Below are 72,089 nucleotides of genomic sequence, written 5' to 3' on the forward strand. Positions count from 1 at the left end.
TAGGCGGTGGTCGGAGGCCAACAACGGAAACCAGTAGTTTCGATCCGGTAAGGAACATCAAAATGGTCCCCAAATTCCATGAGAAGGAAGTGTCAAAGTTCTTTGCAGCCTTCGAGAAAGTCGCTGCCTCTTTGGAGTGGCCAAGGGAGAATTGGGCCATCATGATACAGTCAGTCTTGACTGGGAAGGCCCAAATCGCCTACTCCACGTTATCCCTTGACGACTCTGGCGATTATGACAAGGTGAAGAAGGTTGTGCTCATGGCGTACCAATTGGTACCTGAGGCGTACAGGCAGAAGTTTAGGAACCTGAAAAAGACCTCAGAGCACACTTTCACCGAATTCGCCACTATCAAGGAGCGACTTTTCCAGGAATGGTGTGCCTCTCGGAAGGTGGAGACCAAAGAAGACCTCGAGCAGCTCATACTGCTAGAGGACTTCAAAGATTGTTTGTCTGGAGACCTGAAGACGTACTTAGAGGAACAGCAGGTAGAGACCTTGAGTGCGGCAGCCACCATGGCTGAGGAATACATCCTGACTCATAGGCCGTCTGCTAAGTACGTCCCGAGGAATTATCAACGCCGGTTTGACAGACCTCATGACGAAGAGGAAAGACCCGTCCCACAAAGCGCTAAGAAGACGCCCCCAAGTAGCCCTCGAAGGACTAGTCCTAGCAGTCCGAAACACCGGAGTCCGAGGAGGAATGTGGTGTGCTGGACCTGTGGGCAGAAAGGGCATGTAGCTGCTATGTGCCGAGGCAGAAGAGGTGGCAGCGCACGTAGGGAGGTGATGATGATGATCTGTGTAATACCACCAGCAGGAAGCCAGTCGACGACGACGCAGGAAGGATCAAGTTTGTTCGCCCCTCACACTTCAAGCGGGTATGTAACGAGTGATCATACTGGTAGATCTGTAGTAGTGCTCAGAGATAGTGGAGCAGCCCAGTCCCTGATCGTGAGAAGCTCGTTACCCGAGCAAGTAAGTGTGGACGGGAGACAACAGGTTGTCCTGTTTGGGTTTCCTAGGACGCAGTACATCGCCCCATTAGTGCCAGTACATCTCGACTCGCCTTACTTCAGCGGCACATGTGCGTTGGCAGTAGTCGATACCCTCCCTATAGCAGGGATTGACGTGGTACTAGCCAGCGATTTGGTGACAGATTGGAGCATCAATCTTCCCAAGGTCGTGGACGAGTTGGCCGGAACAGCAAGGTCAGAGGTAACAACAGGCAATGGTAATGTCCAGGTAAAGACAGACCCGGATTTAGGTATGTTTAATCCTTCCTCTCGCCTACAGATTGACGACAGAGTCTACAATATTCTAGCAGTGTCTCCTAATTCTCTCGACAAGGAACATGAGGTTACGATGGCAGAAGTACCTAAGCAAGAAGAGAGGCCTTGTGTGCAAGCACCCACGGATACCAACGAGTCTGGAGCGAAGGCGGATGTGTACTTGCGGTATGGCAAGATACAGCGTTCATTGAACCGGCCAGAGATTCCCCAGACGTCAGAGGTATGTGAGGTGTGTTCGGAAGGTCTAGTGCCCTCTTTGGTCCAAACCAGGCTAGTGGATATTGCCGGCTATGGACGTGACAGGCTCAGGAAGCTTATCCCTAAGGTAACCAAATGTTTCCTAGCGGTATTTTGTTTGATTCTTGTGTGTGTTCTCAGTAAGGATCAGTGGACGACCCGAAGGATGATGGCTCCCTTGAACATCGTGAAGAGGTCCCAGGGATTGGAGACGTGCACAGTGAGTGCTGCAGTCGAAGAAGGGACCTGGAAGGTAATGGTAGATACAGGAGGTACGAGATATGATAATGTGAGTGACTGTTTCCGACAGGTTGACACCCCCCGCGTGATTGCTGAGCCTCAATGCAGCATTATACGGAACGTTGGTCGACCTGACGGTGGCAGAGCGAATGCCATCTTCAATGTACGAACAGCCCTGTTGGGACTAGGTGTGGACCTAGTAGAGGAATATGCTGTAAGTACTGTTTTACCTGCTGTCGCTGTCACTCTAAATTATCAGACCCCTGTATTCCAGGTGCCCGTCTCCCTGAAGGACTACCGGACCGGTACTAGAAATACCGTCTGGAACCAGCCATCATCGGTGCCCCGACACAGGGAAGTGTCGAGTCGCCCCACATCGTGTCAACACCGATCCTTACTCGAGGGGAGTGAGATGATGCCCCTGCTTGGCATCGCAGTGGAAGTGTGGAAGACTACTTCAGACAGCTCATCGTCCTCCACCTGCAAGTTTCCTTCATGCCAGAGTTGCCCAGTAAGACAGTTCTGTGGAAGAGACAGCCTCGCGGTGCCAGTTTACAGTATAAGTGAGTCCATTTGGAGTTGTGTCCCCGTAATAATTTGGTTTGTGTTTTTCTTTGTAGAAACCCAAACCAAATTCTTTTTGGTGGGGAGGTGTTACGAACCTGGATCCAGCGTCCGAGCACGGAGAAGCGACGACCGCGCCATCTGTGGGTCAGCTCCCGAAACCCCCACCAAATGGACGACGACACCTGGTGAGGACGACGTGTACTGGCCACAAGGGCCAATTTCCAGTCCTGTTCAGCACACAACACAGCCGCCGCTCACCTCTGGTGAGGTTGTGCTCAGACACCAACGCCATCTATGGAGTGGATAGGTGGGCGTTTGTGTCTGAGCCTGTAAGTGAGGTGCTTTAGTGTGTCCCTGTTATTGATGACGTGTCTGCTTACAGAGTCGACCTGGGACTGCTGTAAGGGAAGTTGCGTCAGTCTACCCAAGGCAGCCGTCCCCATACCTTGTGCTTTGCTGCAGCAGCTGTGAGTCGCCTCCCGGAGGAACACTGTGGTGTTACCCTGCCAGTCAAGTGGCAGTTGAAGGATTGTCGTACCCGGGACCGACTGCTGGAGACGATTGACCACTGGGGTATTGTGGACAGGAGAGTGATTTGTGGTATCACACGAGGCTCCTGACTAGGGCGCTACCCTAGTATCGCTCGTGGAGTGGCCTGAACAGCGTTGCTGATCCGGAACCTGCCAGCAGCTTGCTGGACTTGTGGTTGACGGCCTCCATGGCGGTGCCCCAGTGGAACTGTGTTTTGGCTGGCCTGTGTCAGGGGTAGACTCAGCTTGATCAAAGGATTCGTCAAGAGACCACGAGAGCACCGAGGACTTGGCACCGAGAGGATCCAGCGTCTTCAGGAGAAGACGACCGTGTATATACTTCCCCTGTGTAGTGTTAATACCCCTCCCCCTGTGTAACTTTTATATATTACTTATTGGTGAAGGTAATTATAATCTTAAGTTTTTGCCTTTCTTTCCCTTCCCCTTTTATTTTACTTGCGTCACGGATCTCATCCCTTGAAAGCCACTACTGGCTTAGGGCCGGATACCCTTCCTCTAATAACATCAGAGTACGAACCCAGTTGCGACCCGAGAGGGCTGTAACAACCAGCTTGCCTGCTCCTGATTGGTGACTCGCCGACTGCGCACCTGCACATCGCACCTCAGCGTCCTCTACCTGAGTCGACGTCTGAGCCTGACCAGCTATCAACTTCAGAATATTCTTTGTGCTCTTAGAGTTGACATCTCTCTCTGGCATACTAAGCTCACTGGCTTGTATACGAAGGGAGGTTTTAGCCATAGCCGATATTCTCAGCACCATTTTTACTATTTCACCTTTATACTATTGTGTCTCACATTGTCTTTGCATTTATCTTTGTTATTTAATTGTACTTTTAATTCCCCTGAGATTATGTCTTTATTTTCATTTATGTTTAAAGTAAATATATTAAAGTTTCATTGTTCATACTTTGTGTTTTACGTGCTCCTCCCTCTAACTTACCACAGACAACAGGCAAGCAGTCTATCTTTTTTTTGTAAGTGTGACCAGGCATTGACACCTGCCATTGGAGGACTGCCGAACATCTACATTCTAACACTTTCCCGTCACATTTAATAGGGGCCTGTCCACGGAGCTTCACTCAGGTACTAGTACCAGAACGTCAATTTGTGGTAAGCGTACTTCGCTTTGCTAAAGTAGCTTTTCAATATTATCATTAATTTTTATATTTATATGGTGCTGTGTGTATTGTGCATTCCGAGAGTAGCATATGGTGAGTGTGAGATAACTTTGGATTACGTGGTGACTGTAGGCCGCAGTCATTCTCTTAATTGGTCATCTCTCCCTCCGTGTTATTACTCGTGTTTACCACCTTTTGTCTCTAGGATATTTCTCACATTATCGGCAGATCATCATTTTGGTACCCTGGTACTTGGTTTGTCTTCGGGTCAAAGCACCCTATCTTCTGCAATCCGACCGAAGGACGATAAGAGGGCCATAGTTCCTCAAGCACGGACTTCGTTGCTGAGTTGGGACCTCAGCAGCAGTTCTCGTCACCAGTTGACACTCGCACCCCTACACGTTGGTCAGAGATGATGATATTTACTTAGGTCGGGAATTAGCTTTCTTTTTACAGAGCACAAAGTTCGCTAATTCTGTAAGTATCATATTCATTTAGTGGGAAACCCTTGCTTATGTCCTATAGAGACTCGGCAAGGTATGCCTACATTCTTGGACTACCTAATTCACTTTTGGAGCAATTAAATGTTTAATTTGTTTTAGAAACTCAGTTTCACTTATTTATTAGGATTTTCTTGCCCTTATTCTCTTACATTGAGTACCGGGTACAAGATTTCCTGCGATTTTGATTGACTAATCATTTACCATCTTAAAATTAACATTAATTGTTAAAGATTAAAATTCCACAGCATAGTTCCCAGTTGCCACGTTATCCTGTTTCTGACATTTACCATATCACAACTATATTCGTGTACATTTATTTGCTATCTTTCACCATGTTTCGTCGCCAAGCTTTCCGTAACGATCCAGCAGGTGAAATAGGAATCTTAAGTCGTGCCAAGAGGATCGAATTACAAACTCTTGCACACGAGTATCAACTAGATGTTCCCCATGGAGCCAACAAAAATGAAATACATAACCTAATCATGGATCACCTCTTAGATGAATGGACAATTGACTCTGAAACTCACGAAACTTATTCTATTGCAGATAAACAAGACTTGGCAACTATGAAACTCAAACTAGAACTCGCCAAACTTGAAAGGGAGCAGAGGAAAGAAGAAGCTGCAATAAGGAAAGAAGAGCAAGAAAGAGAGGCGGCCCTAAGGGAACGAGAAGCTGCAATCAGGAAAGAAGAGAAAGAACGAGAAGCTGCAATCAGGAAAAAAGAACAGGAACGTGAGACAGTACTGCTCAGGGAGCGTGAGCGAGTACAGCTGGAAGCAAAACATCGTCACCTGGAGATGCAACGTGAGCATGATAAAAAGCAAGCGGATATGGCTATCGAATGTCGTCAACGAGACCTCACGTTGGAGACTACACATCTCACTCAACACCAGCAAGCTACCGCCAGTCTTCCAGTAAGTTTCAATGTCTCCCATGCAAGTAAGTTAATGCCACCATTCGTTGAGACAGATATTGATGTCTTATTTACCACCTTTGAGACCCTAGCTAATAAACTTAGCTGGCCTGCTGATCAATGGTCTACCCTTCTCAGAATGCATCTCACAGGTAGAGCTGCAGTTACTCTCAGTACCTTAGCGTCTGAGAATGACTACCAGACCCTGAAGCAAGCAGTTTTGGACGCCTACCTTCTCTCCACCGAAAGCTACAGACGAAAATTATGTGACCATTTTAAGGCAAGTACCACCACCTTTCTAGAATTTGCCAATACCAAGAAAAGATACTTCATGAAATGGCTGGAAGCAGCACATGTCTCTACATTTGCAGAACTCATCAACCTCATGCTAGTTGAGGAATTTTTGAGACGAGTTCCCCTTTCCGTCCGTTTATATCTAGCAGATAAAGAGGAAACCGACTACATCAAATGTGCTAAGTCGGCTGACACCTACAGCCTCATCCACCGGCTTACACCATCACCACCTCCCAGTAAGAAGTCTTGGTACAGTTACGATAAAGTGAGTACAGAGGAAGCGAGCTCACAATTGTATTGTAAGTATTGCAAACTCTATGGACATACCATAGATAGATGTGTGAAGGCTCAATACAAGAGCACTGAATCTACTAAACCCAAACTGACTCCTAAGTCCGGTAAGCCTGTAATGAATGTTGGTGTTCAGGTTATTGATCTTTCTCTCTTCAGTAAACACCTGTATCCTGGAACTGTCTCTACCAACGGTACAGATTCGGAGGGACGTTTCAAATTGAAGATCTTGAGGGACACAACGGCTCTTCAGTCCATTATGTTGAAATCGGCTGTGTCTAACGTCACCTACACCGGGGAAACCGTCCATATCACTGACATCACTGCTACCACTCCATATCCACTCGCCAGAGTCCACCTGGATTGTCCCTTCGTGACCGGTGAAGTTCAAGTCGCTATCAGGAAAAAGCCTTTTCCCATGCCTGGAGTGCAACTTCTCCAGGGCAACGACTTGGCAGAAGATGTGCAACCGTCCAACCAGATCATCACGGACAAACCCCAGGTGTGTACCTCTATTATGGATAATCCCATCTTTGAATATGTTACAGCAGAGGTTCAAGAGAGTGATCAAGTTTCTCCTCCGGTTTTGGTGACCACCCGTGCACAAGCTGCACGACCGCAACCAGCTGACTCTACTACTACCGCTGTCCCTCAAGACCCTCAGAATCTACCCCCTAATCTTACCAGTTTGGAGTTCCATAAGTTACAGAGGGAAGATCAATCATTAACACCATTATTCTTGCAGGCTGAGACTCAACCTGACAGTATCCCTGGGTTCTTCCTAGAGAATGAGTTGCTCTACCGCAGATACAGACCCAGCAAGCTGAAGGAGGATGACGATTGGGCCAATGTCGAACAACTAGTGATTCCCACCAGCATACGGCCCGATATTCTACACCTGGCCCACGGAGCTCTTTCTCACTATGGTTTCAACAAAACCTACCACGGAATCAGACAAGACTACTACTGGCCAGGTATGGTAAAAGACGTAAAGAAATACGTACAACAGTGTCATATATGTCAGTTGGCAGGTAAACCTAACATTTCTATTCCTCAGGCTCCACTAAAACCCATCCAGGTGCCTGCGGAACCTTTCCACAGATTCATCATAGACTGTGTTGGTCCTTTACCCCGGACCAGTTCTGGCAACGCCTATATATTAACTATCATGTGTCCTACCACCAGATTCACCATAGCAGCTCCAGTAAAGAACATTACGGCTGCTACTGTGGTGAAACACCTATTGAAGATCTTCACCCAGTATGGATTTCCAAGAGAGGTTCAAAGCGACTGTGGCACCAACTTCACCAGTGATCTCTTCAAGAAGACACTGGAGGAGTTCAACATCACACAGGTACTGTCCAGCCCCTATCATCCTGCTTCACAGGGTTCTCTTGAACGTAGTCATCAGACTATTAAAGCACTCCTAAAGAAATTCTGCAATGACACCTTGAAGGACTGGGATAAACAACTTGATCTCATTATGTGCATTTTCAGAAGTCTCCCCAATGAGTCTCTAGGAGTATCTCCTTATGAGATGCTCTACGGACGTAAGTGCCGTACTCCTCTCAAAGCTTTCAAAGACTCTCTACGTAATGCCACCTTCAGTGACCCTCAGAATGTGCCTGAGTTTCTTCAAAACTTAAAACACATTCTAGAGAGAGTACGTAAATTTGCTAATGACAACCTATTGAAAGCCCAGGAGAGGATGAAGACTCATTTTGACCAAAGCAGCAAATTAAGGAAATTTAAACCAGGAGATTTCGCATTGGCATATTTTCCTATCCCAGGTTCTCCATTGCAAAACAATTTTTCAGGAACCTACCGCATCAAGGAGTGCAGAAACAACAACAACTACGTTCTTGAGACTCCAGATAGGTGGTGGAAGACCCAGCTGTGCCACGTCAACCTCCTGAAGCAGTATCAAGGTATTCCCCCTACTGTGCTGGTATCTGTCTCTACATCTAAAGGTCCATACCTCCACAGTGAAACCTTCCCTGCTTCTCCCGAAAGCATTAACACTGAATCGGTGCTTTCCAAATCGGAAATCCTATCTGATCTTCATCCCATTTTACAGGACTATAATGGTGCTCCTTTGCCATGTTCTAATCCTATTCTCGCCTCGCCAGATATCACGAAGCCTTTCATCCTCTATGTCGACGCCAGTGGTACCGGCATCGGGGGTGACCTGATGCAACAACGAGGCGAGGAGATTCGATCTGTTAGCTACTACAGCTACAAGGAACTACAGTACGATCGAAAGGGAGCCACACTCCATCGTCCTGAACTTGCAGCACTTCAAATCGTCCCTGCAAAGTGCTCGGTCTACCACCATATACTCGGACCACAATCCCCTACACTTCCTGCAGCAAACCCAATTCAACAATCGACGGCTTCTACGATGGGCTTGATATCTGCAGAATTTCAACCTGGAGATCTCTACATCAAGGGGTCTGACATCATCATAGCAGGCGCCCTCTCCAGAGTCTATGAGGTAGAGGCTGCTTTACCTACCACTCTACCTCCTGAAGACGTAACTTCAACGGAACCGCAGGCTTCGGGGGAGAGTTGTGACGATAATCTCTTTCTAGAGAGATTGAGCCTGCTCTTCCCTACCAAAAGTTACGTCAATTCTACAAGTATAAGATGCTACATTAAAGATACGTCACCGGTAGCACAAAACGTTTTGACCAGGAGGTAAAACGTACCCAAGATCCCCCTACTCCACACACCCTCCACATACCGGCTCGTCATCAAACCAGCTAACTACCCTTCACCAGCTTGCCTGCTCGTGATTGGTGACTTGCCGACCGCGCACCTGCACACCGCACCTCAGCGCCCTCTACCTGAGTCGACGTCTGAGCCTGACCAGCTATCAACTTCAGAATATTCTTTGTGCTCTTAGAGTTGACATCTCTCTCTGGCATACTAAGCTCACTGGCTTGTATACGAAGGGAGGTTTTAGCCATAGCCGATATTCTCAGCGCCATTTTTACTATTTCACCTTTATACTATTGTGTCTCACATTGTCTTTGCATTTATCTTTGTTATTTAATTGTACTTTTAATTCCCCTGAGATTTTGTCTATATTTTCATTTATGTTTAAAGTAAATATAGTTTCATTGTTTAAAGTTTCATTGTTCATACTTTGTGTTTTACGTGTTCCTCCCTCTAACTTACCTCAGACAACAGGCAAGCAGTCTATCTTTTTTTTGTAAGTGTGACTAGGCATTGACACCTGCCATTGGAGGACTGCCGAACATCTACACTCCAACACTTTCCCGCTACTATATATATATATATATATATATATATATATATATATATATATATATATATATATATATATATATATATATATGTCGTACCTAGTAGCCAGAACGCACTTCTCAGCCTACTATGCAAGGCCCGATTTGCCTAATAAGCCAAGTTTTCCTGAATTAATATATTTTCTCTAATTTTTTTCTTATGAAATGATAAAACTACCCATTTCATTATGTATAAGGTCAATTTTTATTTATTGGAGATAAAAATTAACGTAGAAATATGACCGAACCTAACCAACCCTACCTAACCTAACCTATCTTTATAGGTTAGGTTAGGTTAGGTAGCCGAAAACGTTAGGTCTAGGTAGTCGAAAAAACATTAATTCATGAAAACTTCGCTTATTAGGCAAATTGGGCCTTGCATAGTAAGTTGAGAAGTGCGTTCTGGCTACTAGGTACGACATTATATATATATATATATATATATATATATATATATATATATATATATATATATATATATATATATATATATCATATAATTCCTCTGTACTTATTGCTGTACAATACATTCCTCTCGTCTTTCATGATAAATCACTTGACTATTGCTAAACGACCGTCCAAGGCGGGCACTTAAGACTTATGCTTTCTCGCAGGAAGTTCAGACAGTATTTCACTGCTAATTATCAAAGGCAATGGCCAGGCTGTAACGTAAGTTTGATCAAGACAGAGACATTAATCAACGAATCATAATTTTTGTTTTTGTTTGCTATGCCTATTGTGAGAGCTGGCGCATGTGACCAGGTGTATATGTGACCAGGTGTATAAGTGACCAGGTGTGTATGTGACCAGGTGTATATGTGACCAGGTGTATATGTGACCAGGTGTATATGTGACCAGGTGTATAAGTGACCAGGTGTGTATGTGACCAGGTGTATATGTGACCAGGTGTATATGTGACCAGGTGTATATGTGACCAGGTGTATATGTGACCAGGTGCGTATGTGACCAGGTGTATATGTGACCAGGTGTATATGTGACCAGGTGTATATGTGACCAGGTGTATAAGTGACCAGGTGTATAAGTGACCAGGTGTGTATGTGACCAGGTGTATATGTGACCAGGTGTATATGTGACCAGGTGTATATGTGACCAGGTGTATATGTGACCAGGTGTGTATGTGACCAGGTATATATGTGACCAGGTGTATATGTGACCAGGTGTATATGTGACCAGGTGTGTATGTGACCAGGTGTATATGTGACCAGGTGTATATGTGACCAGGTGTATATGTGACCAGGTGTGTATGTGACCAGGTGTATATGTGACCAGGTGTGTATGTGACCAGGTGTATATGTGACCAGGTGTATGTGACCAGGTGTATATGTGACCAGGTGTGTATGTAACCAGGTGTATATGTGACCAGGTGTATATGTAACCAGGTGTATATGTGACCAGGTGTATATGTGACCAGGTGTATATATGACCAGGTGTATATGTGACCAGGTGTATATGTAACCAGGTGTGTATGTGACCAGGTGTATATGTAACCAGGTGTATATGTGACCAGGTGTATATGTAACCAGGTGTATATGTGACCAGGTGTATATGTGACCAGGTGTATATGTGACCAGGTGTATATGTGACCAGGTGTATATGTGACCAGGTGTATATGTGACCAGGTGTATATGTGACCAGGTGTGTATGTGACCAGGTGTGTATGTGACCAAGTGTATATGTAACCAGGTGTATATGTGACCAGGTGTATATGTGACCAGGTGTATATGTGACCAGGTGTATATGTGACCAGGTGTGTATGTGACCAGGTGTATATGTAACCAGGTGTATATGTGACCAGATGTATATGTGACCAGGTGTATATGTGACCAGGTGTATATGTAACCAGGTGTATATGTGACCAGGTGTATATGTAACCAGGTGTATATGTGACCAGGTGTATATGTAACCAGGTGTATATGTGACCAGGTGTATATGTGACCAGGTGTATATGTGACCAGGTGTATATGTGACCAGGTGTATATGTGACCAGGTGTATATGTGACCAGGTGTGTATGTGACCAGGTGTGTATGTGACCAGGTGTGTATGTGACCAGGTGTGTATGTAACCAGGTGTGTATGTAACCAGGTGTGTATGTGACCAGGTGTATATGTGACCAGGTGTATATGTGACCAGGTGTATGTGACCAGGTGTGTATGTGACCAGGTGTGTATGTAACCAGGTGTGTATGTGACCAGGTGTGTATGTGACCAGGTGTATATGTGACCAGGTGTATATGTGACCAGGTGTATATGTGACCAGGTGTGTATGTGACCAGGTGTGTATGTGACCAGGTGTGTATGTGACCAGGTGTGTATGTGACCAGGTGAGTATGTAACCAGGTGTGTATGTAACCAGGTGTGTATGTGACCAGGTGTATATGTGACCAGATGTATATGTAACCAGGTGTATGTGTTTTAACCAACTGAGGGAGACGGGAGAGTTAGGAGCTTCTGTGTGATGCTGGTCACAGGGCTCTGTGACCGTTCCATTTCTCGGGGCTCTAGGAGACTCGAATCGTGAACCTCACGCGTGTGAAGCCGAAACTCTATGACCGTTAGTTGGGGGAGAGAGCCTGGTGGTTTGGGGGATTATCAAAGTTTGTAGTGGAATTAAAACCGTTTGGTTTCTGAAGAGAATTATAAAAGTTTGTTGAGGAATTTAGTTCGTTTGTTGGGGAGATTAATGCTGCTGGTAGTTAATTTGTAACATTATGAAAATAACTAAAGTTACTACTTTCGTTATTTTCATGTTGATGTAATTTAAGCACACCATCCTCTTGAAATGACAATAATTAGCGTATTTGGTCGAATGTTTCAAAATGTAGTGATGAGCTCCAAATACAGCAGTTCTGTACTTTTAATTATACAGGATCTTGAGTAGTTATCTTGAGATGATTTCGGGGCTTAGCGTTCCCACGGCCCGGTTCTCGACCAGGCCTCCTTTTTGTTAGACACAATAGGGAAACAGCCCGTAGCCGCTGTCTAGCTTACAGGTACCTATTTACTGCTAGGTGAAGAAGAGTCAGGATAGAACAGAATCCGAATTAACATAAAACATAATAAAACATAAAACCAAACTTCAATATTGGCAGGCCTAGTATATTACATATATGTACTACATTAGGCTTAAGATAGGGTGTATTAGGCATGGGAGTCCTTGGAGAGATCAGATTAGGTTAGGCCTTATTAAATTTATTCTAAGGTTAAAAAATGTTTCTCATTCGGCCAAATTCTATAATACAAAACGTACACTTTTTGTGGTCCATTACATATTGATACTTTCGACCAAATAGTTACTATAAGCACAATCGTTTTAGGAGGATAGGCTGATTTTAAGTAATTCAAAACAAAAACAAAAACAAGAAGGTCTGCAATATATATATATATATATATATATATATATATATATATATATATATATATATATATATATATATATATATATATATTGGTGTATACTGGCAGCAGGTTTTCTTTCAAACATGTTTCATTGAATATGACCGCATATTCTGTATTTATTATTTTCTGGTTTAGGGCTTCTATCCCTCTTACTATTTTCTTAGCATCAGGGCTTAATTGAAATAGGAGTTCTCCAAAACTCATTTTCGTACTTTTAAGGTGAAGAAAAGAAGTGATTTACTATAGAGTGTATTACACTTATTTGTATAATTTGCACGACGTAAAATTATACAAATAAGTGTAATACACTCTATAGTAAATCACTTCTTTTCTTCACCTTAAAAGTACGAAAATGAGTTTTGGAGAACTCCTATTTCAATTAAGCCCTGATGCTAAGAAAATAGTAAGAGGGATAGAAGCCCTAAACCAGAAAATAATAAATACAGAATATGCGGTCATATTCAATGAAACATATATATATATATATATATATATATATATATATATATATATATATATATATATATATATATATATATATATATATATATATATATATAATATACTTCCACTTGCTTCCATATTGGCTTCCATATTGGTTCGGGGTCGTGAAGTGGGTAGAATTCTACCCACTTCACGACCCCGAATCAATGTGGAAGCTACAAGAGGAAGTATGGACCAATAGGCCTTCTGCAGTTACTTCCAATCATATGTTCACTTATCCAAATTATACCCCTTGTATCGTGTTCTGTTTTGTGTTTGTCACCTCACCCAAAACTTTTGTACCATATTACCTCATCCAGTAGAGTATAAGTACGAAGAATTTGTGTGTAAATTAAGTCTTTGAAAATTTTAATACGAATTACGAAACGCGTTCAGGCGTCAGACAGTTAAAAAATGAATTTCGGAGAATTGATATTTTTATTACTACCGACAGTGAAGAAAAACATAAGAAATATTGAGAAGATTCGTGTTAGAATTATTAATCTTACCTTTTCGGTCATATTCAACACCATATGTTTACAAGAAAGACTGCTACCAAAATATACTAATATATATATATATATATATATATATATATATATATATATATATATATATATATATATATATATATAATAGCAGTACCCAACCACGCGTTGCTGAGGCACAGCCACCTTTCCTTTCCCCCAGTAGTCCTCTCGACCATTCCTCTCTCACCCGTCTCCTCGGCCTCCCAACCATTCCCCCCTCCACCATCCCCTATTCCTTCCCACCATGCCCCACTCCCCTTTCCCTGTGCTCTCCTTTCCATTCTCCATTCCCCTATCCCCTCGTCCCCACGTCTCTCCCGTCCCCTCGTCTTTCCCCCTCCTTACCCACGCCCTTGTCCCCTCGCCCTCCGCTCCATCTCTCAGTTCTGTCCCCTCTTCATCCCCACTACTCCCCACTCCCTCATGCGATGCCTTCCCAAATGGTCTGATGTTCCTATCAGAATTTTGGGAACATCCTATCAGAATATTGGGAACATTAAGTGATCTGATGTTCCCATCACTGAAATTTAAGAAAAACTGTTAAAAAATTAAATGAACATATGAAAAAAATAAAAAATAAACTATACTCACGAAATGACCGGTCTGGTAAACAACACGACTCAATTCCAATGCATTTCTCTCGAAATATTTAAATCAAAATGAAAATAAATCAAAATCTATGAAAATTCAATTTGTCAATGCAGTCAGAAACATTTAAATGGAATTTTAACATATCAAGCATAACGTGTGTGTTGCTCTTACATGCAACAGATGGCGCTGTTTTTCAAGAAAAGCATAGTTTTACCTGTCACAGGTGTGGCATCTATACATATACTTACGAAATGAACGGTATAGTAAACAATACAGCTCAATTCCAACACAATGTCACAAAATAATTAACTAAAAAATTAAATAAATCGAAATCTATGAAAATAAAATTCATCAATGCAATCGGAAACATTGAAATGTAATTCGTGACATATTTAGTATAGCGTGCATGTTGCCATTATGTGCAACAGATGGCGCTGTTTTTTTCAAAAACGCATGTTTTTACGTGTCACAGGGGTGGCATCGACATAGTACTTATATAAAAAGACGCGCCTATTCGAGTGCAACGTTGTAACAAAATTTCAAATCAATTGGTGAAGAACTTTCGGAGATTACAGCGTGTGTTGCTCTTACGTCCAACAGATGGCACTGTTTAAAAAAAAGCATGTTTTTTTCCTGTCACAGGTGAGGCATGTATATAGTAGATATATGAAAAGACGCGCCTATTCGAATGCAACGTTGTGTCAAAATTTCAAAGCAATTGGTAAAGTGGTTTCAAAGATTTCCCTCGCATGAAAAACAGATGAAAAACACTGTTTTTTCTGAAAAAAGCGTGTTTTTTTACCGTCACAGACGTGACATCTATATAATATATATATAAAGAACTTTCCGAGATTAGCGATTTTGAACAAACGAACATTTCCATTTTTATTTATTTATATATATATATATATATATATATATATATATATATATATATATATATATATATATATATATATATATATACATATATATATATATATATATATATATATATATATATATATATATATATATATATATATATATATATATTCTCTCTGAATTGAAAGAACATTTTTGTATATTTCAATGAGGAATATCTATGAATTTTGTTATTGTAATTTTTTTCTGTAGTGTAGATTTATATTGTTTTGTGAATTTCTGTAATTGCCAGCATAGAGAGAGAAAAATAAATAATCTAGTTTGGAAGCCTTTCAGTCATTTGACAACTAGTGAGAAAATTGTACTGATATTTGTGAAAATTTATATATTTTCCTAACTTTTAATAAATAAACTAGTAAAATAAATCCAACTCTTGCACCTTTCAACCCTTACATCTTGACCTTTAATATCCAGCATAACTTTCTATATTTAGCAAAACCTCCATCCCTTTCCCCCTTCCATTATCCATTTATCCACACCCTTCCAGTTCCATAATTCTTTGTATCCACACCCCGCCTCCCTTCCACTACCCACTCTATGCACACCTCACTATCCCTTCCATTACCTCTTCTATCCCTCTCACATCCTCCTATCCTGAACAAGACACCAAATGTTGTTACATGTATCACTACACCGTTTATCACTCCAGTACCGCCCTACAACCAAACTATTGTATGATATTAGTTGATCACATTTTTATTGCTATTAATTAATATTTGCATTGGAAACATGTTTCTTCAGGTGATATTTTTGCTTGGATAATACCCCAGGTAATTTACCATTATTTAGTGACAAGGCAATTAACTAAATTTTCCATTGCTGGCTCAGTTTCCTGCGATTAAAGGAGTTTTATTGGATGAGAAGTTGCTCTGTTCGGTAAATGTATGGTTTTGCCAATAAAAAGCTAATTTCACATCTTAAAACAATATGATCTATAATATGTAGATCTTCGGTCCATCAGCCAGCTGTTCAACCACCAACCATCTAATCAACTTGCATCCATCCATCTACCATCCACTGATCAACCAACAACCTCTTGATCACCGAGCACCTACACGGGATCTTGCTGGTTAACTAAGCACGTCTTGTGTACTGAACTGTGAGGTGTGATTTAACATTTTTCTGGCTATATTGCTCAGGTGGAAGGATATTTGCATATATATATGGTTATAAATCACCTTCGAGGCACCTGTGTGAATATTTGTTATTCATCATCTCTGCAGTTTCGGTCGATACTTTGTAACGAGCAATAACTCACCCTAAAACATGTTGCAGTTTCTCAATGCTTGTTTGTTGAGAAGTTAAGGAAGCGGGTGTGCAGGTGTGAGCGGGTGTGGACGGGTGTGCTGGTGTGGGCGGGAGTGTTGGTGTGAGCTGGTGTGCTTGTGTGGGCGGGTATGCTGGTGTGGGCGTGTGTAAGGGCGGGTAAGGGTGTGTAAGGGCGGGTATGCTGGTGTGGGCGGGAGTGTTGGAGTGAGCGGCTGTGCTTGCGTGGGCGGGTGTGCTGGTGTGGGCGGGTGTGATGGTGTGGGTGGGAGTGTTGGTGTGAGCAGGTGGGCAGGTGTGCAGGTGTGGGCGGGATGTAGGTGTGGGCGGGTGTGAGTAGTGTAAACTGGGCCATAGACCGGCCGTTTTGGTTTTTTCCCAAACCGGTCTATAGCCCCTGGGTTTTTTTCCAAGCCAGTCAATGGCCCCTGGGTTTTCTAGAAATTTTTTCACCAAGCCGGTCTATGGCCCCTGGGTTTTCTCGAAATTTTTTTCATGGCCGGTCATTGGTCTCTGCCATTTTCGCTCAAGGGGATTAAACGGCCGCCTCCAGTCATCCCAAAATTTCGTTAGCTCAGTGACCCATGCACAGGCATAGCCAATGGCCAGTGACGTCATCGGGTAGCCAGTCTTCAATTTGCTTGGGGGTAGGATTAAAATGCTGGGCCCTGGCATACCCAAATTTCGTTACCCCAGTGACCCATGCACAGGCATCGCTAATGGACAAATGACGTCATCAGCTGGCCAGTCTTCATCTTCAGTGAATAAGTCAGTTTACTGAAATAGCATGACTGGCCAAGGATCGTGTATTGAGCATAGGAATGAAATCCATTCATATGAATCAAAGGGGAGCAGCACTGCATGAAGTTATGTGTATTTTCGAGTTCGTCCCGTTACCTGTATTTACCCAGGTCTGTTCCTAAATGTAAAACCTACCCAATTCATTCTCGTTCTGTTTCATGTTGATACGTTTAATAGGTTATTAATATCCCCCTTTACTATGACCATTCAGTCACACCTCTATCACGTCACCCCTATTTCTTCTTCTTCGTCTTTCTAGAGAATGTAATTTGAGCTTTGACAATCTTTCTTGAAGGATCGTTTATTTCTCATAGGGCAAAATAAAAATGAAAACCGCTATCAGTCATATATATATATATATATATATATATATATATATATATATATATATATATATATATATATATATATATAACTGAAAACTCACACCCCAGAAGTGACTCGAATCCATACTCCCAGAAGCAACGCAACTGGTATGTACAAGACGCCTTAATCCACTTGACCATCACGACCGGACAAATATATATATATATATATATATATATATATATATATATATATATATATATATATATATATATATATATATATATATATATATATATATATATGAAAAAACAGAGCCCTGGGCATTGGCAATTTCAATGCAAGTTCAGTAGTAATCCAATATTGTCCCTAACCGTATACACATCTCACATTCGCTCAAAACATACCTCCCACACCTTACTGTAACATATAACAAATCAAAAATACTCATTCAGTAAAAGCAAGCATCTCACGTTTTGAAATAAGGCCTTCTGCAGTTACCTTCTTTTCTGACGTCATCATCCCTAATGCGGTGCGAGGCTTCAACGTGCTAAATGCGGATCCCAGGAGGTTCACACATAAGTGTGCACTCTTAATCAGGCTTAATACCTCAACTGTACTCTGTGCTCCATCAGAGTTGATATTCAGCTACATTGGCTCGTATTTTCGCTCATTGCTCCTATTTTCTGATATTCATAAACCCTATCAAACCATCCAAACCTAACTTATTATATAACAAACAAATACATTCTACAGACCAGTTGTCGTTACTGACATCACAAAAAGCGACCTCAGGTATAGGGATAAGGTATTGTTGGCCATTAGCGTATAAGTGTCAGGGTACCACATCACCTGATGGTCAACTATGTATGACGTCACCAGATAACCAATGCGACCTTTGGCGTCCTACTGGCATGTGTATTTAATGTTATTATTAAAAAATGACTAGACTATCCATCCCCTACCTAACCTAATCAGAGGATTAAGAATATGCATTTTAGTCATCGGCAACTATAACCATTCATTATGCAGTGTTAAGTTCAAAACTCAAATAGATGCCCAAATGTTGTACTGCAATTTAAGCAGAATCGTACATCTGGCAGCATAGCAGGTGAGCTGAACATAAGAATAAAGGTAACTGCAGAGGTCCTATTGGCCCATACGAGGCAGCTCCTATATATTTCCACCCAATCTCGTTCATATACCCTAAGCTTAAAACAACCAAGGGATTCCACTTAAAGTATTAGTTTGCAATAATAGTTTTAATAAATAGCTCTTATTCTAGTTTTATACACAACAGCAATTATGAAACCCTATAGCTAGATATTCTACTATAATCCACAAGTAGTTACCACACATCTGGCAGCAACGCGGATTAGTAGCTTTGTTCATAGGCTAGTCAACTGTCCTCACATCCATCAAATAGCTATCCAAATGTCGCACCTCAATTCATCCATCTAGCAACTCAGCTGGATGCTAGCCACTATATTCATAGGCTAATCATTTCTACACCTCAAAAAAATCCTACTCTTGCTACGCAAATCAGCTAACTTGTTTCTAAACCAACACTCACAAATACAATCATATTTACCTACACATACTCTACATCCCATACATTCATAGAGAATAGCCAAGTTTTTTGTCTCCATTTCCCCCATTAATCAGATGTAATTTATGCCATACACAGAAAATACAGCATTTACACACCAAATATGTCATTTATGCACAAAATATATTATTTACACTCAAAATATACCATCACACAAAAAAATATGACATTTACATACAAAATATGTCAGTTGCACACAAAAATATACCATTTACACAATATTGCATGTACGCTCAGAGTATAAGTATAAAAAAAGTAGTAGTAAAGGGACCTCGTCTTGGAGAGTTGTGAAAGACAGGGGCCTTAAGAAGACTTTGATAAAGCCGCCTTCAAGCGCCATAGCAACTTCTAATTCATTTGACGTTTTGGAGGACGAGTGCTGTGGTGAGACTGCGGATCGCGCAAAAGGGAAAGCAACGAAGAGCAAGGAAGCGCAGGCCCCTCAGAGAGTAAAGGAAGTACCTAAGCAAACTTTAGTTGTGGGAGATTCCCAGATAAGGTATTTGGATAGAACGTTTTGTGCTAGAGATAGGGGGAACAGGTTAAGGGTTTGCTATCCCGGAGCTGGCATTGGTGATATTATAAACAACATGAATGATATTATGGCTGGAAATGGGAACAATCGCATTATTTGCATTAGCGTGGAAGGAAATGATGTTGGTCGAGTTAGGAGTGAGGAACTGATTCAGGGGTATAAAACAGCCATAGAATTAGTTAGGAGCAAGGGAGGAATCCCGATCATATGTGGCATTCTTCCAAGAAAGGGAGTGGGAAATGAATGGATATCGAGGGCACTTGGTGTCAATTGCCGGCTGGAAAGATATTGCAAATCAAATGCAATATCTTTCATAGACAACTGGGAACACTTCTATGGAAGAAATGAAATGTATGCTCGTGATGGGATGCATCTATCGAGAGCTGGGGTTGTTGCTGTTGCGAACTCGTTGGAAGAAGTGGTTAGAGGAGTTTGTTTGGGTTTAAACTGTTAGTAAATAGAGGTATGGGAATTGATTTGGAGGAAGGAGGTAATAAAAGTATGTGTTTGTGGGAGAAAGGAATTGGCAAAATGATCAGGGAAAGAGAAGGGCCTCAAAATAACAATTCACTTAGGGTATATTACACTAACAGTAGAAGTCTAAGAAATAAAATTAACGAATTAAATGCTCTTGTCTGCACAGAAAAAATAGATATTATTGCACTTACCGAAACGTGGATGAATGTAGAAAATAGAGAACTATTAGCTGAATATCAAATAAATGAATTTAAACTATTTCACACAGATAGATATATTAGACGAGGAGGTGGAGTAGCCATATATGTTAGGGACAATTTGAAATGTAGTCTCAAAGAGAGAATCAAAACTGAGCCACATACAGAAACTATTTGGATAGAATTAAACGATAAAGCTAATAATATTATAATAGGAGTTATATATAGGCCACCAAATTTAGACAGGGGGTTGCGTGGTGACCGCCGGCCAGGTCGGACGTTCCTGAGGTCTCTCCGCTTCTGGCTAGTGTTTACGTTGGGTGATCGCTTGTTTGCCCTGCTGGTGGTGGTTTGCCACTGACAGGGTGACGTTTGCTTAGCCATGGGGACGTCTCGCCCTCCAATGACGAGGACGCTGTCAGCTGGTCTGGCGTTTACGGTGCCGGTGGACCATCCATTGGATGGTGTCGCCCTGGTGGACGTGCTTCATGTGCAGCTGTCGGACCTGGTGGGCATCCAGCTGCTTCAGGGCCACCGTGCTGTAGTCAAGTTCCGCCTCCAGGCTGCCTTTCAGGCGTTTCTCAAGCGGTGTGAGGGGCGTGTTTACCCTCTCCCTGATACTGCTGGCTCCGTTAAGGTAGTGAATCTCAGTGTCACCTTGACGTCTGTGACGGTGCATGGTGCCCCCTTCGAATTTCAGGACGACTTTTTAACCTCCTGTTTCGAACGGTTTGGAGCTGTGTTAAGTGTTCGATGGAATAAGGTCGTTGCCGGGCACTGTGTTGGTATGCTTGACGGCTCCCGCACCCTAATGATGTCGCTGAAGTGTAGTGTACCGTCGTCGATGTCCGTGTTGGGTTACACGCTCCGTGCCAGTACCGGGGTCAACCGCGCACCTGTTATCGGTGTGGTCACGAGGGTCATCTGGCTGCGGCGTGCGACGTGGGAGCAACTGGTCGGGTGCATGTTCTTCGTGCGGAGGATTTTCCGCCCCTGTTGCGTTCGGACGGTGTGGGTGCTGTGCCTGAGGCGCCTGACTGCCGCTCCGCCTGTTGAGGCGAGTTCTCTGGCCTGTGCGACACGTCAGGTGACTGCTGTGGCCCCTGGGGTTGGTGAGCCGGTGTGTGAGGATGATGGGGCGTCGCCTGCGCTGCGTGTAGTGCAGGGTGTCCCGGTGGAGGTTCATGTCCCACCCCCGCCTGTGGACGTGGTAACGGCTCCCAGGGACGCGGGTTCTGCTGTTTTGGAGGGGGTGCTTCGGCAAGGTGAGGTGCCTGCCGTGCCTGTGTGTGTTAACGACTGTAGTTCTGCTCTTTCCATTCCTTTGCAGATGCGTGCACGTCGGTGTTCTGAGGCTGTTTCCGTGGATGATGTGGCCTCTGTGGACTCTTCGGATGGTACGGGTGTGGCCTGTGTGGATGTAAAGATGGTGGCCGTGCCTGCGGCGGGGCCTGCTGGGCGTGGTATGGTGCGGCCTGTCTCGAAGCGTTCGCGGCGGGCTCGGAGTGTGTCTCCCCTTCGTGGTGTGCTTTGGAAGGAGGTGGGGGAGTATGGTGCTCAGCTGGCGTCCCTCGCCGTGGGTGATGGTGCTGTGTGGGGCTCCGGAGTTGCTACCTGTGTCCCCCTTCCTGTGTCACCTGCTGTTGGATCCCCGCAGTGGGGGGGTTGTCCCTGATGATCAGGATCTCGTCGTGATGTTGCGGAAATATGTGCGCCGGGGGGGCCTCGGCTCCTGTGCCCTGTGGTGGGGTCGCTGCCGCGCCTGCATCCCCTGCTGTTCCCCCTCCTTCATTGCCCCGGTCTGGTGGTTGCCTAGTCCCGTCTGCTGGGGTCGTGCCCTGTGAGGGTCCGGAGTTGGGCCCTTATTGGGATGCCCGGGTGCTTCCGATCCCATGGTGCTCGTCCACTATCTGGGTATCGTCTGAGAAGGTGTTTGTTTATAGGGTGCCGGATAGGATGTCTAAGCCGAGGGTACTGCCTGATGGCCGGCTGCCCGCCGACCTGTGGGTGATTTGGGAAGCGTACTGCTTGCGCTTTCCGATACGCAAGTTTCCGGAGAAGTATTAGTTCCCATCTTGCTCACACGGCTACGCCGTGCCTGGATCAGCTGCCGCCGTGACCACGACTCCCCGCCCCCCGGTGCGTGGAGTTTCCCTCTAACGTTCGCCTCTGTTTTCGTCGCCACTCCTCTCTCTACGGCCCATCACATCTACCGCTTTTGACTTTCTTCTCCTCACCATCAACGCGTCTCCTTACATCTGTCCTGGTGCAGCCATCGGGAGGGTTACCCCATCATGCAAACTGCACCTATTCTCAAGAAGAAGAAGAAGAAATTTAGACAGAATGGAAGCAAAGCACCTATGGGATGAAATATCTAGACAATCTAGATCTAACAGTATTTATATCATGGGTGACTTTAATTTTAGCGGAATAAACTGGTTGAACAAAACAGGGAATAGTGAAGCAGAAGATTTTCTAGAATTAATTGACGATTGCTATCTTACGCAACACATTGAGGAACCAACACGGGAAAATAATATTTTAGATTTAGTGTTAACTAACAGGGAAACACAAATTAATGACATCGAAATAGGGAGTGAGCTAGGGAACAGTGATCACAAAGAAATCAGATTTAGCATAGAATGGAATAGACCAGTAGGAGAAAATTCTGTTAAAGTGCCAGATTTTCGAAAAGCTGATTTTAATACCCAAGAAATTTTTTGGGTCAAATTCATTGGAAAGTCTTGGGTATGGGGTGTGGGCCGGTCTTGGAGCGAGACATGAACCCAGCGATAGGTGACTTAAATGGGGATTTCGATGTGGATTCAATATATAACTTATTTAAGAATATTCTAAACAAAGCACAGGAACGTAGTATACCATACAAATTGAATAGATCGAATACTAATGACCCAAAGTGGATAACAAAGAATTTGAAGAACCTTATAGGTAAAAAGAGAGCTTGGTACAAAAGGATTAAAAATGGGGAGGTCACTTTAGAACAGGAATTCGTACAACTGGTTAGAAATGTTAAAAAAGAGATAAGGAAAGCAAAAAGAAACTATGAAGTTCGCATAGCAGGGCAAGCAAAGACAAATCCTAAAGGTTTTTTTTCAGTTATATCGTACTAAGACTAGGGAAAGAATAGGTCCATTAAAAACTGAGGCAGGTCAAATATCAGACAGTGATGAAGAGATGAGTAGTATTTTTAATAAATATTTTGTGTCTGTATTTACTAAAGAGGAACTTAACAATGTGCCTTCAGCCGAACAAGTCTATGTGGGTGGGGACGAGGACAGGTTGACGAGTTTAGCAGTTACCAGGGAGGATGTTCTTAAACAAATAGTAAAACTCAAACCAAACAAATCCCCAGGGCCGGATGAAGTGTTTGCCAGGGTGCTTAAAGAATGCAAAGAGGAGCTTTGTGACCCACTGTCAACCATATTTAATAAATCAATAGAGTCAGGCAGAGTGCCAGAGTTTTGGAAAGTTGCTAATGTGATACCTGTTGGATATTTCCAACATCGAATACAGCATTGTTGTATTCTCATTACTTATTACTAACCATATTAATATTGTAGTAAGTAAAAGTAACAACTCGTAGAATTCTCATGTACTAATAATTCATCTGTGCATTAGGCTAGAATTCTCACGTCACCTGACGCCAGTATTGTGTCAGATTTCTTTACAGTAAAACACATTATATACAATTTGTGTGAGAATTAAATACGATTCTCCATAATTAAAGCATTCTGTATGGCAACTGATTGCAGACGAATGGTTCTCTAACTAAAAGCCGAATAGAGCTTTAGAATCAAAACGTCTACCTCGCGATAGAGGTAACGTCATCAATGAATGCTATGGGGAGACATTAATTCCTCTCCCTTATATCTTTACTATTCTTAAATAGTTAAATAATAATATTCCGTTCCTCTAAATAATAAACCCGTCCAGTCTTTAGAGTTTCAAGCGCGAATGCGAGAAATATTAATGTTCAAGACAATAATTTGTGTTGTGAACGTCGACTGGCGTGGGTTGGGGGACGCCATCCTCAGTCGGGAAGCGGACACGTGCAAGGCCAGAAGGAGGCAAAGCTGCGCTTACCGTACTCACAAAAGACGCCATTGTCCAGCAAATAGGACAAGTGTGTCCATCCACAGATGAAAGCCGCCACTGTGAGGCGTGAACGACCTTGCAGATAATATCTTCAACTAGTGCTGGTGTTAAATAAGGGACCCCTAGACTTGGTTCCTGACGACACGTGATCAGCCAGCTTGAAACGCATCAATCCAGGATAGGTTCACCGGAACTTGGGATGCGTAATTACGGCAATCTTAATACTTACACAGTGCCCACAGCTAAGTACTTTTTATTTGATGCATCATTTATAAGTTTATTAATAGCGGGGTGATTGCACGTCACGCGGCAAGATAACACCTAATAACAGGTGATTAGAATTCTATCTGTAGATATCAATAATCTTGAATATGAATTGAGTAGTTAAATCAATTGCTACTGGTAGTTATTTATCTTGCAGCTTGAGAGACGGATTCCTCATGCTGCCTTCTCCATGTTAATCGTGCCATTCGTCAATGTGCCAGACTTGGAGATTAAGAGGACTTCCAGAGTTATCTAAAGGAACCTACTACAAGCTAAGGCTTATTTCTTTTTCCTATATTTTAGCAATTTGATACATTCAGAATGTTCAACATAATGTGTGATTTACTGTAACTCATTACTATGCTCATATTCATGTTCTTCTTTGTATGAATAATATTATATTCAACATTATTTATAGGATTAGATTATTATTAATTGAATTAGTGAACGAACCACACTGATTCCTGGACGTACTGACCTCCAGTAATAACCCCCCAATGTAGGTGTTTGAGGTTTGGTTTTTAATAATACAGCCCATTAATTATTCTTATGATCATACTTTCTAGTCATATCCATAGTCACTGGTTTTCTCTAGAATTTTATCTAATGATCTGAAATTCTCAGTTTCCCTCTTTACTTTAAAAGCGGGTGGTCCTTCGTAATTTAATTTACTACTTTAATTATTAATTAATCAGAATCAAACCCAAATATCCCACATTATGGTCCTTCGAACCGGATAGGCATTAAATTTATAATTAAAATATTTACCATTAATAACTAATCCTTGTGTGATAGAAGCTAGACTAACTATTTAATTAATTGTGTCAACTAACAGTATAACACACCAGTTAGCCTAGATCACACTAACAGCTACCTTATACATAGCTTTAGTGGGTCATAACCAATTACCCACAACATTTAGACCTACACTTCATACTGAAGTAGAATCTTTAGGTCACGAAGAGCAACAGCTCATAACCTTATATTAATCACTAACACCAATTAAGTGTTAACCATTTAGGCTATACCAATGTTTCAATACATGGCTGTCAGCAGACTGTCCATTATAGCCTGAATCCATGTTATAATTACTGATTCACTCAAGTCAGTGGATCATTAACATTTAGAGATCCAGTATACTAATATAAATTACTGATCTCATACTAATTAATCATTACTAACCCTGATAATATTTTATTCCACAATTAGGAGTACATTCAGGAGTTAGGTAATATTTACGGCAGTAGAATACTTGCCAAACACAATTAATTCTTTTGTGTTCATTTAATTTCTTATACACATAATTACACAAGTGTATATAAACAATAAAATACAAAAAACCCAAAAACACAGCACAATTATTTGCACATTATTGCACCATAATATAATCTTTGCCAACCTTCATTAGGTAGCAATTTAGGCTGTGATTGTGTTGAATCTGGCACAAGCACAGACTAAATATAGTTGTAGTATCTCAAGTAGAAATTCTCACGACTAGGCTTGAGCTAGTTAGTGACACATATATTATTCTTTTGTGCTGACCCTATCAAGGGTGGGATTAACCATTTATTGTGTAATTATTTTATTGCATATTTCTATGTATGTTCTTGAGTGTTACTGTAAGTCTACTACCCATCCGAGGCTGATTTAGAGGAGCTAAGCTGAGGAACACCTGTAGTGAGACCAAGGTACCACTCAAATCTTAGTTGCTTATTATTAGGTAGGTAGCTAACCTCTAAATGAGGTAAATTACGACCAGCCTCAAGAAATATTAGGCTGTCAATACTTATACCTGCTCTACATCAAGGAGCAGACAACATAGCTATACCACTAGCTACATAAGCCCTATCAGGCTCAATTTAGCACAAGAATGAATCCTTTAGAAAGGAATGCAAGATTCTTGACAGCTCTTCAAGGTCCTTTAGGAAAACTGCTTATGAAATGTCATTTCTGTGTGGAAACTGACCCAGGTGACGTCTACAGACTAGCAAGTTACATAAGGTCCGCCAGCCAAAAATATGACTATATCAAGACTGTAATCGAGACCCACAGGAATTTACTCCAAGCCGATCATACTGTCTCAGACCACTTAAGTCTAACAGAATCTGATCTCGATAACTATGAGCATTCTGTTCAAACCAGTTTAGACCGATATAAGGAGGTGCTTGCGAAGCAAGATATTCCCGAGTGGGTGGATCAGATCATTAATAGACCTGTATCCAAGTTAACACTCAGCTCAGATGAAATACTTGAGCTAAATCAAGACGAGGAGAATCCTCTAATCAATGCTGATCACTATACAGGATCAACAATTGAAGTTCAACCTTCATTTTCTAACCTCTCATCTAATACAGCTTCATGTGATGATTTGTTTACAGAGTCTGATCAAATTTCAGACCACACTTCTCAATGTTCCTTGGATTCTATAAGCGCAATACATAATGCTACTGAATTAACTAGCTTATCACCAGAACCCAGAGAAACAAGTGAAGCTGCAGATGAAACAAGTGAAGCTGCAATAATCAGTGAATCTGAACCAGAAAATGATAAAGCTAATGCTGCAGCAGCAGCCGAAGCTGTAATCAAAGCTGAGGCTAAGCAAGAAGCCTTAAGCAACACAAGTAATGGTCACAATTGCTCCCAACAGCCTTCTAAAGTAAGTGCTAACAATGAGAAGACTATTATAAACCTTGTGCACCAATTATTAAATTTATCTTCACCAGAGCAATCAGTTGACTCTTTACAAGACTTTAGTTTTCAGCTTGAGTCACTGATAAATTCTTTCAGTAAAGAGGTGGATCACCCAACTACTGAGTGGATGACTAAAATTATCATCCAGAGAAAATTGTCTGGTGACACACTTAATAAACTATATGTATGCCAGAATGGTAATACCCTGTCAATGCAGGATATATTTACAGGTTTGCGTAATATGAGCAATCATACAGCAGACCAGACAATTAATGCTGAATCTGAATGCACCAAAACTGTACCTACATCGGTTTCCTTACCTGAAACTCCTAAAGTGACACTGTCACTAGGTAACCAAGGTGCTAATACTCAATGTGACAACAATCAGTCAAATACTGATTCATCCGTGAGGCCTAAGAGTCCCACAGGTGCTCCTAAGAGACCTAATAGGCCAAAGAGCACTGCTAATAATCCCACAGGTGCTCCTAAGAGACCTAATAGTCCAAAGAGCACTCCCAAGAGCCTGTTAATGGTTCCCCAGAGTACACCAAGTACTCACAAGAGAATAAATAACCAGCAAATGCAAGCAGCAAAACCATCACCACCTGCAAATACTGTTTTACCTAAAACGGTAACCTCTAAACGATCTGTAGGATGGGGAATGTGCTTGTTTTGCAATCAAAAACATTCTCTGTACAAATGTACTAATTATCCTAATAGAGTCACAAGAGTCAGACGACTCAAACAGTTACATAAATGTACTAGGTGTCTCAAACCACATGATGTTAACAGCTGTGACACCCCACTGAACACCTGCAATAGGTGTAGAAGGGGCAAGCATCATGCTGCACTGTGCAAATTAGTTAGGACTAATTATGTCAATCCTAGAATAGGACGTAGAGAATCTACACCAGTACAGTGCTGCAAGGTGCGAGATGTGTACAGCGTAACTTCACAAGCATCTCAAGTGGATGCTGCTTTGCCCACTGCCCAACTTCAAGTGAAGAACAGAGGAACCAAGATCACCATACGTGGACTATTTGACCAAGGTTCCCAGAGAACTTTCATTACTCAAAGGGCAGCAGAGGCACTTAATTTACAACCAATAGGACAAGTAAAATTAAACTTGTCAGGGTCCATGATAAATCGAGGAACCCATGAATACACAGTAGTTCAACCACTTGTACGACTAGGTAGTCAAGCCAAGGCTGTCCAAGCCATTGTTGTAGATCAAATACCTTTAGACTTAAACATTAAGGGTCTGGGGTACACGGCCCACTTCCTGCAGGAACGTGAAATTAATTTGGCTGACAACAAGTTAAAGTCTGACCGCCTTAACAATGTAGATGTACTAGTAGGAGCCGACTACTATTACCAGTTCATAACTGGACATGTTAAACGATTGGGAATGAATATGCTCCAATCTGCAGGAGGCTACTTACTTACTGGTAAAGTTCTGAATGTGAACAAGCCTAAACCTGCTAACAATAATAAATTAGTCAGCAGTAAATCAATTCTCCAGCAGCAAGCTAAAGGGAGAAACACAGCTGAGTAATAAACTCAGATTGAATGTAGTGCAATTGATACTCGCCGAGATGTTTCATAGCTCTCAATGAAAACCAATGGTCCGTACTCAAACAAGTACAAGTCACAGCGACCAAACCATTGAATTCACTGCAGACCTAGAATTATTCTCGACAAGTAGTGATTGACCACACTCAGTCTTCCTAGTTAAATTGTAATGTTAGGCTAGAGAATCTAGTACTCCCTAGGAATTAATAATGTTAGGCTAGAGAATCTAGCACTTCATGCCACTGGCATTTCCTGAATTTAGTGATAACATTCACTAGGACCACTGGTCCACTATACTTGCGCTTAAAGGTTTGCCAAGAAAACCTTCTTAATACCATGTTTTCTGCACTAAGAGTTAGTGATAAATACTTGCATTAATTGTTTGAGTTGTTTTTCTTTCGTTTCTGCTTATTTAGTGTAGGGGCGCAGCACGAACAAATTTGCAAACTTACTAACATGTAAGTGAATTTCCAGAGAACTAATATGTTTAATGCATTACCGTTAAACATTAGCATTGTTAATTAACATGCTTCATGAGCTTAACATAGCTCACCTTAGAATTAACGTAATAATATGAGTGCTCGTTCACCATGCGCACGAGCTTAATATTGCTCGCCATGATAACTGAATGACAAAACTCCACCTCCTTAATTCGAGTTCCATGTAACTCACCCTGTTAACTGTTAACGAGCTCCATGTAGCTCACCCTGTTAGCACCAGCTAACGAGCTCAATGCAGCTCACCCTGTCAACACTGTTGACGAGTTCCATGTAACTCACCCTGTTAACTGTTAACGAGCTCCATGCAGCTCACCCTGTTAGCACCAGCTAACGAGCTCACTGTAGCTCACCCTGTCAACACTGTTGACGAGTTCCATGTAACTCACCCTGTTAACTGTTAACGAGCTCCATGTAGCTCACCCTGTTAGCACCAGCTAACGAGCTCAATGCAGCTCACCCTGTCAACACTGTTGACGAGTTCCATGTAACTCACCCTGTTAACGGTTAACGAGCTCCATGTAGCTCACCCTGTTAGCACCAGCTAACGAGCTCACTGTAGCTCACCCTGTCAACACTGTTGACGAGTTCACTGCAACTCACCCTTTTAGCACTAGCTAACGAGCTCCATGCAGCTCACCATGTTAGCACTAGCTAACGAGTTCACTGTAGCTCACCCTGTCAGCACTGCTGACGAGCTCAATGTAGCTCACCATGTTCAAGAGTTTAATATAACTCGACCTGTTAATGAGCTCAATACTGCTCACAATGTTAATTCGAGTACATTTTTGCTCACAATTAGCTTAGTCCCTTACTTAGGTAGGTTAGAAATTCAAACCATTTATTTAGGTAGGTTTAGGGACTTTAGTAGTGTCAACTGAGTACTAGCCTAATCTGTACTCACCATTAATTACAGTTGACTATACTTATAGAGACTGATTTAATAAACTCAAATTCATGTAAAGGTGATTTCGTATTAACCAGTTTACAGTGTCAAGCCTATGAGCTGCCATTTAATTAGCTCATAAGTCAGAATGACTAGGCTACTAATCTCACTGTCGACTCAGAATCTTCCTTGATTTTAATGAATAAACTTTTCAGTTCTCTACTTTTCAATTATTTTAGCTAGTTAGCAAATTAATTGTACCATCAGTCAGCATGACTACTGCACGGCAGTGCACATTTAATTCAATTTCCTCATTTGAATTTGGGGTGATCGTGATGCTGCGTGATGTTATTGTCTAGTAACTCAATAGTTACAAGTCACAGCGACCCTAGACAGTCACCTTACTGTAGTGTCATAGTCTCCTTGATCTTAAATGACTAATAATACTTTACTGTATCATCATACAATAGTGTTATCAGTTCTTAGGAACTTATTCTGAGTTTACCTACGATTCAGCAGCTACGTAATACACCATTACATGTCACTGCGACCCTAGTTGTTGAGTTTATTGTGAGCTTTAGAGTGTTCCTGATTACCGATAACTTATTCATTTAATGTTTCAATATTTCATGCATGTTTCCACTAAGGGAAACTGCAAGCCTATTACAACTCTGAACAAGAGTAATTTCTTTCACATCTCACTTTGATAACTTTGATGAAACTACGATGTGATATCACGTAACGAAACATTACACGTCACTATGACCCAGAATATCGCATCACTGTAGATTCTGTTAGTTTAAATTGGGAGATTTAAATTTTATAAATATTGTGTAGGCTACAAACATGTTTCAGTTGACATGTAAATAGCAAGACTCAAGTTCTTGTAAGTCCTTGATAAATCCGGGACGTTCGTTATGTGTGTACTAACATACTAACCTACTAACATACTAATGTGTTAATCTTAATATCACTTCGGGATAGGTCAGTACAACACAGTACACTGCGACCCTGGGAATCCCCCCCCCCCCCGGAGTTATGTTGGATATTTCCAACATCGAATACAGCATTGTTGTATTCTCATTACTTATTACTAACCATATTAATATTGTAGTAAGTAAAAGTAACAACTCGTAGAATTCTCATGTACTAATAATTCATCTGTGCATTAGGCTAGAATTCTCACGTCACCTGACGCCAGTATTGCGTCAGATTTCTTTACAGTAAAACACATTATATACAATTTGTGTGAGAATTAAATACGATTCTCCATAATTAAAGCATTCTGTATGGCAACTGATTGCAGACGAATGGTTCTCTAACTAAAAGCCGAATAGAGCTTTAGAATCAAAACGTCTACCTCGCGATAGAGGTAACGTCATCAATGAATGCTATGGGGAGACATTAATTCCTCTCCCTTATATCTTTACTATTCTTAAATAGTTAAATAATAATATTCCGTTCCTCTAAATAATAAACCCGTCCAGTCTTCAGAGTTTCAAGCGCGAATGCGAGAAATATTAATGTTCAAGACAATAATTTGTGTTGTGAACGTCGACTGGCGTGGGTTGGGGGACGCCATCCTCAGTCGGAAAGCGGACACGTGCAAGGCCAGAAGGAGGCAAAGCTGCGCTTACCGTACTCACAAAAGACGCCATTGTCCAGCAAATAGGACAAGTGTGTCCATCCACAGATGAAAGCCGCCACTGTGAGGCGTGAACGACCTTGCAGATAATATCTTCAACTAGTGCTGGTGTTAAATAAGGGACCCCTAGACTTGGTTCCTGACGACACGTGATCAGCCAGCTTGAAACGCATCAATCCAGGATAGGTTCACCGGAACTTGGGATGCGTAATTACGGCAATCTTAATACTTACACAGTGCCCACAGCTAAGTACATTTTATTTGATGCATCATTTATAAGTTTATTAATAGCGGGGTGATTGCACGTCACGCGGCAAGATAACACCTAATAACAGGTGATTAGAATTCTATCTGTAGATATCAATAATCTTGAATATGAATTGAGTAGTTAAATCAATTGCTACTGGTAGTTATTTATCTTGCAGCTTGAGAGACGGATTCTTCATGCTGCCTTCTCCATGTTAATCGTGCCATTCGTCAATGTGCCAGACTTGGAGATTAAGAGGACTTCCAGAGTTATCTAAAGGAACCTACTACAAGCTAAGGCTTATTTCTTTTTCCTATATTTTAGCAATTTGATACATTCAGAATGTTCAACATAATGTGTGTTTTACTGTAACTCATTACTATGCTCATATTCATGTTCTTCTTTGTATGAATAATATTATATTCAACATTATTTATAGGATTAGATCATTATTAATTGAATTAGTGAACGAACCACACTGATTCCTGGACGTACTGACCTCCAGTAATAACCCCCCAATGTAGGTGTTTGAGGTTTGGTTTTTAATAATACAGCCCATTAATTATTCTTATGATCATACTTTCTAGTCATATCCATAGTCACTGGTTTTCTCTAGAATTTTATCTAATGATCTGAAATTCTCAGTTTCCCTCTTTACTTTAAAAGCGGGTGGTCCTTCGTAATTTAATTTACTATTTTAATTATTAATTAATCAGAATCAAACCCAAATATCCCACAATACCAGGTCTTAAGAAAGGAGATAGATCACTTGCGTCTAACTAACGACCAATTAGCCTAACGTCTATTGTGGGAAAGTTACTCGAATCTATAATAGCAAATAAAATTCGTCTTCATCTTGAAAAACATAAATTAATAATTGAGTCGCAACATGGTTTTATAAATGGCCGTTCATGTTTAACAAATTTGTTATCTTTTTATTCTAGCATAGTTGAGGCAGTTGATAGTGGTAAGGATTGTGATGTTGTGTACCTTGACTTTAGCAAAGCTTTTGATACAGTGCCACATGAAAGACTGATTAAAAAGATAGAGTCTCATGGTATTGGGGGTGCTATATTAAGCTGGATTAGGACATGGCTATACCAAAGGAAACAGAGAGTTAGTATAAATGGAATCAAGTCAGAGTGGGAAAATGTTGTAAGTGGAGTGCCTCAAGGCTCTGTCCTGGGACGCTGTTGTTTATAATATATATAAATGATTTAGATTCAGGTTTGAGTAGCAACATTTGCAAATTTGCCGATGATACGAAAATCGGTAGGGAAATTAATTCGGAGGAGGACTCACTATCACTTCAAGTTGATCTAGATAGGGTTTTGAAATGGTCAAAGGATTGGCAGATGCAGTTTAATGCTGATAAATGTAAAGTTCTGAGGTTAGGTAATGAAGATAGAGTTACAAGATACGAGCTAGATGGTGTTGAGATTGCGAAGTCGGATTACGAAAGGGATCTGGGAGTTATGATTAGTAAGAATTTAAAACAAAAGGATCAGTGCATAAATGTTCGTAATAAGGCAAATCGGACACTTGGATTTATTAATCGCAGCGTTAGTAACAAGACACCTGGTGTGGTTCTCAAGCTATATCTTGCTCTAGTTAGGCCCCATTTAGATTATGCAGTTCAGTTTTGGTCGCCATATTATAGAATGGATATAAATTCACTTGAACGTGTCCAGCGTAGGATGACTAAGTTAATTCCCCAAATTAGAAATCTTTCATATGAAGAAAGATTAACAAAGCTTAAGTTGCATTCACTGGAAAGGCGAAGAGTTAGGGGTGACATGATAGAGGTTTACAAGTGGGTGAATGGACATAACAAAGGGGATATTAATAGGGTATTAAAAGTATCAACACAAGACAGAACACGAAACAATGGATATAAATTGGATAAGTTTAGATTTAGGAAAGACTTGGGTAAATACTGGTTCAGTAACAGGGTTGTTGATTTGTGGAACCAATTACCGCGTAACGTGCTGGAGGTGGGGTCCCTCGATTGTTTCAAGCGCGGGTTGGACAAGTATATGTGTGGGATTGGGTGGTTATAAATAGGAGCTGCCTCGTATGGGCCAATAGGCCTTCTGCAGTTGCCTTTTGTTCTTATGTTCTTAGTATGACATTTACATAAAGTATGGTATTTGCACAAATATTTCAAAACGCTTATGCATCTAGACAATCAAAAATGTGCTTTCACTAAAATTACACAATTTCAAATACATAATTTTCACAAAATACCCATACATTGTCTCATAAACAAAAATACACTTACACCATTAAGATCTATTTTTTCAGATTATAGAGCTTACACAAAATACACAATTTGCACACAAAAATACAGTTGCACCAGTTCCACTTCAACAAATTAAAAACAGCTTGCATAAATGCACTATTCGCACAAAAATGATTATAAAACATGGACAATTATTACACAATTTGTGTAATTATTATACATCTTTGCACAATTAATACAAGAAAACTTGCTATATAATTACTCAACTTGCACAATGACAATCAATACACAAAGGTATAAATAAACAATTCGTCCATATGCAATTACACAACATGCGCAATTAATACACAACTTTCACAAATATTACACATCTTTCATAATTATTACACAACTTGCACAAATACATATCTAGCACAAGTACGTACAATACATAACTACCCCAAATATGAAAATATACAACTAGCATATATACACGGTTTACACAAATACAATTGCGACATTTACACAACTTGCTCAAAAATAAAATCTATACACTACTTACTAAAATATGAACAATACATAACTAGCACATATTCATTAAATACACAACTACGCAATTTCCACAAATACACATACAAAACATATACAATTAATACATACAACTTGCACAAAACAATAAAAAATTTATGGAAATATAATCAATACATAATTGCAATAATCATACAACTTATGCAAAATACATAATCTGCACAATTAATACACAAGTATATTAATTGTGCTATATATGTACAAATACAAACACAACCAACTAAACATAACATAAGAACATAAGAACAAAGGTAACTGCAGAAGGCCTATTGGCCCATACGAGGCAGCTCCTATTCTATAACCACCCAATCCCACTCATATACTTGTCCAACCCGTGCTTGAAACAATCGAGGGACCCCACCTCCACAATGTTACGCGGCAATTGGTTCCACAAATCAACAACCCTGTTACTGAACCAGTATTTACCCAAGTCTTTCCTAAATCTAAACTTATCCAATTTATATCCATTGTTTCGTGTTCTGTCCTGTGTTGATACTTTTAATACTCTATTAATATCCCCCCGGTTATGTCCATTCATCCACTTGTAAACCTCTATCATGTCACCCCTAACTCTTCGCCTTTCCAGTGAATGCAACTTAAGCTGTTACATGTATCAATGTTATATCAATGTTTATATCAATGTTTATATCAATTCAATATCAATTTATATCAATGTTACGCGGCAATTGGTTCCACAAATCAACAACCCTGTTACTGAACCAGTATTTACCCAAGTCTTTCCTAAATCTAAACTTATCCAATTTATACCCATTGTTTCGTGTTCTGTCCTGTGTTGATACTTTTAATACCCTATTAATATCCCCCCGGTTATGTCCATTCATCCACTTGTAAACCTCTATCATGTCACCCCTAACTCTTCGCCTTTCCAGTGAATGCAACTTAAGCTTTGTTAATCTTTCTTCATATGAAAGATTTCTAATTTGGGGAATTAACTTAGTCATCCTACGCTGGACACGTTCAAGTGAATTTATATCCATTCTATAATATGGCGACCAAAACTGAACGGCATAATCTAAATGGGGCCTAACTAGAGCAAGATATAAGAACATAAGAACAAAGGTAACTGCAGAAGGCCTATTGGCCCATACGAGGCAGCTCCTATTCTATAACCACCCAATCCCACTCATATACTTGTCCAACCCGTGCTTGAAACAATCGAGGGACCCCACCTCCACAATGTTACGCGGCAATTGGTTCCACAAATCAACAACCCTGTTACTGAACCAGTATTTACCCAAGTCTTTCCTAAATCTAAACTTATCCAATTTATATCCATTGTTTCGTGTTCTGTCCTGTGTTGATACTTTTAATACCCTATTAATATCCCCCCGGTTATGTCCATTCATCCACTTGTAAACCTCTATCATGTCACCCCTAACTCTTCGCCTTTCCAGTGAATGCAACTTAAGCTGTTACATGTATCAATGTTATATCAATGTTTATATCAATGTTTATATCAATTCAATATCAATTTATATCAATGTTACGCGGCAATTGGTTCCACAAATCAACAACCCTGTTACTGAACCAGTATTTACCCAAGTCTTTCCTAAATCTAAACTTATCCAATTTATACCCATTGTTTCGTGTTCTGTCCTGTGTTGATACTTTTAATACCCTATTAATATCCCCCCGGTTATGTCCATTCATCCACTTGTAAACCTCTATCATGTCACCCCTAACTCTTCGCCTTTCCAGTGAATGCAACTTAAGCTTTGTTAATCTTTCTTCATATGAAAGATTTCTAATTTGGGGAATTAACTTAGTCATCCTACGCTGGACACGTTCAAGTGAATTTATATCCATTCTATAATATGGCGACCAAAACTGAACGGCATAATCTAAATGGGGCCTAACTAGAGCAAGATATAAGAACATAAGAACAAAGGTAACTGCAGAAGGCCTATTGGCCCATACGAGGCAGGTCCTATTCTATAACCACCCAATCCCACTCATATACTTGTCCAACCCATGCTTGAAACAATCGAGGGACCCCACCTCCACAATGTTACGCGGCAATTGGTTCCACAAATCAACAACCCTGTTACTGAACCAGTATTTACCCAAGTCTTTCCTAAATCTAAACTTATCCAATTTATATCCATTGTTTCGTGTTCTGTCCTGTGTTGATACTTTTAATACCCTATTAATATCCCCCCGGTTATGTCCATTCATCCACTTGTAAACCTCTATCATGTCACCCCTAACTCTTCGCCTTTCCAGTGAATGCAACTTAAGCTTTGTTAATCTTTCTTCATATGAAAGATTTCTAATTTGGGGAATTAACTTAGTCATCCTACGCAGGACACGTTCAAGTGAATTTATATCCATTCTATAATATGGCGACCAAAACTGAACTGCATAATCTAAATGGGGCCTAACTAGAGCAAGATATAGCTTGAGAACCACACCAGGTGTCTTGTTACTAACGCTGCGATTAATAAATCCAAGTGTCCGATTTGCCTTATTACGAACATTTATGCATTGATCCTTTTGTTTTAAATTCTTACTAATCATAACTCCCAGATCCCTTTCGCAATCCGACTTCGCAATCACAACACCATCTAGCTCGTATCTTGTAACTCTATCATCATTACCTAACCTCAGAACTTTACATTTATCAGCATTAAACTGCATCTGCCAATCCTTTGACCATTTCAAAACCCTATCTAGATCAACTTGAAGTGATAGTGAGTCCTCCTCCGAATTAATTTCCCTACCGATTTTCGTATCATCGGCAAATTTGCAAATGTTGCTACTCAAACCTGAATCTAAATCATTTATATATATTATAAACAACAGAGGTCCCAGGACAGAGCCTTGAGGCACTCCACTTACAACATTTTCCCACTCTGACTTGATTCCATTTATACTAACTCTCTGTTTCCTTTGGTATAGCCATGCCCTAATCCAGCTTAATATAGCACCCCCAATACCATGAGACTCTATTTTTTTAATCAGTCTTTCATGTGGCACTGTATCAAAAGCTTTGCTAAAGTCAAGGTATACAACATCGCAATCCTTACCACTATCAACTGCCTCAACAATGCTAGAATAAAAAGATAACAAATTTGTTAAACATGAACGGCCATTTATAAAACCATGTTGCGACTCAATTATTAATTTATGTTTTTCAAGATGAAGACGAATTTTATTTGCTATTATAGATTCGAGTAACTTTCCCACAATAGACGTTAGGCTAATTGGTCGATAGTTAGACGCAAGTGATCTATCTCCTTTCTTAAAAACTGGTATCACATTAGCAACTTTCCAAAACTCTGGCACTCTGCCTGACTCTATTGATTTATTAAATATGGTTGACAGTGGGTCACAAAGCTCCTCTTTGCATTCTTTAAGCACCCTGGCAAACACTTCATCCGGCCCTGGGGATTTGTTTGGTTTGAGTTTTACTATTTGTTTAAGAACATCCTCCCTGGTAACTGCTAAACTCGTCAACCTGTCCTCGTCCCCACCCACATAGACTTGTTCGGCTGAAGGCATATTGTTAAGTTCCTCTTTAGTAAATACAGATACAAAATATTTATTAAAAATACTACTCATCTCTTCATCACTATCTGTTATTTGACCTGTCTCAGTTTTTAATGGACCTATCCTTTCCCTAGTCTTAGTACGATATAACTGAAAAAACCCTTTAGGATTTGTCTTTGCTTGCCCTGCTATGCGAACTTCATAGTTTCTTTTTGCTTTCCTTATCTCTTTTTTAACATTTCTAACCAGTTGTACGAATTCCTGTTCTAAAGTGACCTCCCCATTTTTAATCCTTTTGTACCAAGCTCTCAACTAGGTCAAACAATACACAATTTGCATGATATTCTTCTGGGTATATTTAAGACATTAATTATAATATGCTGAGTTTAACCAACTCCCCAAAACTTAGAATTTCACTTATAAAAATGGTACATATGACTTCCGATGAGCTCAATATAAAACATATTCTTTTTTTTATTAAAATTTCAACATTATTAGTGCTAAACTATTCATCTAACATATGTCCACTGTTTTTTATGTCTTATTAATACCTTTTACATCCTCTCCAATCAGACCACCCATATTTATGTATTTATGCAAACCATCTAACAAACTTATTTGTTCTAGCCTTAGTTATGTTAGGGCAGGTGGGGTTAGGTGAAGTCAGCATTTTCTATGATAATTTTAGGCAAATTTGCTATATCTCATCAAAATGCATCCTGTTAAAACTTAAATTCGTCTAAATCTATCAAAAATATACTTATACTACGCAAATTTGACTAAATTCAACCTAGCAAAAGCTAAACTAACCATATATGAGCATCCCATATCCTCACATACAAGCCTATGTCGCCTCTGTCTATACATTGCATGAGTCTGCCATATAGCTCGAACCTCAAATAGGAAAATTTACACTATTTCATAAACATGCTAGTTCATTACCCCCTAAGATATTATATATGTCCTTCCCTACACGACCTCACCTAACCTGACCTAGCATATCCAAACCTAGATTTAGTTCAAGTTGGTGAAATTTAAGCTATGCCACTTAAATTCGAGCTAATTTAAGGCAATTTCCACCAAATATGCCCAAATGTTGTGTAGTATAGCACTACCAAAGCCCATTTTTACCTACATTTTCTCCTGTTCCATACTACCCTAGCATATCCAAACCTGGATTTGGTGAACGTCAGCGAAATGTAAGCTATCCCACATAAATTCGACCGAATTTAAGACAAATCCCACCAAATATACCCAAATGCTGTGTATCATAGCACAGCCAAAGCCCATTTTTACCTACATTTTCTCCTATTCCATCCTACCCTACGCATCCTCACCTAACCTAACCTAGCATATCCAAACCCGGATTTGGTTAAAGTTGGCGAAATTTAAGCTATCCCACATAAATTCGAACTAATTTAAGACAATTCCCACCAAATATATCCAAATGTTGTGTATCATAGCCTCGCCAAAGCCCGTTTTTACCTACATTTTCTCCAATTCCATCCTACCGTACGCAACCTTACCTATCCTAGCATATCCACACATAGATTTGGTTAAAGTTGACAAAATTTAAGCTATTCCCACCTAAATTTGACCAAATTTAAGACAATTTCCACCAAATATACCCAATGTTGTGTATCATAGTACTGTCAAAGCCCTTTTTTTTCACCAACTTTTTCACCTATTTCCATCCTACCCTACACAACCTCACCTAACCTAACCTAGCACATCCAAAGCTGGATTTGGTTAAAGTTGGCGAAATTAAAGATATGCCACCTAAATTCGACCTAATTAAGACAATTCCCACCAAATATATCCAAATGTTGTGTATCATAGCATCGCCAAAGCCCATTTTTACCTACAATATTTCCTATTCCATCCTACCCTATGCAACCTTACCTAACCTATCCTAACATATCCAAACCTAGATTTGGTTAAAGTCTGCGAAATTTAGGTTATCCCACACAAATTTAACCTAATTTAAGACAATTTCCACCATATATACCCAAAAATGTTTTGTAACATAGCACGGCCAAAGCTCATTTTAGCTGAGTTTTCACCTATCCCAACCTTCCCTATACAACCCTACGCAGCCTCACCTAGCATAACCAAAGTTAGATTTGATTAAAGTGTGCGAAATTTATGCCTTTTCCATTTAAATTCAACCTAATTTAAGCCAATTTCCACCGAATTTACCCAAATGTTTTGTATCCTAACATAACCAATGTTCATTTCACCCAAGTTTTCACCGATTCCATCTTACCCTACATAACCTTACCTAACCTGACCTAGCTTATCCCAAGCTTGATTTGATTAAAGTTCGTGAAATTTATGCTTACTCACCTAAATTCAACTATATTTAAGACAATTTCTACCAAATATACCCAAAATGTTTCGTTGCATAGTACAACCAAAGACCATTTTAGCCCAGTTTTCACATATTCCAACCTACCCTACATAGCCTTACCTAACCCTGCCCTAGCAGATTTGATTAAAGTTAGGGAAATTTATGCTATCGCCACCAAATTGGAGCCAATTTCCACCAAATATACCTAAATGATGTGTATAATAGCACAGTCAAAGCCCATTTTACCCACATTCCATCTAATCTAATTCCATCTAAACCTGGACCTAACCTCTGATACGACATATACTCAGAGAAGTGATGTTTTTTCGATATGAATCTAAATGCCCGTGCCTAACCTGCAAGAGTCTTGGAGCTTTGTTGAATATTTTATCTATTTTCTTTGAAAAGTGAAGTTTTGGATATGAACCTATCTGCACTGTGCCTAACCTACTAGGTTCTTTGTTGAACATTGTAACCATATTCATAGAAAAGTGATGTTTTGGATATGGACCTAAGAGCCCCCTCTCCTTTAAAACTTGGAATTGTGTTCAATATTGTATCTATATTGTTGGGTAGGTGTTTTTGTTTTTACACATCAACCCAACCGGTCTGGACCTAACCACCCTTTATTGAACTTCAAATTTATCGTAAATATGGGAGGAACGTGTTGTTTGTGCATCAACCCAACCGTCCTAGACCTAATCTCCCTTTATCTAACTTCAAATTTATTGTATTTATGGGAAGAAAGTGTTGTTTATGCATCAACCCAACCACCCTGGATCTAACCTCTGATACACGGATCTTGGTTTAATATTGCATCATATTCGTAGCATTTTTTTCACATCAATACAACCATCCTCAACCTAACCTCTATTACCTGGGGAGGGAGGTTAATGGAAAATATGATAATAATGGGAATTTTCTCTACATCAGTTCAAGTTAACCATCCTTAACCTAACCTTAGATAGAAAGGGATATAACTCACCAAAACTATTCAATTACCATTTACTCAATTTTCCTTATGCTAACCCATAACCAGAGGGTTTAGACCCCCCTTTACCTCGAAATTATACTATATATTTAAGGTAGGAATATATTTTCACATATAAACCTAACATTCCCTAATTCAACCCTATACTATAATTCATATTATATTTTAATCTAATGCATATTCTTAATCCTCTGATTAGGTTAGGTAGGGGATGGATAGTCTAGTCATTTTTTAATAATAACATCAAATACACATGCCAGTAGGACGCCAAAGGTTGCATTGGTTATCTGGTGACTCATACATAGTTGACCAGTCAGGTACTGTGATACCTGAACACTTATATGCTAATGGCCAGCAATACCTTATCCCTTTACCTGAGGTCGCTTTTTGCGATGTAACTAAACAACAAAAACTGGTCTGTAGAATGTATTTGTTTGTTATATAATAAGTTAGGTTCGGATGGTTTGATAGGATTTATGAAATGAATAACAGAAAATAGGAGCAATGAGCAAAAATACGAGCCAATGTAGCTGAATATCAACTCTGATGAAGCACAGAGTACAGTTGAGGTATTAAGCCTGATTAAGAGTTCACACTTATGTGTGAACCTCCTAAGGTCCGCATTTAGCACATCGGGGCATCGGGCCGCATTAGGGATGATGACGGCAGAAAAGAAGGTAACTGCAGAAGGCCTTATTTCAAAACATGAGAGGCTTGCTTTTACTCAATATAGTATTCCTATATATGTACACTGAATGAGTATTTTGATTTGTGATATGCTACAGCAAGGTGTGGGGAGGCATGTTTTTGAGTGAATGGGAGATGTGCATATATATTTATGTACGTGCATATATATATATATATATATATATATATATATATATATATATATATATATATATATATATATATATATATATATATTTATGCGTTATGAAGCAATATTGGATTAGTACTGAAATCGCATTGAAGTCACCATGCCTGGCAGGGGACTGTTTTCATATAAATGACTGATAGGGGAGAACGCGGAGAAACATGATAGTTCATGCTCTGTGTTGCTTCCCCTTTTGCAATGGACGATAGTTGGAAGTAAATATGAAATTTAAAATAGACAAGGGTTGATGGTATTTTACATTAGGTTTCTGGACCACTGATGTAACGCAAAACACATGACTCACAGGCCGGCTTTTTAATCCCCTTGATCGTGCCTGTGCAGGAACGCTGAGCGGCTAGCTGGTGACGTCATTGACCATTGGCTATGCCTATGCATGGGACCGGCCATGAAAGAAAATTCGAGGAAAACCCTGGGGCCAATGACCGGCTTTTTAATCCCCTTTAACATGCCTGTGCAGAGTCACTGAGCTAACGAAATTTTGGGATGACTGGAGGCAGCCGTTTAATCCCCTTGAGCGAAAATGGCAGGGGCCAATGTCTGGCATGGTGAAAACAGTTCGTAAAACCCAGGGGCCAATGACCGGCATGGTGAAAACAGTTCGTAAAACCCAGGGGCCAATGACCGGCATGGTGAAAACAGTTCGTAAAACCCAGGGGCCAATGACTGGCATGGTGAAAACAGTTCGTAAATCCCAGGGGCCAATGACCGGCATGGTGAAAACAGTTCGTAAAACCCAGGGGCCAATGACCGGCATGGGAAAAACAGTTCGTAAAACCCAGAGGCCAATGACCGGCATGGTGAAAACAGTTCGTAAAACCCAGGGGCCAATGACCGGCATGGGAAAAAAAGTTCGTAAGACCCAGGGGCCAGAAACCGGCATGGGAAAAAAAGTTCGTAAAACCTAGGGGCCAATGACCGGCATGGGAAAAAATCAAAATTGCCAGTCATTGGCCCGGTTTACACTACATAAATATAAATATTATATGAATTAGATTAGATGGAATGTGGGTAAAATGGGCTTTGACTGTGCTATTATACACATCATTTAGGTATATTTGGTGGAAATTGTCTCTAATTTGGTGGCGATAGCATAAATTTCCCCAACTTTAATCAAATCTGCTAGGACAGGGTAGGTTGGAATATGTGAAAACTGGGCTAAAATGGTCTTTGGTTGTACTATGCAACAAAACATTTTGGGTATATTTGGTAGAAATTGTCTTAAATATAGTTGAATTTAGGTGAATAAGCATAAATTTCACGAACTTTAATCAAATCAAGCTTGGGATATGCTAGGTCAGGTTAGGTAAGGTTGTGTAGGGTAAGATGGAATCGGTGAAAACTTGGGTGAAATGAACTTTGGTTATGTTAAGATACAAAACATTTGGGTAAATTCGGTGGAAATTGGCTTAAATTAGGTTGAATTTAAATGGGAAAGGCATAAATTTCGCCAACTTTAATCAAATCTAACTTTGGTTATGCCAGGTGAGGTTGTATAGGGAACGTTGGGATAGGTGAAAACTCAGCCAAAATGAGCTTTGGCCGTGCTATGTTACAAAACATTTTTGGGTATATATGGTGGAAATTGTCTTAAATTAGGTTAAATTTGTGTGGGATTACTTAAATTTCGCCGACTTTAACCAAATCTAGGTTTGGATATGCTAGGATAGGTTAGGTAAGGTTGCGTAGGGTAGGATGGAATAGGAAATAATGGTGGTAAAAATGGGCTTTGGCGATGCTATGACACACAATATTTGGATATATTTGGTGGGAATTGTCTTAAATTAGGTCGAATTTATGTGGGAGTAGCCTAAATTTCGCCAACTTTAACCAAATCTGGGTTTGGATATGCTAGGTTAGGTTAGGTGAGGTTGCATAGGGTAGGATGGAATTGGAGAAAATGTAGGTAAAAATGGGCTTTGGCTGTGCTATGATACACAGCATTTGGGTATATTTGGTATATTTCCGAATTTATGTGGGATAGCTTACATTTCGCTGACGTTCACCAAATCCAGGTTTGGATATGCTAGGGTAGTATGGAACAGGAGAAAATGTAGATAAAAATGGGCTTTGGTAATGCTATACTGCACAATATTTGGGCATATTTGGTAGAAATTGCCTTAAATTAGCTCGAATTTAAGTGGCATAGCTTAAATTTCACCAACTTCAACTAAATCTAGGTTTGAATATGCTAGGTCAGGTTAGGTGAGGTCGTGTAGGGAAGGACATATATAATATCTTAGGGGTAATGAACTAGCATGTTTATGAAATAGTGTAAATTTTCCTATTTGAGGTTCGAGCTATATGGCAGACTCATGCAATGTATGGACAGAGGTGACATAGGCTTGTATGTGAGGATATGGGATGCTCATATTTGGTTAGTTTAGCTTTTGCTAGGTTGAATTTAGTCAAATTTGCATAGTATAAGTATATTTTTGATAGATTTAGACGAATTTAAGTTTTAACAGGATGCATTTTGATGAGATATAGCAAATTTGCCTAAAATTATCATAGAAAATGCTGACTTCACCTAACCCCACCTGCCCTAACATAACTAAGGCTAGAACAAATAAGTTTGTTAGATGGTTTGCATAAATACATAAACATGGGTGGTCTGATTGGAGAGGATGTAACAAGGAAGGTATTAATAAGACATTAAAAACAGTAGACATATGTTAGATGAATAGTTTAGCACTAATAATGTTGAAATTTTAATAAAAAAAGAATGTGTTTTATACTGAGCTCATCGGAAGTCATACGTACCATTTTTATATGTGAAATTCTAAGTTTTGGGGAGTTGGTTAAACTCAGCATATTATAATTAATGTCCTAAATATACCCAAAAAAATATCATGCAAATTGTGTATTGTTTGACCTAGTTGGTTGTGTTTATATTTGTATATATATAGCACAATTAATATACTTGTGTATTAATTGTGCAGATTATGTATTTTGCATAAGTTGTATGATTATTGCAATTATGTATTGATTATATTTCCATAAATTTTTTATTGTTTTGTGCAAGTTGTATGTATTAATTGTATATGTTTTGTATGTGTATTTGTGGAAATTGCGTAGTTGTGTATTTAATGAATATGTGCTAGTTATGTATTGTTCATATTTTAGTAAGTAGTGTATAGATTTTATTTTTGAGCAAGTTGTGTAAATGTCGCAATTGTATTTGTGTGAATCGTGTATTTATGCTAGTTGTATATTTTCATATTTGGGGTAGTTATGTATTGTACATACTTGTGCTAGATATGTATTTGTGCAAGTTGTGTAATAATTATGAAAGATGTGTAATATTTGTGAAAGTTGTGTATTAATTGCGCATGTTGTGTAATTGCATATGGACGAATTGTTTATTTATACCTTTGTGTATTGATTGTCATTGTGCAAGTTGAGTAATTATTTAGCAAGTTTTCTTGTATTAATTGTGCAAAGATGTATAATAATTACACAAATTGTGTAATAATTGTCCATGTTTTATAATCATTTTTCTGCTAATAGTGCATTTATGCAAGCTGTGTTTTTAATTTGTTGAAGTAGAACTGGTGCAACTGTATTTTTGTGTGCAAATTGTGTATTTTGTGTAAGCTCCATAATCTGAAAAAAATAGATCTTAATGGTGTAAGTGTATTTTGGTTTATGAGACAATGTATGGGTATTTTGTGAAAATTATGTATATGAAATTGTGTAATTTTAGTGAAAGCACATTTTTGATTGTCTAAATGCATAAACGTTTTGAAATATTTGTGCAAATACCATACTTTGTGTAAATGTCATACTCTGAGCGTACATGCAATATTGTGTAAATGGTATATTTTTGTGTGCAACTGACATATTTTGTATGTAAATGTCATATCTTTTTGTGTGATGGTATATTTTGAGTGTAAATAATATATTTTGTGCATATATGACATATTTGGTGTGTAAATGCTGTATTTTCTGTGTATGGCATAAATTACATCTGATTAATGGGGGAAATGGAGACAAAAATCTTGGCTATTCTCTATGAATGTATGGGATGTAGAGTATGTGTAGGTAAATATGATTGTATTTGTGAGTGTTGGTTTAGAAACAAGTTAGCTGATTTGCGTAGCAAGAGTAGGATTTTTTTGAGGTGTAGAAATGATTAGCCTATGAATATAGTGGCTAGCATCCAGCTGAGTTGCTAAATGGATGAATTGAGGTGCGACATTTGGATAGCTATTTGATGGATGTGAGGACAGTTGACTAGCCTATGAACAAAGCTACTAATCCGCGTTGCTGCCAGATGTGTGGTAACTACTTGTGGATTATAGGAGAATATCTAGCTATAGGGTTTCATAATTGCTGTTGTGTATAAAACTAGAATAAGAGCTATTTATTAAAACTATTATTGCAAACTAATACTTTAAGTGGAATCCCTTGGTTGTTTTAAGCTTAGGGTATATGAATGAGATTGGGTGGAAATATATAGGAGCTGCCTCGTATGGGCCAATAGGACCTCTGCAGTTACCTTTATTCTTATGTTCAGCTCACCTGCTATGCTGCCAGATGTACGATTCTGCTTAAATTGCAGTACAACATTTGGGCATCTATTTGAGTTTTGAACTTAACACTGCATAATGAATGGTTTTAGTTGCGGATGACTAAAATGCATATTCTTAATCCTCTGATTAGGTTAGGTAGGGGATGGATAGTCTAGTCATTTTTTAATAATAACATTAAATACACATGCCAGTAGGACGCCAAAGGTCGCATTGGTTATCTGGTGACGTCATACATAGTTGACCAGTCAGGTGCTGTGATACCTTAACGCTAATGGCCAGCAATACCTTATCCCTATACTTGAGGTCGCCTTTTGTGATGTCACTAAACAACAACAACAACTGGTCTGTAGAATGTATTTGTTTGTTATATATAATAAGTTAGGTTAGGATGGTTTGATCGGGTTATGAATAACAGAAAATATGAGCAATGAGCGAAAATACGAGCCAATGTAGCTGAATATCGACTCTGATGAAGCACAGAGTACAGTTGAGGTATTAAGCCTGATTAAGAGTTCACACTTATGTGTGAACCTCCTAAGGTCCGCATTTAGCACGTTGGCTGGAAACTCATTAGGGGCTTACAGTGCATTGGGGATGAAGATGTCAGAAAAGAAGGTAACTGCAGAAGGCCTTATTTCACAAACATGAGAGGCTTGCTTTTACTCAATGTAGTATTCCTATATATGTACACTGAATGAGTATTTTGATTTGTTATATGCTACAGTAAGGTGTGCGAGGTCTGTTTTGAGAGAATGTGAGATGTGCATATATATTTATGTACGTGCATATATATTTATGTACGTGCATATATATTTATGTACGTGCATATATATTTATGTACGTGCATATATATTTATGTACGCGCATATATATTTATGCGTTATGAAGCAATTTTGGATTAGTACTGAAATCGCATTGAAGTCACCACGCCTGGCAGGGGACTGTTTTCATACAAATGGATGATAGTTTTTTTTCTCATTTTTATTTGCCCTATGATCAATAAGCATTCTGTGATGACAGATTGTCAAAGCTCGAATTACATTCTCTAGAAAGACGAAGAAGAAATAGGGGTGACATGATAGAGGTGTGACTGAATGGTCACGTCAAAGGGGGATATTAATAGAGTATTAAAATTTTCAACGCTAGACAGAACATGAAACAATGGGTATAAATTGGATAGGTTTTAGAATTAGGAAAAGACCTGGGGTAAATACAGGTAACAGGGGACGAACTCGAAAATACACACATAACTTCTTGCAGTGCTGCTCCCCTTTGTTTCATATGAATGGATTTCATTCCTATGCTCAATACACGATCCTTGGCCAGTCATGCTATTTCAGTTAGCTGACTTATTCACGGAAGATGAAGACTGGCCAGCTGATGACGTCATTTGTCCATTAGCAATGCCTGTGCATGGGTCACTGGGGTAACGAAATTTGGGTATGCCAGGGCCCAGCATTTTAATCCTACCCCCAGGCAAATTGAAGACTGGCTACCCGATGACGTCACTGGCCATTGGCTATGCCTGTGCATGGGTCACTGGGGTAACGAAAAACAGGTACGCCAAGTCGTGTCCCCTCAAAACAGGTACGCCAAGTCGTGTCCCCTCAAAACAGGTACACCAAGTCGTGTCCCCTCAAAACAGGTACGCCAAGTCGTGTCCCCTCAAAACAGGTACGACAAGTCGTGTCCCTCGAAAAAAGCAAAACGAACAGGACTTGGCATACTTTATACTACTGGTGTGCGGGTGTGTTGATGTGGGTGGGAGTGTTGGTATGAGCAGGTGTGCAGGTGTGGGCGGGTTTGCTGGTGTGGGCGGGTGTGCTGGTGTGGGCGGGTGTGTTTGTATGGGCGGGAGTGTAGGAGTGGGTGGGTGTGCTGGTGTGGGCGGGTGTGCTGGTGAGGGCGGGTGTGCTGGTGTGGGCGGGTGTGCTGGTGAGGGCGGGTGTGCTGGTGTGGGCGGGAGTGTTGGTGTGGGCGCGTGTGCTGGAGTGAGCGGGAGTGCTGGTGTGGGCGGGTGTGTTGGTGTGGGCGGGTGTGTTGGTGTGGCCGGGTGTGCGGGTGTGGGCGGGTGTGTTGGTGTGGGCGGGTGTGTTGGTGTGGCCGGGTGGGCGGGTGTGTTGGTGTGGGCGGGTGTGCTGGTGTGCGCGGGTGTGTGTTGGTGTGGGCGGGTGTCCTGGTGTGGGCGGGAGTGCGGGTGTGTTGGTGTGGCCGGGTGTGTTGGTGTGGGCGGGTGGGCGGGTGTGTTGGTGTGGCCGGGTGTTTTGGTGTGGGCGGGTGTGTTGGTGTGCGCGGGTTTGTTGGTATGGGCGGGTGTGTTGGTGTGGGCGGGTGTGTTGGTGTGGGCGGGCGTGCTGGTGTGGGCGGGTGTGTTGGTATGGGCGGGTGTGTTGGTGTGGCCGGGTGTGCGGGTGTGTTGGTATGGGCGAGTGTATTGGTATGGGCGAGTGTATTGGTATGGGCGGGTGTGTTGGTGTGGCCGGGTGTGTTGGTATGGGCGGGTGTGTTGGTGTGGCCGGGTGTGCGGGTGTGTTGGTATGGGCGGGTGTGTTGGTGTGGCCGGGTGTGCGGGTGTGTTGGTATGGGCGGGTGTGTTGGTGTGGGCGAGTGTATTGGTATGGGCGGGTGTGTTGGTGTGAGCGGGTGTGTTGGTGTGAGCGGGTGTGCTGGTGTTGGCGGGGATGTTGGTGTGGGCGGGTGTGTTGGTGTGTGGGGGTGTGTTGGTGCGAACGGGTGTGCTGGAGTGGTCGGGTGTGTTGGAATGGGCGAGTGTGCGGGTGTGGGCGTGTGTGTTGGTATGGGCGGGTGTGCTGGTGTGGGCGTGTGTGTTGGTATGGGCGGGTTTGTTGGTGTGGGCGGGTGTGTTGGTGTGGGCCGGTGTGCACGGGTGTGTGTTGGTGCGGGCGGGTGTGCTGGTGTGGACGGGTGTGTTGGTGTGGGCGGGTGTGTTGGTGTGGGCGGGTGTGTTGGTGTGGGCAGGTGTGTTGGTGTGGGCGGGTGTGTTGGTGTGGGCGGGTGTGTTGGTGTGGGCGGGTGTGTTGGTGTGGGCGGGTGTGTTGGTGTGGGCGGGTGTGTTGGTCTGAGCGGGTGTGTTGGTGTGGGCGGGTGTGTTGGTGTGGGCGGGTGTGTGGGTGTGGGCGGGTGTGCTGGTGTGGGCGGGTGTGTTGGTGTGGCCGGGTGTGCGGGTGTGGGCGGGTGTGTTGGTGTGGGCGGGGGTGTTGGTGTGGGCGGGTGTATTGGTGTGGCCGGGTGTGCGGGTGTGGGCGGGTGTGTTGGTGTGGGCGTGTGTGTTGGTGTGGGCGGGTGTGCTGGTGTTTGCGGGTGTGTTGGTGTGGGCGGGTGTGCTGGTGTGGTTGGGTGTGTTGGTGTGGGTGGGTGTGTTGGTGTGGGCGGGTGTATTGGTCTGGGCGGGTGTGTTGGTGTGGGCGGGTGTATTGGTGTGGGCGGGTTTGTTGGTGTGGCCGGGTGTGCTAGTGTGAGTAAGTGTGCTGGTGTGGGCGGGTGTGTTGGTGTGGCCGGGTGTGCTAGTGTGAGTAAGTGTGCTGGTGTAGCCGGGTGTGCGGATGTGGGCGGGTGTGTTGGTGTGGGCGAGGGTGTTGGTGTGGGCGGGTGTGCTGGTGTGGGCGGGTGTGTTGGTGTGGGCGGGTGTACTGGTGTGGGCGGGTGTGTGTGTGTAAACCTCTGTAAAGAACAGAAGTGTTCGGCAGTGTCCTTGTCTGTATCTTTCATCCTCCCTCCCCTTTTACCCATTATCCTCCCTTCGCCCTCTTCTTCTTTTTCTCCCTCTTATTGACACCCTATTTCTTATGTACCTCCTTCACCCTCTCCTCCCACCTCCCAGCAAAATCTCTTCCTTCTTCCCCACTGTCCCCCCCCCCCACCTTCTTTCTCCAACAATATCATTAATCATAACGAAACAAAACACTTGAGACACAGTTGGCTCATCAAGAAGCAAGCCGTGAAGGCTCAGGGAAAAACATGTCATCAGAATTTTTTTCTGGTCTTGAAGCGTAAGTACTATGATCAGTTTTTGTTTAGCTTTGGCGTCACCAGCGCGTACAGTTTACAATATGCCAAAAAGGTATATAATAATAATAATTATAATTCAGAGTTGAGTCATGTGGAAGTGTAGGATTTCTGTGGTGGTGGTGGTGGCATTGGCACTGTGTCACTTGGCTGCCTGTTCTTTTGTGCCAATCCCGACCGAGTCATGTTGATCATGTACCCAACAGCAATTACTGGACAAAAATTGACGGATAGATAAACATATATAAATGAAAAGGCCTTCAGTCTGTCTGCCTATAACTGCAATATAGAGAGAATGTCTATTTGTTAGGGGATGGAGGTCAGATGGTTGTAGTGAGACTCGCTGTATGTATATATATATATATATATATATATATATATATATATATATATATATATATATATATATATATATATATATATATATATATATATATATATATGCGAACAAGCCTGAATGGTCCCCAGGACAATATGCAACTGAAAACTCACACCCCAGAAGTGACTCGAACCCATACTCCCAGGAGCAAACGCAACTGGTATGTACAAGACGCCTTAATCCACTTGACCATCACGACCGAACATAATGAGGTGATAGCCGAGGCTATTTGAACCACCCCACCGCCGGCACTCGGATAGTAATCTTGGGCATAGCATTTTACCAAATCACCTCATTCTTTGGGGCACACGTGAGGAACACAAATGCGAACAAGCCTGAATGGTCCCCAGGACAATATGCAACTGAAAACTCACACCCCAGAAGTGACTCGAACCCATACTCCCAGGAGCAAACGCAACTGGTATGTACAAGACGCCTTAATCCACTTGACCATCACGACCGAACATAATGAGGTGATAGCCGAGGCTATTTGAACCACCCCACCGCCGGCACTCGGATAGTAATCTTGGGCATAGCATTTTACCAAATCACCTCATTCTTTGGGGCACACGTGAGGAACACAAATGCGAACAAGCCTGAATGGTCCCCAGGACAATATGCAACTGAAAACTCACACCCCAGAAGTGACTCGAACCCATACTCCCAGGAGCAAACGCAACTGGTATGTACAAGACGCCTTAATCCACTTGACCATCACGACCGAACATAATGAGGTGATAGCCGAGGCTATTTGAACCACCCCACCGCCGGCACTCGGATAGTAATCTTGGGCATAGCATTTTACCAAATCACCTCATTCTTTGGGGCACACGTGAGGAACACAAATGCGAACAAGCCTGAATGGTCCCCAGGACAATATGCAACTGAAAACTCACACCCCAGAAGTGACTCGAACCCATACTCCCAGGAGCAAACGCAACTGGTATGTACAAGACGCCTTAATCCACTTGACCATCACGACCGAACATAATGAGGTGATAGCCGAGGCTATTTGAACCACCCCACCGCCGGCACTCGGATAGTAATCTTGGGCATAGCATTTTACCAAATCACCTCATTCTTTGGGGCACACGTGAGGAACACAAATGCGAACAAGCCTGAATGGTCCCCAGGACAATATGCAACTGAAAACTCACACCCCAGAAGTGACTCGAACCCATACTCCCAGGAGCAAACGCAACTGGTATGTACAAGACGCCTTAATCCACTTGACCATCACGACCGAACATAATGAGGTGATAGCCGAGGCTATTTGAACCACCCCACCGCCGGCACTCGGATAGTAATCTTGGGCATAGCATTTTACCAAATCACCTCATTCTTTGGGGCACACGTGAGGAACACAAATGCGAACAAGCCTGAATGGTCCCCAGGACAATATGCAACTGAAAACTCACACCCCAGAAGTGACTCGAACCCATACTCCCAGGAGCAAACGCAACTGGTATGTACAAGACGCCTTAATCCACTTGACCATCACGACTATCTATGATGAGGCTATCACCTCATTATGTTCGGTCGTGATGGTCAAGTGGATTAAGGCGTCTTGTACATACCAGTTGCGTTTGCTCCTGGGAGTATGGGTTCGAGTCACTTCTGGGGTGTGAGTTTTCAGTTGCATATTGTCCTGGGGACCATTCAGGCTTGTTCGCATTTGTGTTCCTCACGTGTGCCCCAAAGAATGAGGTGATTTGGTAAAATGCTATGCCCAAGATTACTATCCGAGTGCCGGCGGTGGGGTGGTTCAAATAGCCTCGGCTATCACCTCATTATGTTCGGTCGTGATGGTCAAGTGGATTAAGGCGTCTTGTACATACCAGTTGCGTTTGCTCCTGGGAGTATGGGTTCGAGTCACTTCTGGGGTGTGAGTTTTCAGTTATATATATATATATAAATAAATAAATATATATATATATATATATATATATATATATATATATATATATATATATATTGCAATAATGAAAGAAATAATCCATAAATAATGAAAGAAATAATCCGTAAAGGAGTAAAAAGCACTACTCCTAACCAAAACATAAACCTGATAATATTCTACAAAACCAAGAAGACTTCCGAACTCCTTATCAAAAACAGCCCGAAGCCGACGGAGAACCCTCTACAGCAGTCAAGCGTTGTATACATGTACACTTGCCCCCACGAAGGATGAAACCTTCAATGTAAGTACATAGGTATGACGTCGACCAAGCTGACGAGGCGTTTGACATGCCATCTTCTGTGGGAAATTTTTACCCACCATATCTAATAATCATCTAAGAAATGTATAATTTCTATATCATATCTAAATCATATCAAAATCATATCTAAATCGTATCAAAATTATATTAGAATCATTATAGATTCATTATATAGCTTGATCCTAGATGACAATGGCACCATGAACACGTACGCAACAGGGGCCCTTTTGATGCCTACGTGACTTTGTACATGATCTTTCAAGGATCCAGAAGCTTCTAGAAGGATTTGTTAATTAAAAAACTATTGGAACATTAATTCAACATCCGGTAGGATTAAAAATCGAATCCTTAATAAGATTCAGTGGTACTTTCAAATACTACTTATAATCTTTAAATCTTATATCTAATTATATTATAATCACATCTTATCTTAATCATAAGTCTAGACTGTAAAAATAATCGATCAATATTCATAGAAGGCTACCGTGCTCAGAGAGCATGGCAGGGCGATGGGGGGAGTGAAGCGCCCACCAACAAAGCCCAGCGGCACTCCGCGTTTGTTTACAAATGAGTGAACAAGTGACTGATCCTTAGCGAACATTACCAGCTCAAGGACACCTTATTTAACATTTTTATCACCAGTGAATACTCTCTAGAACTGGGGGAGTACCTGGACAATATCTACAAGGAAAATCCTAGAACATTTATAAAAATAAGAGTGTAGTGGAGATTACAGTGACGCAGTTTCCACCACCTTCATTCCTATTCTTTATCAAATATCATTCTTCTGCAACGCAGTTAAAGAAAAATCCAAGTAGTAACGCTACCAGATCATCATACAGCAACGCTGTAGCAAAATATCGTGCCTAAACTCAACAAGAGAGAGTTAATCAGTCTGGCAAACTTGTCAGACAGGCACCCCGACTGGCAGAGAAGTATATTGAGGGTTATTTGGTGTATGATTGGCCAATTGTATGCTTGTGTAACTTTAATATCCTATAAATCTGTCTGTTGGTTAAAAAGCGAGGCTAAGCCTCACATTTCAGTAAGTTTATTAAAATTGTAGTGTAGCTGTGAATCTTATCTAAGCACTGAACCTCATGAGTGTCCATTGTGCCAGAAAGAATTCAGCCTCAATAAGTAAAAACCTCATAAGTGTCCATATTGTTGGAAGAGATTCACTCAAGCTAACTGTATCGTATAAATTGAATATGTCTGCATATATATTTGAATATATAAATTAAGTTATCAATAGCTTGCTTAGTTAATTTTTAAGTTATCATATAAGTTCATTTAATTGAATATAATTAGTAGTTACTTAACAGTATTTAGACTACATTTAAGGTCATTTATTATACTTTTACAATTTAATTTGTTGTTTATAGTATAAGTACATATTGGCTGTTAAGTTATGGTACTAGGTTAGACTATGTATGTTTAAATCTCTGATTTAAACAGAGCCAGTGTTCAGTCATATAACTGAATTTATTAAATCTTATCCTTGTATAAAATACAAGCTGATGTGAGATCCCTGTCTACAGGTGGATTGGAACTTCTATCAACTAAGTCATTCACCCCACCTGTCCCTTACAGCCCACAGTCTGTCATTAGGAAAAGAGGATTTAGGATTTACAACCCTAGCTAGAGATTTTAGTTGAATTAATTTGCAGACAGTAAATTTTTAATTTAGTTCAGTACAAGTCCCTGGTAGTCTCCTCTTATATCAATCCCAGCAGGTTTTTCCCACATTAATGGTCCTTCGAACCGGATAATAATGGTCCTTTGTACCTAGATATTTATGATCATTCGTTTACCGAATATTTCAATGCCAAATACATAAGAAACTTCTTGATTTTGCATTGGAATAATTTTTACATATTCTAGCCTAACCTAGCTATCAGCCAATATTTATCGTAGCTATATATCTAAGTAAACAAATAGTTTGCAGTGGCTTAAGCCACCATATCCATTAACTAGTAAGCATTCATAGCATACTAATATTGTTTTGTGTTAAGAAACCACAGTAATTAAGTATATCAGTGTCAAAGACACTGCACTGCATCTTAATCATAAAATACCATTATCTACCTCATTGTGGTAACATTACATATATATTTAAGTGTATTATCTAGCATTATCTCTAATCTACTGATTTTCAAAGCTGCTCATTACATAATATTCTTTAAAAAAGTGTTATCATCACCGTAAGAGCATCATTACAATCTATCTATAATCAACTATATCATACCCTATTCCAGGTAAAACCAGTAGGCATTCTACTGTATTTTATCAAACAATTATTATGGTAACAGATTTTGTAATAACTTTGCAAAAATAGTGCCATTTACTATTTTTAAAAAATTATTACAGGATTTACCAACTTGGTGCATTCGGGTCACAAATCAAATTATTACAGTACTTTTGATAATGAACACCTGCTACAACCAGATTCCAGGGAGGAAATGAAGGACGATCTTTGGAATCATTACCTAAGTAGACAGGAAAGCTCATTTATCAAAATACATTAACATCATACATATTTATCAGAAAAAAGAGAAAAATCTCGGAATCTCCGAAACTCGGAAAAGGTCAAAATGACTAACAGTATTCCACCAGCAGCTGAAACAGAAAAGAAAAGGACACAAAGTGTCTAAAAAAATCACTTGAATCTACAGCCTACAGACCATTTAAATCAGGTGATAGACAAATGTCATCATCACTTGGCTACAATAGTCTACAATTGGGGATTAAGACCAATCTTAATCTCACAACACAATCTGAAAGGCTAACAGCACATTGACAATGTGAATACAAATATTATCATCCATCTAAGATAACTATCTTAATCCAAGAATAAAGTCTTGATCACCTAATCTCATGCTTTCACTGGAGTGAAAGCAGCCTCAGAAAATCTGAAGTTAATCAAGCATCTCAAAGAGACTTACTTAATAGAAAAGGCAAAGCCGAGAAAAAAGAAAAAGCAAAATGCTTCATCACATCGTGAATAATGTAGATACACATTATTACAGATACAATTCATCCTTTAAGGAAATCCTTGGAGGAGTACAAGTGTTACATGCTTGTATGACCTACTTGCATGTAATTACTTACCTACAAGTTTTACATACTTGTAACAACATCTTATCACAAAGCCAAATCTTTGATGGACTTCGAGCTTACGTACAAAGATTACGAAGCCGAGGAAAACTTAGATCTCAAGAAAAAATCCCCAAAAGTGAATCCACGGACAAAAGCAAAAATGTCCAGAATGGCAGTCAAAAATCAAGGCAACAAAACTCCTCTTCTGCAAAGTGGAAACAGAATAATGTTGGCTCTTATGCTATATCCCCCACAGTTAACAGAACTGTAGGAAACCAAGCTCCTAAGACAGATAAGACAAAAGGAGCTACAAGTGACCCAAAATGTTTATTCTGTCAAGAAGCACATAGCATTTATCAATGCACAGTTTATGAAGGCCGTGCCAGTCGAATCGATCGACTGAAATCTCTCAACAGGTGCATCCGTTGTCTACGGAAGCACGATACAAGTGAGTGTAACACTCCATTGCAAAACTGCCAATATTGTCATAAAAGTGTACATCACACAGCACTCTGTAGTGATATTAACACTCAATCCAGATCACAGACTTCCAATAATCAACCTGCATCTCAGGCAAAGCCCAAAGATGATAATACCACAACAGCCGTACAATTCTGTACAGTAATGAGCAATGTCAACGACTTGGATACAGAAATTGTTACAACAGCCATATTGCCTACTGCACAGCTAGAACTATGCAATCAAGGAATTTGTATTCCAACTAGAGGCTTTTTTGATCAAGGGTCACAGAAAACCTTTATCAGTAAAAAGATGGCAGAAGATTTACAACTTAAATCTTCAAAGCAAGTATCTACCTCCATATCAGGGTTTTTTATTAATTCTGGTCGTAGAACCTTTCCAGTAGTAAAACTCAATGTCTGTCTAGGTACATCCCAAAGGACAGTAGAAGCCATAGTAGTTGATAAAATTCCTACTGAAATGGAAGTGACTGGTCTGACAGCCACAATTAAATTCCTAAAAGAAAAAGGAATACAATTAGCAGATCCTCTACTCGATTCTGACTACATAGGAGATATCGGAATCCTGATTGGAGCTGACTACTATCATCGATTCATTCTGGGATCAGAAGAATCTATGGGTATGAATATACTCAAATCAGCAGGAGGCATATTGATGACAGGACCAATACTAGATCTTGAACCTTCAACTCCTGAAAAATCACATCATACAGAAACTGTAATAGTGGCATGACTAGGCAAAGAACAGTCACCACTTAAAATCCCCCACATGATTGATGATGGATTGGAATCTGTACCTCAATTGTGGGAACTTGATGCCATAGGAATAATTCCTGAACAACCAAGTCCTGATGATGTCTGTGCATACAATCAGTACTTAGAAACTGTACAGTACCATGATGGACAGTACTGGGTAAGGCTACCATGGAAAATAAACCATAAAACCTTACCTACCAATTATCACATGGCTTATAGTCAATTTAAATCGCAACTAGCAAAGCTAAGAAAAAGGCCTGAGCATTTAAAACTCTATCATGAGATTATTGCTCAACAATTAAAGAATAAATTCATCGAAGTCGTGAAACATGACAATAAGCAAACAGGCCATTTTTTACCACACATGGCTGTAAAGAGAGAATCAAAAACAACTCCTTTACGGATAGTTTTTAATTGTAGCTCTAAATCTGGACCCCAAGGAACCAGTCTAAATGATTGTTTGCAAACAGGTCCAAGTCTAACTCAGAAATTGTATGACATACTGTTGAAGTTTAGACTTAACAAATATGCGTATTCAGCACATATAAGTAAGGCCTTTCTCAGAGTTGGCTTGCAGGAAGAAGATAGAGACTTCACTAAGTTTCTATGGGTAGAGAACCCAGAAGATGTCAATAGTCCTGTAGTGACTTTCAGATTCTCATCAGTTCTTTTTGGCGCGACAAGCAGTCCATTTCTATTGCAAGCAACTCTAGATACTCATCTGAAGAAATCATCAAGTCCCTGTAAGACTGAAATCAGTCAAAATCTATATGTAGATAATTTTCAAGGGACAGTTAACAGTACTACTGAACTGTTACAATTATATCAAGAGGCTAACAAGGAGCTACAAGGTGCCAACATGCCACTACAATCTTGGGCCTCTAATAATACAACATTGAATAATCAAATAGCAAGAGATTACCCTGAATATCACGTACCAGAATCACAAAAGGTGTTAGGTATGGATTGGGATTTAATCTCGGACACAATATGGATCAAATCCGTGCCAGTAAATTACAACATCACTACAAAAAGGGATTTGCTTTCACAAGTTAGCAAAGTATTCGACCCACTGGGTCTACTAAATCCTTTGACTATCAAGTGGCGTTTATTGGTGCAAGAAGCATGGAAGGCTAAGGTTGGTTGGGATGATCTACTACCAATCCAGTTACAAAAAGCTTGGATGGAAGTGGCTCAAGAACAAACTTTAGTTGAAAAGATAATCTTTCCGAGACACATAGTCGAGGAAAATGAAGAAGTATCACTACATGTATTCGCAGACTCGTCAGCCAAAGCTTTTGGAGCTTGTGCTTACTTAGTGACTTCTAATCAATCATATCTTATCACCTCTAAGGCCAGAGTCGCTCCATTAAAAAAGAGGACTTTGCCTCAGATGGAACTAACAGCACTGCTAACTGGAACACGCTTAGCAGTGCATATCAAACAAGTCTTGTCTACCATGAACATCAAAGATGTTATTATATGGTCTGACAATGAAGCTGTCTTACAATGGGTACGAAACGACAACTGTCCAACTCCATATGTAAAAAATCGCGTCTCGGAAATTAAAGAAATTTCCGCAGGCTTTCAATTGTTGCATGTACCAACAAAGGATAATCCAGCTGATCTCTTATCAAGAGGTATGACATTTAAACAGTTTGCAAAGGCAGATATTTGGTTTCATGGGCCTCGATGGTTAGTGAATGGTAGTTGGCCTGAACAAAAGCCACACGTCATTACGACACAAACCATAACTACCACCAGGCAGCAAGCTCAAATATCAGTCTTGGATTGTACTCGTTACTCCTCGCTCATCAAATTAATCAATGTAACACAGAACGTGTTTCATTATCTCAGGAAAAAAGGTATAAAATACACTTTTCCTGATGCACTTATCTATTGGGTAAGACAAGCCCAGAGAGAAACTTATGGGAATAACTATGAAAATCTTCCGCATAAGTTAAAACACAATCTCGGTCTGTGGATAGACCAAGAAAATCACAACATTCTGCGTTGTGGAGGGAGACTTAAACACGCAGATATTAATCTAGATACCGTGCATCCATGGCTTTTACCAAAAAATCATTGGATCACAAGGTTGATTGTGTTGCATACACATCAACAAATCATCAAACATGGAGGAGTGTTAGACACACTCACACAAATCAGACAGCAGTACTGGATTCCTCAGGGAAGACAGTCAGTCAAATCAATCTTGAAGAATTGCATGATATGCCGAAGGTACGATGCAAGAACTTGCTCTTATCCAGGGCCACCACCCCTGCCAAAGGAACGAGTGGTCCATCTACAACCTTTCGAAACGACAGGAGTAGATTATACAGGAGCAATATATCTAACAGGGACTGCAGATAAGCAACCTATCAAGGCATACATCTGTCTGTTCACCTGTGCTACCACCAGGGCAGTACATCTAGAGGTAACACCCGATATGACTGCTCAATCATTTATTCAAGCTTTCCGCAGATTCGCAGCACGCCGATCATGCCCTAAGCTGATGATTTCAGATAACGGAGCAAACTTGGTAGCTGGAGAAGCATGTCTACGGGAAATCTGTTCCCATCCTGCAGATACTTCCACACTGGAACAGCGTCATTGCAGATGGAAATTTATCCCTCCGAGAGCCCCATGGCACGGAGGATTTTATGAACGGTTAATAGGAACTGTAAAAAGATCCTTGAGAAAACCTCTACACCGTCAGAAAATCAATCTTCAAGAACTCCCGACAGTAATCACGGAAATAGAATCAAGGGTGAATAACCGGCCGTTGACTTACTTGTCTGAGGATCCTACTCAACATGAGCCATTAAGTCCTGCCCACCTAATGTATGGAAGACTTCTGACTCCAGTACCATCTCTAGTGGATGATGAGATCAGAGATCCCTCATATGTGGGTCAGAGCGAGTTGGTTCAGGGGTATAAACATCTGTCCAGCATAATCCAAAAATGGAATGATATTTGGACAAAAGAATATCTTACATCTCTACGAGAACATCACTATGGGGCCAATGTCCCACATAATATATCTAATCTCCAACCTGGCGATATTGTCTTGGTGGACAGTGATGGCCCTAGGGCTGACTGGCCATTAGGTAAAGTTGTCTCAGTCCATCCAGATAGTCAGGGGATTTTGAGAATAGTCAAAATCCTGTCTAAAGGAACAACTTCCCTGAAGACATTGGACAAACTCATCCACATGGAATCAGTGAGCCAGCTGCAGTTAGATCCTGAGAGACCTCAAGACACTCTAACTCCACAAGACCCACAGACTCCTAACAGACACAATCGTCCACAACGGACAGCAGCACAAAAGTGCAAGCAAAATTTGCACTTGTATTATCAATTCAATGGAGAGTAAATAAATACATATGGTTACTATTGTCCTAAGTATTGGACTCTGTGCCAGTTCTCTCCCTCTGGAAGATGTGGGAAATTTTTACCCACCATATCTAATTATCATCTAAGAAATGTATAATTTCTATATCATATCTAAATCATATCAAAATCATATCTAAATCGTATCAAAATCATATTAGAATCATTATAGATTCATTATATAGCTTGATCCTAGATGACAATGGCACCATGAACACGTACGCAACAGGGGCCCTTTTGATGCCTACGTGACTTTGTACATGATCTTTCAAGGATCCAGAAGCTTCTAGAAGGATTTGTTAATTAAAAAACTATTGGAACATTGATTCAACATCCGGTAGGATTAAAAATCGAATCCTTAATAAGATTCAGTGGTACTTTCAAATACTACTTATAATCTTTAAATCTTATATCTAATTATATTATAATCACATCTTATCTTAATCATAAGTCTAGACTGTAAAAATAATCGATCAATATTCATAGAAGGCTACCGTGCTCAGAGAGCATGGCAGGGCGATGGGGGGAGTGAAGCGCCCACCAACAAAGCCCAGCGGCACTCCGTGTTTGTTTACAAATGAGTGAACAAGTGACTGATCCTTAGCGAACATTACCAGCTCAAGGACACCTTATTTAACATTTTTATCACCAGTGAATACTCTCTAGAACTGGGGGAGTACCTGGACAATATCTACAAGGAAAATCCTAGAACATTTATAAAAATAAGAGTGTAGTGGAGATTACAGTGACGCGGTTTCCACCACCTTCATTCCTATTCTTTATCAAATATCATTCTTCTGCAACGCAGTTAAAGAAAAATCCAAGTAGCAACGCTACCAGATCATCATACAGCAACGCTGTAGCAAAATATCGTGCCTAAACTCAACAAGAGAGAGTTAATCAGTCTGGCAAACTTGTCAGACAGGCACCCCGACTGGCAGAGAAGTATATTGAGGGTTATTTGGTGTATGATTGGCCAATTGTATGCTTGTGTAACTTTAATATCCTATAAATCTGTCTGTTGGTTAAAAAGCGAGGCTAAGCCTCACATTTCAGTAAGTTTATTAAAATTGTAGTGTAGCTGTGAATCTTATCTAAGCACTGAACCTCATGAGTGTCCATTGTGCCAGAAAGAATTCAGCCTCAATAAGTAAAAACCTCATAAGTGTCCATATTGTTGGAAGAGATTCACTCAAGCTAACTGTATCGTATAAATTGAATATGTCTGCATATATATTTGAATATATAAATTAAGTTATCAATAGCTTGCTTAGTTAATTTTTAAGTTATCATATAAGTTCATTTAATTGAATATAATTAGTAGTTACTTAACAGTATTTAGACTACATTTAAGGTCATTTATTATACTTTTACAATTTAATTTGTTGTTTATAGTATAAGTACATATTGGCTGTTAAGTTATGGTACTAGGTTAGACTATGTATGTTTAAATCTCTGATTTAAACAGAGCCAGTGTTCAGTCATATAACTGAATTTATTAAATCTTATCCTTGTATAAAATACAAGCTGATGTGAGATCCCTGTCTACAGGTGGATTGGAACTTCTATCAACTAAGTCATTCACCCCACCTGTCCCTTACAGCCCACAGTCTGTCATTAGGAAAAGAGGATTTAGGATTTACAACCCTAGCTAGAGATTTTAGTTGAATTAATTTGCAGACAGTAAATTTTTAATTTAGTTCAGTACAAGTCCCTGGTGGTCTCCTCTTATATCAATCCCAGCAGGTTTTTCCCACATCTTCAATCTGGTGCCCCTAGGAATCACATGAGACAAGCCCATGACATTACTCTAACAAGAGAAATGTTGAACAAGAATACTTGCATAATAGACAAAACCCAAGATTCAAGAAGATTACAAATTCTTGAGGCAATTCACATAAGAATAGAGCGACCTACCATGAACACCCAAATCACGGAACTATTTACTCTACCCACCATGAGAGTAAGGACAAGACAAGAACATATCGATGCCAACACAGAAGACAATGTCCAACATAACAGGCCAATTACACTGGATTAATCTTTGTGTTTAGATAGGAGATGCCTCGTATGGGCCAATAAGCCTTCTGCAGCCCCTATGTTTATCCCTTATGTATCCCCCCATGTTTTTCACCTTCATTGTATTATCACCTGACCTAATGCGGGTATAAAATCAACTAGTATTGTAAGATCTGTTCACTTGAGAATGAACCATGGAGGTTCGAAACGTCGTGCAAATTATACAAATAAGTGTAATACACTCTATAGTAAATCACTTCTTTTCTTCACCTTAAAAGTACAAAAATGAGTTTTGGAGAACTCCTATTCCAATTAAGCCCTGATGCTAAGAAAATAGTTAGAGGGATAGAAGCCCTAAACCAGAAAATAATAAATACAGAATATGCGGTCATATTCAATGAAACATGTTTGAAAGAAAACCTGCTGCCAGTATACACCAATATAAACCCACATGACCCAGCAGTCCGCAATACAGAGTTTACCTATAGGTATAGGCAAGAGCTCATTCGGCATCAACTAAACAAGAAGAAGGAAGCCCTCCAAACCTTTATAGAGCAGGCGGAGCATCTGTTAAACAAATGGACCCAGTACGACATCCCTATCCAACTCAAGCAAACCATCAACAGTGAACTATTTATCCTGAAACAACAACATAAAACTCTTGTAGAAACAAAGACACTCTGTAAGTTAACATCCCTAAACGGTGGACAGCTAAAAATCCCTCGTCCTAAAGATGGCTACTTTAACCTGACTTCTTATGATCTTACCCAGGACCAACGAGACCTCTTAAATCTTGGTCTAAATTGTCAATTCTTATCTAAACCAAAGATGCATCAAAAACGCCTGGAAATCGAAATGCTTCTGGACGATATCCATAAGCTAGAAGACAACAAAAAAGTCATCACCACTGACACACTTCAAGCTGAACTACTTGCAGAAGCAGGGAAAAAACGAGGAACATATTCATCTACAATCTTAACCCCACGACTCAAAGAAGCAGCGAAACAACTAAAAAATCTGAAAGACGTAACAATAAGAAAAGCCGACAAAACAGCAGCATATGTATTGATTCCTACCCATGAATACATGAACAAAATTAGCGACATCCTAAGTGACGACTCCAAAATTCAACGAATCACGAGGAACCCCGTAGAAGACCTTAAGCGGAAAGTAAACAAAACATTTACAGCAATCAACGCAAAGAAAGGTAGTGTGCATTTCAATAAACTTCAAGGCGACTATGGCTTAGGATATGCCTACGGCAATGTTAAGACGCATAAACCAGGTAACCCACTACGCCCTATAATCAGCCAAATACCAACCCCAACTTATCACCTGGCAAAGAAACTCAATGAACTCCTAACTCCATACACTCCAAGTAAGTTTAGTCTACAATCATCAGCAGATTTCCTAGAATTGATCAAATCTACCCAGCCCGATGGAATCATCGCTTCCCTGGACGTTGAATCCCTTTTTACCAACGTCCCAGTCGACACAACCATAGGAATGATACTGGACAGAGTATACAGAGACGAGAGCACCCCCAAATTAGACATACCTGAGCCACACTTGAAAAGTCTTCTCGAAGCATGTACAAAGGAAGCCCCTTTCATCAGTCCACAAGGAGACATGTATTTACAAATAGACGGAGTAGCAATGGGCTCCCCCTTAGGAGTTTTATTTGCTAATTTTTATATGGGAACCATCGAAGATAGGGTTTTCAGTAGCAGACAAAAACCAACTGTATACTGCCGTTATGTAGATGACATATTCGTAATAGTAAAAGACTCAGATGAACTAATTGACCTAAAAAGACACCTAGAGAGAGAGTCAGTACTCCGATTTACACATGAAAATAGTGAAAATAACAGTCTGCCATTCTTGGATGTACTAATAACAAAAACAGGAACCTCTTTAAGCACCAACGTATATACCAAGCCCACCAACATAGGATTATGCCTGAACGGTAGAAGTGAGTGCCCCCAAAGATACAAAGCCAGTGTTCTCAATGCTTATATTCGTCGAGCGCTTACCCACTGCTCTGAATGGAGCAACGTGAGTAGAGAGTTTGAAAGAGTTACTCAGGTATTGGTGAATAACGGATATAGCAACGCGGAAATAAACGCTGCTATAAGAAGACACTTGGACCGTTGGCATAATTCAGAACCTAGAACAGAAACCACAACACCCCCAATAAAATTATATTACAAATCAACCATGCACAGTGAACATATAAAAGAGGAAAGAATAATGAAAGAAATAATCCGTAAAGGAGTAAAAAGCACTACTCCTAACCAAAACATAAACCTGATAATATTCTACAAAACCAAGAAGACTTCCGAACTCCTTATCAAAAACAGCCCGAAGCCGACGGAGAACCCTCTACAGCAGTCAAGCGTTGTATACATGTACACTTGCCCCCACGAAGGATGTAACCTTCAATGTAAGTACATAGGTATGACGTCGACCAAGCTGACGAGGCGTTTGACATGCCATCTTCAATCTGGTGCCCCTAGGAATCACATGAGACAAGCCCATGACATTACTCTAACAAGAGAAATGTTGAACAAGAATACTTGCATAATAGACAAAACCCAAGATTCAAGAAGATTACAAATTCTTGAGGCAATTCACATAAGAATAGAGCGACCTACCATGAACACCCAAATCACGGAACTATTTACTCTACCCACCATGAGAGTAAGGACAAGACAAGAACATATCGATGCCAACACAGAAGACAATGTCCAACATAACAGGCCAATTACACTGGATTAATCTTTGTGTTTAGATAGGAGATGCCTCGTATGGGCCAATAAGCCTTCTGCAGCCCCTATGTTTATCCCTTATGTATCCCCCCATGTTTTTCACCTTCATTGTATTATCACCTGACCTAATGCGGGTATAAAATCAACTAGTATTGTAAGATCTGTTCACTTGAGAATGAACCATGGAGGTTCGAAACGTCGTGCAAATTATACAAATAAGTGTAATACACTCTATAGTAAATCACTTCTTTTCTTCACCTTAAAAGTACGAAAATGAGTTTTGGAGAACTCCTATTCCAATTAAGCCCTGATGCTAAGAAAATAGTTAGAGGGATAGAAGCCCTAAACCAGAAAATAATAAATACAGAATATGCGGTCATATTCAATGAAACATGTTTGAAAGAAAACCTGCTGCCAGTATACACCAATATATATATATATATATATATATATATATATATATATATATATATATATATATATATATATTATTAAATATGACCGAAAAAGTAAGATTAATAATTCTAACACGAATTTTCTCAATCTTTCGGACATTTCTTTTCACTGTTGGAGGTATATAAAAAATCAATTCTCCAAAATTCATTTTTATTTCTAGTCTGACGCGACACGAGCGCGTTTCGTAAAACTTATTACATTTTCAAAGACTTTAGTTCACAAATACACAACTGAATAGAACTTACGCATCTCCGATTTTATATCTACATTTGAGTGAGGTGGAAGGGGTGAGGTGGCATTAACACAAGACAGAACAAGAGGTGGTATTAATAGGGTATTAATTTCATCAACACAAGACAGAACAAGAGGTGGCATTAATAGGGTATTAATTTCATCAACACAAGACAGAACAAGAGGTGGCATTAATAGGGTATTAATTTCATCAACACAAGACAGAACAAGAGGTGGCATTAATAGGGTATTAATTTCATCAACACAAGACAGAACAAGAGGTGGCATTAATAGGGTATTAATTTCATCAACACAAGACAGAACACGAAACAATGGGTATTGAATAGAAGTGTTTGTAGAAAGCCTATTGGTCCATATTTCTTGATGCTTCTATATTGGAGCGGAGTGTTGAGGTGGGTAGAATATATTTGTGCAATAATTGGCTGTTGATTGCTGGTGTTGACTTCTTGATGTGTAGTGCCTCGCAAACGTCAAGCCGCCTGCTATCGCTGTATCTATCGATGATTTCTGTGTTGTTTACTAGGATTTCTCTGGCGATGGTTTGGTTGCGGGAAGAGATTATATGTTCCTTAATGGAGCCCTGTTGCTTATGCATCGTTAAACGCCTAGAAAGAGATGTTGTTGTCTTGCCTATATACTGTTTTTTTTGGAGCTTACAGTCCCCAAGAGGGCATTTGAAGGCATAGACGACATTAGTCTCATTTAAAGCGTTCTGTTTTGTGTCTGGAGAGTTTCTCATGAGTAGGCTGGCCGTTTTTCTGGTTTTATAGTAAATCGTCAGTTGTATCCTCTGATTTTTGTCTGTAGGGATAACGTTTCTATTAACAATATCTTTCAGGACCCTTTCCTCCGTTTTATGAGCTGTGGAAAAGAAGTTCCTGTGAAATAGTCTAATAGGGGGTATAGGTGTTGTGTTAGTTGTCTCTTCAGAGGTTGCATGGCTTTTCACTTTCCTTCTTATTATGTCTTCGACGAAACCATTGGAGAAGCCGTTGTTGACTAGGACCTGCCTTACCCTACAGAGTTCTCCGTCGACTTGCTTCCATTCTGAGCTGTGGCTGAGAGCACGGTCGACATATGCGTTAACAACACTCCTCTTGTACCTGTCTGGGCAGTCGCTGTTGGCATTTAGGCACATTCCTATTGTTACGAACCCGGATCCAGCATCCAAGCAAGGAGCAGTAACTACTACGCCATCTGTGGGTCGGCTCCCGAAACCCCCGCCAAACGGACGACGACACCTAGTGAGGACAGCGTGTACTGGCCTCGAGGACCAGTTTCCAGTCTGGTTCAACGCTCAACACCGCCGCTGACCTCTGGTGAGGTGGTGCTCAGACTACAACGCCATCTATGGAGTGGATATGTCCGGCGTTTGTGTCTGAGCCTGTAAGTATGGTGTTTTAGTGTCCCTGTTATTGATGACGTGTCTGCTTACAGAGCCGACCTGGGACCACTGTGATGGAAGTGGAGTCAGTCTACCCGAGGCAGCCAGTCTCCTTACAGTGAAGTTTGCTGCAGCTTTTGTGACGTCGTCCCCCCGGAAGAACACTGTGGTGTGTTAGCCTGCCATTGGAGTGGCAGTTAAAGGATTTACCCGGGACCGACGGTTGGAGACGATAATCCACTGGGGTATTGAGGACAGGAGGGTGATTGGTGATATCACACGAGACTCCTGTCTAGGGCGTACCCCTTTTATCGTTCGTGGAGTGGCCGTACCAGCCTTGGTGGCTCAGTACCTGCCAGCAGACCTGCTGGACGTGTGGTTGACCGCCTCCACGACGGTGCCCCCAGTGGACCTGTGTTGTGGCTGACCTGTGGCCAGGGTAGACTCGGCGTTGCCAGAGGACACGTCTTGAGGCCACGAAGAAAGCACCGCGGACTCAGCACCTAGCTTCAAGGATCCATAGTCTCCAGCAGAAGACTACAGTGTTGATCCCCTTTGTAAAGTGTTAATACCCCTCCCCCTTGTGTACGTTTTATTTCTATATATTTAAATGGTGATGGTGAAAATTATATTATATTAAGTTCTTACCTTTCTTTCCCTACTCCCTTTAAGTTACTTGCGTCACGGATCGCATCCCTTGATAGCCTCTACTGGCTTGGGGCCGGATATATATATCTTCCTCTAACTACATCAGAGTAAGAACTCCGTTGCGTCCCGAGAGGGCCGTAACATAATTGGCATCCCCAGCGGGATCCGTCCCCTTGTTAAGTATGTTTGACAGGGGTGGTGAAGTGGCGTAATCCCTGTATATAATTCCCCCTGTGTGTGACGATTGTGACGTTATACGTCCTGTGCGGTGCTCAGAGTGACTAAGTGCGATATTGTGCAGTGCGGTGCTCGCTGTGATTAAGCGATTAAGTGCAATATTGAGTAGTGCGGTGCTCGGTGATTAAGTGCAATATTGTTGAGCGAAGTGTTCGCTTGGACTCAGTGCAATATTGGGTAGTGCGGTGCCCGGAGTGATTACGTGCAATATTGGCAAGTGCAGAGTTTGGTGCGATAAAGTGCAATATTGACGTAGAACAGTGCTCGGTGTGTTAAATGCTCGTTAAGTGTTCCATAGGTGACAATGGCAGACAAAGCTACCATCGATGATCTGGACGATGTTCAGGCTTTTCTGAACAGAGTGGACTGTCTTGCCAGATTAAAATATCTGAGCAAACCGGAGCTTGTACTAGTGAGCGCCTACCTGGAGATCAAGATCCGTGCCAGTGATTCCCGTGTGGAGATCTTGTCCAAGGTTCACCGGCACCTGAAGGCAGAAGAGAAACAGGAAGGCGAGACTCCTAGTACAAGGGAAGGTGAGGAGATAGCTTCCACGGAAAAGGAAGATAAGGGCAGCGACATTGACAGTGATGCAGGTGAGCTTAATATCAGTTTCCTAACAGTCAAAATGCGTGCCCTAGAGATCAATCGCGAGATAGAGTGGAAGAAGATTGAATTAGAACGAGAATTAAAAGATAAAGAATTGGCGATGAGACGTTTAGAATTAGAAGAAAGGAAAGAAGAGCGAGAGAGAGAAAGAGAAAGAGAACAGCAAGAGAGAGAAAGAGAACAGCGAGAGAGAGAAGAAAAAGAAAGACAGAGACAACATGAATTAGAAGTATTACGATTAGGCGCTGGACAGAGACAAACTGGAGTAAGCGGTTTCGATCCGGTAAGGAATATCAAAATGGTCCCCAAATTCAATGAGAGGGAAGTCTCGAAGTTCTTTGCAGCCTTCGAGAAAGTCGCTGCCTCTTTGGAGTGGCCAAGGGAGAATTGGGCCATCATGATACAGTCAGTCTTGACTGGGAAGGCCCAAATCGCCTACTCTACGTTATCCCTTGACGACTCCGGCGATTACGATATGGTGAAGAAAGTGGTGCTCATGGCGTACCAATTGGTACCTGAGGCATATAGGCAAAAGTTCCGAAACCTGAAGAAGACCTCAGAGCACACTTTCACCGAATTCGCCACCATCAAGGAGCGACTTTTTCAAGAATGGTGCACCTCTCGGAAGGTGGAGACCAAGGAAGACCTCGAGCAGCTGATTCTGCTCGAGGACTTCAAGGATTGTTTGTCTGGAGACCTGAAGACGTACTTAGAGGAACAGCAGGTAGAGACCTTGAGTGCAGCAGCCACCATGGCTGAAGAGTATATCCTGACTCATAGGCCGTCTGCTAAGTACGTCCCGAGGAATTACCAGCGCCGGTTTGACAGACCTCACGACGAAGAAGAAAGACCCGTCCCACAAAGTGCTAAGAAGACGCCCCCAAGTAGCCCCCGAAGAACAAGTCCCAGTAGTCCGAAACACCGTAGTCCAAGGAGGAATATGGTGTGCTGGACTTGTGGGCAGAAAGGGCACATAGCTGCTAGGTGCCGAGGTAGAAGAGGTGGCAGTGCACGAAGGGAGGTGATGTTGGTGAGCTGTGTTACATCACCAGTAGGAAACCAGTCTACGACGACGCAGGAAGGACCAAGTTTGTTGGCCCCTCACACTTCAACCGGGTATGTAACGAGTGATCATACTGGTAGATCAATTGTAGTGCTCAGAGATAGTGGAGCAGCCCAGTCCCTGATCGTGAAGAGCTCGTTACCCGAGGGAGTAAGTGTGGATGGGAGACCAGAGGTGATCCTGGTTGGGTTTCCTAGGACGCAGTACATCGCCCCCTTAGTGCCAGTACATCTCGACTCGCCTTACTTCAGCGGCACCTGTGAGTTGGCAGTAGTCGATACCCTCCCTGTGGCTGGGATTGACGTGGTACTAGCCAACGACCTGGTGACCGATTGGAGCACCAATCATCCCAAGATAGCGGACGAGTCAGCCAGAACATCAAGGTCTGAGGTAACGACGGGCCGTGGTAATGTCCAAGTAAAGACAGACCCGGATGTAACTATGTTTAATTTGTCCTCTCGCCTACAGATTGAGAACGATCTAGCAGTGTCTCCTGATTCTCTCGACGAGGAACATGAAGTTAAGAAGGCAGAGGTACCTGAACAAGAAGAGAGGCCTTGTGTGCGCGCACCCACGGATACCAACGAGTCTGGAGCGAAGGCGGATGTGTGCTTGCGGTATGGCAAGTTACAGCATGTAGTGAACCAGCCAGAGATTCCCCAGACGTCAGAGGTAGGTGCGGTGTGTTCAAAAGGTCTAGTGCCCTCTTCGGTCCAAGCCAGGCGTGTGGATGTGGCCGGCTATGGACATGACTGGCTCGGGAAGCTTATCCCTCAATTGGCCTCATGTTTCTTAGCGATATTTTGTTTGATTCTCGTTTGTGCTCTCAGTGAGGACCGGTGGACGAC

This window comes from Procambarus clarkii, chromosome 42 (genome assembly GCF_040958095.1).
Source record: "Procambarus clarkii isolate CNS0578487 chromosome 42, FALCON_Pclarkii_2.0, whole genome shotgun sequence".
Classification (NCBI taxonomy): domain Eukaryota; kingdom Metazoa; phylum Arthropoda; class Malacostraca; order Decapoda; family Cambaridae; genus Procambarus; species Procambarus clarkii.